The 70,439-nt window shown below is 45.9% G+C and overlaps 3 protein-coding genes and 1 long non-coding RNA gene across 5 annotated transcripts in view; 1 reads left to right on the top strand and 3 right to left on the bottom strand.

Annotated features, from left to right (window-relative positions):
* Nucleotides 1-19,727: 19,727 nt before the first annotated feature.
* On the bottom strand, nucleotides 19,728-34,853 carry ATPSCKMT (ATP synthase c subunit lysine N-methyltransferase). Of its 2 annotated transcripts, none has more exons than XM_039842791.1 (5): nucleotides 34,579-34,853; nucleotides 29,233-29,522; nucleotides 27,577-27,714; nucleotides 26,258-26,308; nucleotides 19,728-19,945 (listed from the first exon to the last, which is right to left on the bottom strand). In XM_039842791.1, the coding sequence occupies exons 1-5, from the start codon at nucleotides 34,598-34,600 to the stop codon at nucleotides 19,775-19,777; spliced, it is 672 nt and encodes a 223-aa protein (XP_039698725.1). In that variant the 5' UTR covers nucleotides 34,601-34,853; the 3' UTR covers nucleotides 19,728-19,774. The 2 variants fall into 2 exon arrangements, with proteins under 2 accessions (XP_039698725.1, XP_039698726.1); XM_039842792.1 differs by lacking the exon at nucleotides 19,728-19,945 and adding an exon at nucleotides 19,959-21,137 and having other exon boundaries at nucleotides 34,579-34,750.
* On the top strand, nucleotides 34,854-50,737 carry CCT5 (chaperonin containing TCP1 subunit 5). Its single transcript, XM_039842787.1, has 11 exons — nucleotides 34,854-35,124; nucleotides 38,016-38,076; nucleotides 41,523-41,687; nucleotides 42,669-42,867; nucleotides 44,557-44,749; nucleotides 44,828-44,977; nucleotides 46,912-47,031; nucleotides 47,679-47,864; nucleotides 48,441-48,578; nucleotides 49,086-49,266; nucleotides 50,384-50,737. The coding sequence occupies exons 1-11, from the start codon at nucleotides 35,020-35,022 to the stop codon at nucleotides 50,509-50,511; spliced, it is 1,626 nt and encodes a 541-aa protein (XP_039698721.1). The 5' UTR covers nucleotides 34,854-35,019; the 3' UTR covers nucleotides 50,512-50,737.
* Nucleotides 50,738-54,647: 3,910 nt separating this feature from the next.
* On the bottom strand, nucleotides 54,648-68,569 carry CMBL (carboxymethylenebutenolidase homolog). Its single transcript, XM_039842789.1, has 6 exons — nucleotides 68,411-68,569; nucleotides 62,084-62,317; nucleotides 59,163-59,270; nucleotides 58,242-58,384; nucleotides 56,061-56,152; nucleotides 54,648-55,368 (listed from the first exon to the last, which is right to left on the bottom strand). The coding sequence occupies exons 2-6, from the start codon at nucleotides 62,296-62,298 to the stop codon at nucleotides 55,189-55,191; spliced, it is 738 nt and encodes a 245-aa protein (XP_039698723.1). The 5' UTR covers nucleotides 62,299-62,317; nucleotides 68,411-68,569; the 3' UTR covers nucleotides 54,648-55,188.
* Nucleotides 68,570-69,447: 878 nt separating this feature from the next.
* LOC120586281 (uncharacterized) overlaps nucleotides 69,448-70,439 on the bottom strand; it is a 3,004-nt gene continuing 2,012 nt past the window's right edge. The window contains exon 3 of the long non-coding RNA XR_005648676.1: nucleotides 69,448-69,553. This is a non-coding gene — a long non-coding RNA (uncharacterized LOC120586281). The remainder of the gene's footprint in view (nucleotides 69,554-70,439) is intronic.

Genomic DNA, 70,439 nt, shown 5'->3' with positions numbered 1-70,439 from the left:
CAAATTCTGCATCAGTCAGAATAAGCTAAATTGCACTACAGTAAGAAACAACTCCACGGTTTCCGTGGCTAGAAAAAAATTAATAATTTCTCTCTTATGTTACATGCCCATGATGCATCGGCTGGTGGGGAGCAAGGAGCGGGCTCTGCTCCATGTCATCTTCACTAAATACAGTCTGACGAGGACTCTACCGTCTAGCTCTGTTACAGCAGGGAGAAGTGAATGGGATAGTTGGTGCACTAACTAGATCGTAGGCTTCTGCCCACGTTTTATTGACCAAATCAAGTCACACGACTATACTCAACTTCAAGAGTCTAGGGAAGCCCAATCCTACCATATGCCTGGAAAGCAGAATACCAAAATAATAGTCCTTATAATTATCACACTCATTTTCTTTAGATTGAGATACCTAATAACAAACTGTCAAAAAGACTACACCCAAAAAGAAGATACCAGTATTTGTTTGTGTTTCTATATGAGTGGGAATACCTTCGGCCATCTCCCAGACTGATCTTCAAAATACAAGTTCCGCTGGCTTTTAAGAGATGCTGGTGAAAAAAGAACTGTGTGTTCCAATAAAGCTGAAAACAAGATGTAAAATTTGCAGAACTTCTCAGAAGCATCTCGTGGTACCCTGAAACACTTTGGGGAAAATGGCTTTCGTTTCTAAAAATTTAATTCAGTAAGTGGATTTATTCTGTGTTGTGTCCAAGTTTTTGTTTCTTGGGTGAATTAACTCTAGGCTTGGTTATTTTAAAGGATATGAGCCATCGAGTCCAAAGAATTACCTGGAACTAGAGAAGGGTATCTCTGTTAGGCAGCCAGGTTTAGCTTGTCAGAGTTTCACATTCTGCACTCCCATGACTTAGGGATGTATCATGTAAAAAGACTTGATGTTTTGTATAGATAATTCTCCTATCGTGGATTCTCTCTGCTCTCAACCTTTGACCGTTGACTGGGCAGAGGTGTGGGGTTGGTCCTCTTCTCTTCCACGCCATGCTCAGGTTGCCCTTTTAGGAGTTCCTGTCCCATAAAGACTATCCTGTCTTTCATATTAACTCAATTTTGCTCATTTCACAATGGAAGAAAGATTCCATATCCTCCATGGACCTGGACCTGAACCCACCCCACTGATCCCAATCTACTCCGCACATCGTACCCAACTATTACTGGAGAGTTCTTCACTTTTGGCCATAGCATAACTCACTTCCATGCCCCTGTTTTCTCTTTGGAGAACGAGGAGGCTACGTACCCATTTATAACTAGTTCCCGTTGTGTTTATGACTTTAGAAATGCAAGACTGATTTATCTCTTGATACGAAACTGCATTATGAACGATTTGAGCTTGGATACACTCTCAAGAATGAGTTTCCACTCTTCCTGTTCTCTTGCCTTATTTACTTGGAAAAGAAATCGGGAGCCTATTCAAGAAAGGTAACGCTCCATGGTTATGTCTTCTCTGGGAGTTGCAAACAAGACTCCATCAGCCTGCCAAGCATATGCACGGGTATTCCAATGTGAAACAGAAGCTTCACTGATCAGTGAACAGAACAAACCACAGCTGCTAGCTCAATTCTGGCTCAAATCAGAAGTTGTGACTTATGCCATCTCCGAGGGCTGGTTAAAGCTCTGATTCATGCATGAACTACCCGGTCCATATGGGGTAGGCAACTCAGCTTGAGCTGCAGCTTTCTATTAGAATTTTACAGAGCCCAGGAAAACCGCTTCTGAAACCAACCCATGGCCATTTTCTGACCATTGCTCGGATAGCATCATTTAAAGCCACACACTTTTAATCTCTGAAGATACACTCTGACTTGCTCATAGGTGACATTTCTGGAGAGTCGCTAAGTTATCCACTCATCTAAACCATCACCTCCATCTGTTTAAACAAAGGCATTAATATGCCCTCGGGAATAACTCATGAAGTCTATGCTTCAAAAACTTCCCCACTAAGGTAACCTTAACAGAAGACAAGGAAGATGTCCAGAAGGAAATACAGGGCGAGTTTCTAAAGAAATGTGACATCTCTTCGAAGAAGTTTTTCAGTTTTATTTTTAAATGTAAATAAATTTTGGTTCTACCCCACAGATTTTTATAATTATTTTAATATAATAGCAAATACTGATTGAAGTACTTGTATCAGTCATGGTCTGGCCCTTTCTTTTTTTTTTTTTTAACAGAGAAGTTAACATAAAAAATTGATAACCAAGCACTGCAACCTAAACAATGCAAATAGTGTAACTGATGTTCACAGAGACTGAAATGCTGAAAGCAGAGAGGAGGTGCCCCACAGAGAAGGGGACAGGGGTGGCCACTGTGGGTGCTTCTAAGAGGCCAGTGAGACTGGTTCTGGGCCCGTGGCGGGGAGAGGTGGACTGGAACTGAAAGCAATCATTGCTACTGGAACACCTGACTCTGTGACCAGGCAGTCTGGGTGGTCAGCAACAGGGAGCATATGGGAAGAAGTAGGTCCCTCCTTCCTCCCTGCCCACCCCTGCCTTGCAGCCACCCTCTAGCGCCCCCTCTTGGCAGAGCCTAAAAAGGAATAGCCGGCAAAGCAGCCCCACCACCACCACACTGAACACGCAAGGGTAAGGGGAGCTGAGAGACGATGGCTTAATCAGCACAGTACTTAATTTTTTCAAAAAATGTTGAATGATGTTCCAAGAAGATGTACCATATTGATTCATCCGATGGCTTTATATACTTCTGCAAAACATATTACAGACTTGACAATGCACCAGCATTGGCTTCTACCAGCCTAGTGTGAATTAGCTTACCAGGCGCATGGCAAGGTCCAAGAACACCTGCGTGCCAGTCAGCCACTTTTTGTACAGCCTAGAGCACATCGCTTCTCGGTTACCTCTCATCTAACATGAAGGAAGGAGGTGATTCCAATTTTATAATTACTGGAGACTATTACAGGAAAGCTCACCATCTATAAGCATGGGTTTTTTGTTTTGTTTTGTTTTGTTTTGTTTTTGGCAGAGAGAAGAATCTAAACCAGTGAGATTTTTAAGACTTTGCTGGACACCCAGAAGCAACTCGAGGTTGCTGGAAGGAGCAGATCCTTGAAGAAAGGACATGAGGGAGAAGGAAACAAGCCAGGGACAGAAGGCTGCTGAGAAATCCGTAAGGGATGCTGAGGTGAGAGCAGACGTGCTGAGCAGGAGAGAGCACCTGGCATTGCTGTGATTCTGGTTACTTTCTTGATGGTTCATCTTATGCTTCCTGCTGGTTGTGAAATGTGTGTGCACTGTGTGCTCTGAAAGGCCGTGTGGAAACAAGGCAGAACGAGCATAAGTCCACTCAGGGGAAAGCCAGCCTTTCTTCCGTAAGAAGGAATTAGAGTCCAAGTTTGAACACTTAATCGCCTTTCTCTTTCAAGACTGTAAAAATGGAGGGTGCATATTGCCATCTGCTACAAAGCATTCCTTGACATCAAACTGCCTTCAATATAGATGGAATACTTTGTGCTTCTTGGAAAGATGGCGGGATTATTTCAGTGCAGCATACGAGTGGTTCGTTGCCTTGCAGAGGAAAGAACGGCTTATAACTACATCACAGAAAAGCTGAGTACCAAAAGATGCACATCTTTGTGGCTAGACTTTGTATGTCTAGTGTTGATGCCAAATGCTCACAGTTCCTCTGTAACTCTCCCATGAATCTGGTTACAAATCACCCGATAATTAAACATCCTCTTTGAGATATCATGGCTGATTTAATGAGAGCCGAGCCCATCACAACAGATTGTTAATCTGAGCTGATCGTTTTTTTTCCCTTTGTTTCATTTTCGAAGATTTTTATTATGGCAAGATATCTGGTAATATTCTTTATTAGGCTGATAAGTTTTGAATTGCTTTTCATTTTATTATCACATTAGTTCCTTCTTAATGGTTTTACTAGAACTCAGAAGTCTCCCAAGTTTTAATAACCTCTCTTTTTTCAGTACTTATAGTCGTGAAATTAATTGTATGAAATCACGATCCTTCACTGACTGTGTCACGAGGCCGAAAGAAGAAAATCCAATAGGAAGAAACAGACCTTGAAGAGTGATTGACGATTCATCTTGCTACAGATTTTTCACTCTGAGACTTTCACTTGCTTCTTGATCAGCACAATTTCCTTTCTTTCCACCTCTAAGAATATCCTTCAGACTGAGCAATACTTTGGGATTCTCTGAACTGGGGTTATTAAACCTTTTAGACATCAGTGACTTTTTTAAAGTATGTAAAAGACATGTTTTTAGTCACCGAAGAATACTCTCTTTATAGCTGGCTCTGTTTAAAAGAGAAGCAACGACAAAGTGAACTATAAGAAATTATCGAATTAGCAATGAGCAAGCTTTCTTAAGGTCTTATTTTCATGTTCATCTTCCTTGATCCATGGTGGTAGCAATTCTATTAAAAATAAATAACTATTAATTAAAGGCCCGAGGTCAAATCACTCTGGTTAAATCATAATTAATTACTTAAAGGACAAAATGTCAGATATCACAGACTCGGAAAGAACAAAACTTTTTACTAGTCTTTTATACTTTGGCCAACAATGAAACTATCAAGTGAAAATCTGTGGCTGGGTTTTCAAAAAGGAATAAATAATTAAATGCCAAATAATGAGATTAAGAGTAGGGCAAATTTAAATTATAGTTTAAAAAAATTCATGATCAAATGAACGATTATTTTGGGCAATCACAAACTCCAACTTTTACCAGGATACAACTGTTTATGTACATTACAGCTAAAGTCTCTCCAGCGGTGGCAAATTAGAACATTATCCTCATGTCAAAATTTCTCTTCTAAATCTAACACATTACTGATGTGCAATAAAGTCTACTAAATGAATGGGTTCGTTCAATTAATGGTTTTAATCAGTTAAAAGACAACTGAGTCTATCAAACATGGCTCTTGGTCTGGCAAAACTATAAATTTTCAACTATTCAATTACCGATGAATCTGATTCTTTCATAAATCATTTGTGAAGATAAGTTATTTCTAAAGGTATTTAAATAAGCAAACTCTTAAGGTGATAACCCAAGTATGACACAAACTATTAATGTATTGGTCTTTGATGTATGTAAAACTAAATACAGATTTTATTTTTTTCAAAAGCATCAGGTAACTAGAAGGCTTCACTGGTGAATTCTACCAAATGTTAAAAGAATTAACATCAATCCTTCACAAACTCTACCAAAAAACAGAAGAGGAGGAAACATTCTCCCAACTCATTCTATGAGTCTAGTATTACCCTGACACCAAAACCACATCACGAGAAAAGAAAACCACACACACTAATATTCCTTATGATTATAGACATAAAAATCCTCAACAAAATACTAGCAAAGCTAATCCAGTAACATAAAAAATATTCGCCATAACTCAATGGGATTCATCCCAGGAATTCAAGGTTGATTCAATGTATAAAAATCAATCAACATAATACACCATAATAACAGAATTAAAACAAAGACCACGTGATCATTCTCAATAGATACAGAGAAAGCATTTGACAAAATCTAACACTCTTTCATCATGACAACACAATAAACTCAGAATAGAAGGAAGCTTTCAATCCTGATGACAGGCACCCACACAGCCCCACGGAGAGTATCACACTCAATGCTGAAAGACTGAAAGCTTTCTCCCCTGAGACCAGGAGCAAAACAAGATGTCCGCCATCGCCACTTCCACTCAACACTGTAAGGGGGTTCTAGCCAAGGCGATTGGGCGAGTAAAAGAAATAAATGTATCCATGTTAGACGACATGATCTTGTGCACAGAAAGTCCTAAGGCAGCCTTCTGGCGCCAGGGACTGATTCTCCTATGAGAGTCTAACGCCTGATGATCCAAGGTGGAGCTGAGACAGTGATGCTCATGCAGGGGAGCGGCCGCAAGTAGGATGAAGCTTCGCTTGCTCACCCGCCACTCACCTCCTGCTGTGCAGCCCAGTTCCTAACAGGCCACAGACTGGTATCGGTCTACGGCCTTGGGGTTGGAGACCCCTGGCCTGAGGGATCCACAAGTACACTATTAGAGCTAATAGACAAGTTCAGAAAGGTTGCAGGGTACAAGATCAATCAATATACAAGAATCAATTGCATTTCTATGTACTAGCAATGAACAATCTGAAAAGAAAATTAATGATTTCATTTATAATAGCATAGAAAAGAATAAAATACTTAGGATATATTTAACAAAAGAAGTGCAAGATTTGGATGTGGAAAACTACAAAATATTATTGAAAAAAATTAAAGATCTAAATAAATGGAACAAGAACCCATTTTCATGGAGCAGAAGACTTCACATCATTAAGGTGGCAATATTCCCCAAACCGGTCATCAGATTCAATGCAGTATCTCCTTTTTTCTTACTTGACATTTTACTATCTTGTGTTTCAGTTTCAAATGGTTTCCTTTGACCCTCACCAATTAACTACGCAGCAATCAATGATCTTACACCATTTCTCCCTTTTCTCTCTCTTCTTTCCTATCTGTTAGTAACATCTTTTGTCAGCTTTGTCAGAAGATAGGACTTTTACATACTGTTTTCTGCCCACATTTCCACTCTTGTTTTTGTCTTAGATCTACAATAAATTCTATCAAACTGCTACCATCCGTCCCTTTGCCAAAATTTCCTGTTTTTTTGTTGGTCTGATCAAGCTCTTCCTCTAGTTGTACACAGGAAAGGGTCCTGAGTAGAATATTCCCTGAGTTCTTGTACTTTCGAAACTATTTTTATAGTTTTGATTCTTAAAGAACAGCTCGACTGGATCTAAAATTCTTGGCTTACACTTTCTTTGCTCAAGTCTTCTTAAAAAAAACAATACTTCGCTGTAAACCCTTTGTTTTACACGCTGCTCTTGAGAAATCTAACGCCAGCCTAATTTTCTTTCCCTTATTAGTATATCGTCTTTTTGCCTGGAGACCATAGGGAATTTTTTTGTCAATAAAGCCTTATAGTTGCACTAGAATATTATTGCTCAGAACTGATTATTCCGGGCCATTGGCCCAGGCCTTCTCTGGACCATTTCAATATTTAGATTTACGTGTACTCTTATTTTCAGAGAGTATTCTCAGAATATAGTTTTAAGTATTCGTTCCGTTCCATTGTTTTGTTTTTCTTCTTCTTGGAATACAGTTTCATTTATTCTTCTTTCTTGCAATATAGTTTTAATACTAGTCCTCGGGCACTAGTGATAATGGGTCTTCTCCTCCTACGCTCCCCCTTCTTCTCCCTCCTCCTCCTTCTCTTCTCTTCCTCATCTTCTTCTTCAATTAAAAATGTTACATCTGTTCAGCTTCTCTTTGAATTCAACCACTTTCTATCTGAATCCTTTAACTCCTGTCTTTATCTCATTTTCAAATTCTTGGCTGTTTTCCTGCCTTTGTTCATTACTCTCGTTAAATTTTCCAGGTACAAATGGCTTTTCTAGTGAATTCTACTAACTATTTAAGGAAGGAATACCACCACCTGTGTGTTTAATTCTACACAAACTCTACCAGAAAAGAGAAGATAAGCAACACTTCTGAACTCACTTTGTAAGGCCGGCATTATCCTAATACCAAAACCAGACAAAGACATTGCAAAACAAGAAGCTAAAGATCGATATCCCTTATAAATAAAGGATAAAAAGAGCATCAAAATATTAGCAAATTGAATAAAGCAATTTATAAAAAGGATAATACATCATGACCAAGTGTTACTTATCCAGGAAATACAAGAGCAGTTCAATATTCAAAAATCAATTAATGTAATTCATCATATCAACAGACTAAAAAAGAAAACAACATACAATCATCTCAACAGAAGCAGAAAAGGCATTTGACAAAATTCGACATCGATTCGTTTAAACATCTCAGCAAACTAAAAATATAAGAAAACTTCCTCAAAGGAACAAAATATACAGTTAAGAAACAGACTCACATATATTTTTCCAATTGATTTTCAACACAGAAGCAATGGCAATTCAATGGAGAAAGGATGGTCTTTTCAAAAAAAATGTCACTAGAACGATTAGCCACATGCAAAAAAATAAAACTTCATCCATACCTTACCCCATAAACAAAACTTAACCTAACATGGATCACAGACCTAAGTGTAAAGCCTAAAACTATAAAACTTTAAAAGTAAACATAGGAGAAAATCTTTGTAACTCCAGCAAAGATTTCTTAGCTATGATATTAAAGTACAACTCATTAATAAAAGATTGATTAAATCGGACTTCATCGAAATTTAAAACTTCTGCTTTGGAAAAGATACTATTAAGTGAATGAAAAAGAAAAGCCACAGACTGGGAGAACTAGCAAAATGCATGTAAGATAAAAGATTTGTGTCCTAAATATATAAAGAGCTATCGAAATTCAATAATACATAATAAATCAATTTTTAAAACAGGCAAAAGATTTTAACAGACACTTCACCAAAGAAGGTACATGTGTATCAAATAAGATTACAAAATGATACCCTAATTTAAAAAAAAGATACCCTAATTTAAAAAAAAAAAAAACGGTACAAACTTATTAGAATAGAGGAGAGAAAACTGATAAAACCAGGTGCTGATGAGGATGCAGACAAACTGGGACTCTTACACACTGCTGGTGAGGATGCCAGGGGCACAGACACAGGCCGGTGTTGCCTATCAAGTTAACATACAAGCCCGCAATCCTACTTGAAGGTATTTATCCAACTTCAACAAAAATTTATGTTCACAAAAGAAAACCTGTATGCAAATGTTTATAGTGCCTTTATTTAGAATCATCAAAAACTGGGAAAAATTCCAAATGGTTTTCATTCTCCAAATGGTTTTCTACTGATGAATGATCAACAGTCAGGTACCGACCGTCCGACTCAGCAATGAACAGTAAACATGCAGCAACATGGATGAATCTCGAATGCGTTACACTCAGTGAGAGAAGCTGACTCATAGGATTACGTTCTGTACAATCCCATCTATATGACACTCTGGGAAAGGCAAAACTGTGGGGACAGAAAGCAGATCAGTGGTTGCCAGGGGGTAGAGTAGGGAGTGGGGCTGACCACAGGGAATTCTGTGAGTAATGGGATTATTCTGTATCTTCATTGCGTGGTGGCGATATGACTGACTGACTGCATTGTCAAAACAGCACTAGAAACTTAAAAGGGTGAATTTTCCTGTTTGTATACCATACCTCAAGTTTCTCAAAGTGTATAACTCTCATACCCTACCACTAATACCTTAAAACATTAGGTTAAAACACTTCTACATAGCACTTACATATGTTATCATTATTAGCCTACATTTGGAAGATATTTCTATTTTCTTAAGCCAGAATGTTGGTTTTTCTGAACAAAGGACTGAAAACCGAAAGAAAAATATATCAAGCCCACTCTGAAACTTTGAAACTTTCTGCTGCTATGGGGGAAAAATCAGTAATAGCAAATCACTGTCCTTCATAATTTCCCTCCTCATACAAATTGAGCAGTAAAATTCTCTTTCTTGTTTTAATTCAGTAATAGTTCATTTGCTTCTGGGAAAGAATTCATCATAATCAGTCTGAATTATTTTCATGTTTGCTAGCAGTCTGCAGGATTTGACCAATAGTCATATGAATAATTTGAAATATTTGTTTGTTCACAGCAGTCTAAACATAATCCGTTGTGTTCTGTAGCAAAGTAATTCTTTATGCCAGAAAAAAAAAAAACAAAAACAGAACTTTCTGTTTTCATGGAAACGCTATATAGGATCAAAATTCATGTCTTAAAAAGGATCGAGTAAAAACCTAAATAATCACCAAACTACAGAAAATACAAAATGCCAATATGTGAACCAAACCATGCAGCAGAATGAAATGTAAATACATCACGTACTTATCTCATCTCAAAGAACTGCTGAGCTCTCAAGCTTTTTTCCTTCCCTCTGCCTAACTACTAAGTGGGTGGAAATGTTCTCCTTTCATTTACTGAAAACAAAAGCGATGCTGAATCAGCAGATAGGTTACAAAATAAAACATTAAAAAAAAAAAAAAAACAGATGACGCCTACTTATATGTGAACAAAACGAGGAGAGGCTTCGCCAGGGCATAAATTTTGCAGTCAAAAATTGTATTCAGAAAAATGAAAATGTAGAAAGAAAGAGCCTAAGACCCACCCCATCAGGGACAGAAAGAGCACATGGCACAAGCCAGGACCCATGGGGCCCTGGAGAGTCAGGACAAAAACAAAACGTGAAGGTGAGTGTCAGCGGGAAGAGGAGAGAAGCCGACTCAGCTCAACTGATGGATGGGAAAAATAAAAACTATTAAATGAAAAATAATTTTAAATTGTAAATAAAAGCAGAAACATGATAAATGTGAAATTCATTGTTCTATATTTGGAATCCTCCATCCCCCAAAAACTTAGATTTTAACTGACATGTTATAACTGCGAAACTGTTGGTAGAGAGAAATGTTCTCTCAGTGAGTGATTATGCTAAGAGAAAATTTTTTTCAGTAAAAATTACAAATTTAGACTCATTTACTCAGGAAGAAACCAGCACTGTAAGAACTTTATAGGCATAAAAAAAAAATCAAAAGAAGTTTAAAAAACAGGACAGCAAAATGTATTCCAACTTGGGTTTTTTTCTCCACAGAGACACAGCCATGTCAGGTAACAGCTCTGAATGAATCCGGTCCCCAAACGTGTTAGGATAAAATATTGTGCAGAAACTGAGAAAATGTGTAAATGAGCAGCCAAACTATCATGGGGGGTGTTGGAGAAATCGTGTAGAACAGGACAGGTGCCAGAGACCTACAGTGGTTGCAAATATTAGTGTAAGTCTGGCAAAGGCGAGGAAGACCAGTTCTGAGAACTCCAGGCTAGAGAGTCTGACATCATCTCGGGAGGGAGCTGGGCCAGAAAGATTCTCTGTGAAAAGGAAACAGAGACTCCAGCAGTATGTGACAACATGGATGACCGGGAGGACACTAGGCCAAGTGAAATGAGCCAGTCACAGAAAGACAAATACTGCATGATCTCACTTACATGAGGAATCTAAAATAATGAACCCCACAGAAAGAGAGGGCAGAATGGTGGCTGCCAGGGGCAGGGGGAGGATGAGTGAGGAGGGTGAGTGGGGAGCTGCTCTTCCAGGGGTTGGAAGCTGCATGCAGTCTTGCTGGACAAGCAAGTTCTGGAGATCTGCTACCCAACATGGCGCCTAAGACTCAGTACTGTGCATTTCAAAATGTTAAGAAGGTGGATTTTCTGTTGTGTTCTTCCCACCAAATCAACTGCCACAAACAGAAGAGAAGGAGGGGACTTTGGGAGGTGATGGATTTGTTCATTACCTTGATTGTGGGGATGGTTATAAAGGCATATGCCTATGTTCGAAGCAATCAAATTGTATGTACATATGATGAATAGCATGGGGATCCCAGAGCTCTGTCTCAATCTGAGTGTGTGGCATAAAATCCACAGTGACAACCAAATGATTGGATGATTGAATTAGGATCCCCAAAACCCTTAAAAGCCCTTAACAGCAGTAGGGCAAATCTAATATGATAAAATTCATAAAGGAATATATTTGAGGTTCTTTGCTTGCTTCAAAGATATAAAACTCGCTTGGGTCAAAAATAAATAAATAACTCTACTGATGTGGTTTATATAAGAATGTGATATGGGACAGATGACCCAGAAGCATAAGTAAAAATTCCATGTGAGTCGAGAATGTCATGTGTCAGTGTTACTTGAAGACAAGTTCAAGAGTAAGGAAGGGGATCATCTGTTCTCCCCTGGGCTGTGGGGCCACACCAGGGGACTGTGTCTGGCTCCAGGACCACACTTCAGAAAGATCATTTAAAGCCTAGCCTAGGTGCCCCCAAGGGTAAAACTAGGGCCGGTGGGTGGGAAATGCTAGGGAGCCAGGTTTCAGCCAGGTATGCAGAAGGTATCTCTAACGGGGGTGCACCAGGGCAAAACAGGCTGTCTTATGGGTTGGGGGGTGAATCGCCAGTCCCTGTAATCAATGGCACAGGACTCCATTGGGGACAGTGAGAGTTGATGGTTATTCAAAGTCACCATCATAAAGGTTCCATTCAGTGCTGTTTGGTATGTCAGTTGCTGTTCTACCCAATATGTCCCTGTTTAGACGATACGAAAAGCAAGAGAAAACATCATGGCTTTGAACTTGCTGCCAAAATTCGGTGTTGGACATAACCAGTTCTAAAACTTAGCAACAACTCTCAGAGAAGGCAGGAAAGGACAATGAGGGAGAAGGCCGCCGGGAGGGGGCTGGTCATGACCTAGAGCGGGTGGGGAGAGGGGCCGGGGAGGAGGATGTAGCCGGGAAGGAGGCGCTGTCCGGGGCTGCTCCTCTCACCCCTCACGTCCATGGCCTTCCACGCCCGCCTCCCCTCGCCCAGTGCCCTTCGAACTTCGGCTCCTGTAAGCCACTGACCTGACCTCACAAATCACGTGTTTCTCTCTTTCCCTCTATGATAAAGGCATATGTTGGGGGGAAAGGAAGAAAGACTTGGAGGTAAAACAAAATCAGGAACTGACAATATTAAACAACACAAATCATGGGAATTCGGTCCTCCATCTTCATCAAGCCCAGCACTCAGTGCTGATGGATCTGCCCAAAACGCCCAGCTCTCTGATCTCCCAGTCTTATTTCCCAGTGGCCGCAGTCACGACAGCTCAGCACATCTCACTGCCACATCATCACTGAGTAGTTCTCTCTCCCACTGGTGCTTCGAACAGTGAATCGAAGCTAATTGTCTATCTGTACATGTGAACTTTAAAAAATTAACGTTTCACTGAAAAGTCATACATAGTAAAAGCAAAATGCAACACAATTTTTAAAAATAAATAATGAAGGAAGTCTTCCTGTCACCTCACATTCCAATCCCCACTCTCCTTCCCCAGAAGCAAAAGCTATTACCAGTCTCTCATATCCTCATAGATTCTTCCTGGCAGGATACACGCACGTGTACCTTGCCGAGTCCAGGGACTGAGGCAGGGCGGAAGGCCTCCACTGCTCACCTGCACTGTCTTTCCCCCAAACCAGCGTCCCCGTGCTATTTTATTTTATGCCTGTCCCCTTGGACAGTCTGCAGCACCTCTGAGCTGCCTTTCCAGACTGTCCGAGTGACCTCCAGGTACCAGCGATTGCTCTCATGATGCACTGGGTTCGCGGCTGCCCCGGTCTGCGTGGCCCCTCATTGACCCTACTTTTCCATAAGGCTGGTTGTGTTTGAGGCGCAGCGTCACAGCAGAGGAGCTTCGATCTGGAAATCACACGTGCACTGGCACAGGTCGCCCTGCAGGCCGTTTCACAGCTGCTCTGTACAGATCCACCCTAATGTGCTTAAATGGTCTCAATCGATGCACATTGAGGCTGGGTCCAGTAACTGAATTCTAAAGATGATGCTCTCAGATGTTCTTGAGGACTGAATCGTGTCCACCCAAAATGCGTGTGTAGAAGCACGGACCCCGAGTAACTCAGAATGTGACTGTATGTGAAGACGGGGGCTTTAAAGAGGTGATGGAGTTAAAATGAGGCTGTGAAGGTGGAGCCCTAATCCAGCAGGACTGGTGTCCTTACGAGAAAAGAAAGAGACACCAGGGATGCAGGTGCCCAGAGGAAAGGCCACGAAACGGCACGGTAGGAAGAGAAGGCAGCCGTCGGCGAGCGGAGGACAGGAGCCCCCAGAAAAACCAGACCTGCGGACCCCCGACCTTGGACTTCTGGCCTCTGGGCTACACGACATACATTTCTGTGGTTTGAGCTTCCCAGCGCACGGCGGCCAGAGCAAAGTGACACAGACGTGTGCTCTCACACGCTGTGCATTTTCCAGCACAGGGGATGTGTTTGCGCCGACCTACCTACCCTTCGGTAGGGCGGACCTAAAAGGCAGGTGGCAAACCCGCTTGACTTTTTAGAGTATACTATTTCGCCTACCTATTTCTGAGTGGGCAAAGTTCTGGAAAATCAGCTGCTTTACCCTTCTCCTAGGCTTACGCCTCTAATTCAAGGGCCACCCTGTGCCTACGAAAAAAAGAGTCATCCTGATTGAAAGAGGCACGGAAGCCAAGCTCCAGGGTTATTCATATGAGCCTAATGTCTACACTAACTGGGTGGGTGGGATCAGTTCCGGCAGCAGAGGCCTCCCCACGCCCTGGCCTGTGAAATAGGGGAAGGCAGATCGGTCTGTGCATCCGGCAGGCCTGGGTTCAAACTGCAGGTCTACTACTTGTTAATTTATGCATGAGCTTTAGCAAACGAACTACTCTCTGAAGGCTTCAGTTTACCCAACTGAGAAAGAGCCTAGCTACACTGTGGAATTAATGGAAGAATTAAAAATAATGTGTGTAAAAGCCCTCGGCCATGATGGTACATGAGAGCTGGCGTGACTATGGTAGTTTCTGGACTATGAATTTCCATTCATGATTAATAGTTTCAGATCAAGGGAAACACCTTTCTGAGCTGAAACAGACATGCCAGCTGGGTAGTTTCGACAGGGGTGGGGGCCAGAGAGAAGCCCACGAGCTGAGCTTTCTCCACTACAGGTCACTCTCCTTCGGTGTCACTAAAATTCGGATTCCTGTGAAAGCACTCCTTAAGAAAATGCAAATGCCCTTGAAAATGGCAATACGTCATGTAACCCTTAAATCAGAAATGAGTGGACGTGTGGGGAAAAGGCCACGTAGTTCAATGGTAAAGGACAAGTGGCCGGCACAGGGAGGTGTAGGGGAAAGCGGAAAGGGAAGATCTCTGAGCTCTAGAAGCTTCCCCTGCCTCACGACCTCGCTGACTGCCCGCTGGGCTCCACCTGCACTTAGCCTAATGTTTTCCGTCGCTTCAAGCTGCCACGTTCCCCGCAAACAACACTGCAAAGCTACCCTTACAGCAAACCCTACACGCTCTCTCTACACGGACGGATCCACCAAGTCTGGGATACACATGGAGTTTTGTTAAATTCTTCTAACATTAAGATTTACTCTTATAAAAAATAACTTCGCTGCTGTCTTTCATCTACGATATTACAGAGAAGGAAACAAATTTGATTCTTCCTTCCGTCCTTGAATTAAACCTAGTGATCAATGAGCTATCATTGTATCAATCCTTCTTGGATAAGGTTCACACCATAATATTAAATTAGAGAAGACATCGAATTTCCATCACCTAGAAAAGTTATGAATTTTTTTTTTTTTTTTTTGGTTCATGTTCAATTTGCATCAGTCCATTAGGTCACAAGTGTGCCAATTCTGATGTAACCATAATGTTTCATTATTCCGGGAACACTTCGCTCTGGAGAAAGGTGTTCCGCCTAAGAGAATCCCAGATGACTAACCGTTACTGTTATGTAGATGGAGATTTCCTTACGTTTATATGAATACCCATTTTTCCATGTGAATATATGGCCTGCGCCAACGTCGGGGATAATAAGTTCCTTGTGTTTAACACCTGTTACGACAAGTAGTATTTTCCTTTGTCATAAAGTAACCTGTTTCCTAAGTAGAGATCTTCAGAGAGCACAGCACTCAACCGAATGTGACGTGGAGGCGAGCGGAGCTGGTCTAGGGACAGTGACGGCTCTGCTCCTGCCACCCCGGTCCTCTGGCCCTGATGGCTGTGGGGGAAGGGGGCGGTCTGGCAGGGTCCCACCCTCAGGACTGGCCTGCTCTCTGGACTGAGTCCCTGACCCAGAGAGAAACCCGGCCGTTCCTCTCTCGCACCCCTCCTACCTCTCCTCTGGCCTCAGCTTCACGAGCTCAGCTCCCGCCTAGACGTCCCCAACCTTCCTGTTCACAATTCAAATTCTCGACATAAACTCTGCATAGCTCATCCCGTCTCCACGGCCTGCCTTTGGCTCAGATGCCCGACCTGGGTCCCGCTAATTGGTGAAGAGTCAAGGAGCTGGGTGCCCATTAGGCTGCTCCCTTGACAAGGTTGTAGGTGGGGCGGTGTCACGTAGAGGGAGATGAGGCACCATTAGTGACGTATTAATCCCCGGGGCTTCGAGAACAGTCCCTGGTTCTAACCAGGACTTGGGGACACAATTGTGTCCTCTGCAGTGAGGCCATCTGGGGTTTCGCGGGCTCCCCCTTCCTTCTCTGGGCATTCGCCCTCTCCTCTGGAGTTCTGACACGGCTTGTCTCCACTCACCAGCTTTCCCGACATTCTGACTCCGGGCAGACCTAGTAGGTACTGCGGGATGGGCTCCAGATCGCGCGATAAAGCGAGTCTCGCAATAAAGTGGGTCGTAATCCTTTTGCTGGTGGAGGGTCTGGCCTTCGATTTGTAAAAACCACAACATCTGTGAAGCGCGGTAAAACGCGGTGCGCCTGTACTTCGCACCATCAGCGGCTGCCGCAGCCTTGCTGTGCTCAGGGGACGCTGCGTGCTGCTGGAGTTGGACGCGTCTCTGATGAAGACGGCTGTGATGCCGCCCAGACCCACGGAGGTCGGCGGAAAGGGTGCAGGAGGCCCTGCCAAGCTGGAAGGCTTGCGGTCACGTCGGGTCACTTCAGGACTCCACACCTGCTTGCAGAGGCATGCCTTCTACAACATCCCCACCAAGTGGCTGCCCGGCCTCTGCTCCACCAGCCTCAGCACGTTGGCCTTCACCTTCATCTTCACTCTCCCTCAGTGGCTGGAAAGTGGCTGCAGCCCGTCCGAAGACAGGAAGGTCACTTACACCTCAAGCATCTCCTGTCAGCAACAAAACCTTTCCCGAAGGCCCAGCAGACGCCCCTCAAACCTCACCGGCGAGAACTCGATCACATGCTCCCCGCCCACCTTGACGCCCAAGAGATGGGATCTCTGTACCAGCACACACTGGTGCCTGACACCTGAAAACCCGGGATCCTGTTACTAAAGAAGAGGGGTGATGAGTGCTGGGTAGGAGCAAGCGGTGTCTGCACACCTCCCCTGGTGGGCCCGCCAGTGTCCCCTGCTCCAGGACAGGTGGCCTGGGTCAGAGGCCTGCAGACTTGGCTGTCCAGGCCAGGTGAAGCACATTCCACCTCACAGAGGCTGGGCACACATGGCCCCGGTGGGCGACGAGACACAGCACACCACCAAGGCATGTCCTGCTTGTCTGTGGGACTTACACAGACGCCTGCAGGGGACTCTGCAAGGGCTGAGTGGCCATTCTCGGGGCCAAGCTAGGGAATGCAGATGCAGACTGTAGCATGAGCCCAGAAGACTCCACACTGAGAACGTTTCTTCCTTCACAGCAGGCCTTTCACACCGTGGCCGTAGGGAAAGCACACTGCCCGAGGGGTAGCATCTGTCTGCGTGGTCCAAATATCAGGAACCTGGCATTGTTTTCTATTCTGTTTTGACCAGGGTACACCACTGCCCAGCAATGGTGAATGAAGGACGTGTGGAAGTCTCATTTCTCAAATCTTCTGAACTTGGTTTCACGTGCACATGGTGAAGCCAAGCACGTCAGGGAGTGCGAATGCCAGGACCGGCCAAGGGTCTGCCGACGCCCACCTGGCACACCTGGGTCGCGATCCTGCGTCCATGCTTTTGGAGAAAGACACATTCAGATGAGAATGACCCCAAGTCCTTACCTGAGTGTGTTCACAATGGCTCCTGTTAGGCTACATCTCCCCCGAGCTATATTTCTATTCCTGTTTGTTTTTAACTCCAAATTTTACCAGGTTAGCAATTAACCCTGATTTCAATCTACACACTTTTGAATCCTCTTCTTGACTTCAAGCACAGCTGCTGTCATTATTCCCTACTTTGTAGCATGTTCAAATTTGATCAATGTCCTTAACCTAATAACTAATAAAATTTCAAACCAGCCAGAGAAGCCACAATAACCTCTACAGGAAAACCCTGACTGTACACTTCTTACCTACAGGTACATTTTTAAAAAGCAATTAAAGATCTTGCAGATCCCATGAATCACAACGGTTCTACGAAACAGTCTGTTCTACTCTGAGGTTGCAGGATCAAGCATCATCTAAATCTTGGGAAGATAAAGAAGAATCCCCAGAATTTTCTCTATGGCTATGCATATAACTGGATGGCTCCACAAACCCACCAGGAATACGTCCGCCTCTGCCCACCACCCTTCCTGCACAGGCGCTGTGAGAGGACCTGTTCCAAGCGTGCTGGCCAGAGTGACAGTGAGAGGCACACACCAAAACTGCACATCAGGACAGAGAGTTCATTCTTCATTAGGTAATCGGGGCCTACTGAGAAAGGGAGAGATGGTGGCCGCCAAAAACCTGACAAACGTCCACAACGTCCCGCCGCCACGGTGCTCTCTCTACTAACACAGTATTCGTTCTCTCAGAGAACGCCACACCTCACTCACACCCACTCGCCCATGTCTTTGTCTCTCCCTTCCAGCACACAAATTCCGTAAGATCACGGGACGTGCATGTCTATTCACCACTGACTTGGGAAAGGTCATTACACAGTAGACACTCAATAAGTATTTTCTGAATGAATGAATGAATCCCTGGTTGCTTCTCATTTAAATAAAAATCATCAAATTGATCACATTTTTATCAGTTTAGTAAAAAACACAAACCATCTCATTTTATCAGATCTCTAAGGCAGTTTGGTATTTAGGTTACAAGGTGTGCGGCTGGGAGTTCAATTCTTTTCTGTGATAAGCAGAGATTATCTGAGCCACTATTCTATATTAATTTCTCAGATATATGAGGCCTGTCTACTCACATTCAAAGATTTTCCTTAACTTGTCTTTATTTAAATTGTTCAAGTCCCTTCTCATAAATGAGAAATATTAAATAAATGGCTGCTTTCATAAAAGAAGCGACTAGCAGAAATAATGTGCAACTTCTGTGAATAAGCTTTTCATTAGCATTTAAAATAACAAATACTATTTACAGACCAAAGACTATATACCATGAGTTTTACGAATTGGTCCCCAGTCCCCACTTCAGTGTATCATTACACAAAAGACACAGCTACTCGGGAAACCAAGGCTCCGAGAGGGCGAGCCACTGTCCGAGGCCACCTGCTGAGGGGCCAGGACGGACCCGAACCCAGGCCGGCTTAGTCTGAAGTCCACGATCGCGGATTAAATCATTGCCAACCACTCCACTGTGCCACGTGTCTCCTCTGAGCGCCCTATTTCATCAAATCTGAGATGCCATCAATGGCAGCCAATGGCGTACAACGCTGCCCATTACGGCTATAAAACACCATCGGCTGGAAGGTACGTCACAATTTCAGAAATATTAAAATGGGGATGTATACATACACAAATATACACACTTACATATCTTAGATTCAATAAAATACGGTATTCACCTAGCCTTGGAACAAATTATTCCTGATAAATGCCTCTCTAAATCCTTTAGAAAATTAATTTTGCCATGACGTTCAGAGGAGAAAGAGATAAATCTTAAGGATGAATAAAGTTATAAGGAACTAGGAACGTTCACTAACACATACCCACTTTAAAATCGTTTCTTCTCATCGGCGACATGAAATCGCATTCTCTGTAACGTGAAGCACTGTCAACATGCTGCCCACCCATCAATGCGACCCAACACTTACTCGTATTTTCATACTTCCAAGTGCATGAAAAACTGTAAGCACGATTTTTTAGACTAAGCCATAAAAGGGGACTTCAAACCTGTTCTTCTCTGTTTCCTCCAAAAGTTAGGGAAAATGACAGTAATTTCTCATCCCATACCAAACAAAAACATATTCATTGCTAAACACATAGCTGTAAGTCTGTAAAACCAAAGACCACTGACACTTCAGAAAAACACTCTCAATAAATTTTATACTTTAATGACTGGAAATGCATCGACCTTCAGGGCCTCTTTTCGCTTCCTCTGAAAGTGCTTACGTCATACACCCACACGGTATCTATCCCCTCTCCGGCGACCTGGTCCGGGGTCCAGTTCGGGAAGGGGAACCGGCAAGCGATGACTCTAGCGTCACCCTCAAGCTCGAGCTCAAATTTCTTCTCCAAGTGCGGCATCTGTGGACATGACAGCCATTATGTCAGGGAACAGTGATTCAGAAGAAGTGATTCCCAAATGTCCTTCTGTATTGACCGCCCGAAAAGATCTGTGCAAAAAATCGCTAATTGTAAAAAAGATCACTTCACGGCATAAATACATTATCAAACAACCCGTTAAAATACAGAATCTATTAACAGTTATAAGAACAACTTCTAGTATCAATTATGAAATATGTCAATTTTAGCACATGTGTATCACAGGTTTCTGGTTTTCTAACTAAAATCATGATGTGGCAATAATTAAAATGAGAAGCAGATTTAAATTATTAACCTACCTAAACATTTCAATCTACTATGTCTCAATCATTTAACACATACTTTTCCACATTTTTAACATTTCTGCAGTCTTACAATTGACGTTGTCTTAGAATAAATGGCAATATTTTTTTCTTACTCAACAGCAAAGGTGCATCTTAAAATCAATACCGTCTAGCATCAATAAAATGGAATTAGACTGTGAAAAATATACACATTCATAATGAAGTATTTCGTATTTTCTAAAAAATACATCTGTATCTACTGATAATTTCTTGCTAGTCGGCCTAACTTATAAAAAGTAAAATCCTCTTATCACTTCAGTATCATTTTATTACCAATCTACCTGTGAAGAAAGCGTTTTATTGGTTGTAAAAGTACTCCCATCGTAATGACATCAGCGAATTAACAATCACTTAAAAGTTTATCTTCAGGTCCTAAAAACATATTACCACTTTCACCTCCAAGAATATTCTTTCCACTTCTTTCTTTTGTTATTTTGAAACAATTTCAAATTTACAGAAAAGTCACAAGAATAGAACAAAGAACTCCCATCCACCTTTACCCAGGTTCGTGAATTTTAGGTTTGTCATATTTGCTTTATCCGGTTTGCCCTCTTCCCTTCTCGAATTTTTTGTAATTTGAGAATGGGCTGCAAACAACATGCCCCTTTATTCCTTGATGCTTCAGTGTCTTCTAAGAAAATATTTTCTAAGAAACAGCCACAGCAGTATGATGTTCAGGAAACATAACATTATAGTCCAATGAAATAAACGTCCCAATCACGTCCTTTATGACGCCCGTCCCCAGTCCAGGACCCCAGACTGCAGTTCGCTGTCTCCTCGCTCTCCTTTAATCTGACAGGTCCTCCAGCTTTGTCTCCGACAATAACATCCTTTAAAAATACGGGAGTTATTTTTCCAAATGGCCCTCACCTGGGTGATCTCTTACGTTTGCTGGTGACGACACGGCATGTGAGTCTTCGGCAGTACCAATAAGTGGAGCTGTGAACAGCTCAGGACCCCACAGTCATGCCCACGGGTCTTCCTGCTTTGAAGGTGACGGTCACTACTGGGTAAGGTGGAATCTGGTGTCTCCACAGTATGGTCAGTATGTTTCCTCTACAATGAGTAATTTGTCAGGAAACACCTTGAGAGGATGTACATATCCTGTTACTCATTGAGCTGTCCCCCCCATTAGATGTGGCATTCACTGATGATCCTGGCCTGAGTCAATTTTTACTATAATGGTTGCAAAGTGTAGATTTGCTAACTCTGTCATTCCTTCTGGATGAAATTCTACATTCTACTGCAAGGAAGGGCTCCCCGTCTCTCTCTCTACATAGCCGGCTATCTCTGTATGAACCCCTAGACTCTCGTTTCATCCAATCGGTGATAATCCACTACTGTCTCGTTTATTCTAATGGTCAAGTTGTCCCAGTTTGGACACTGGGAGGCTCTTCGAGCGGCTTCTCTTTCTTTTGGACAAGCCCCTATCAAATATTTTGAGCACGTCTTACATTCTGCTACAACACAATGTTCAAGGTTTTTGTATCTTCCCTTCCTCAGCCCCGTGTCCGCCATTTCTTACACATTCGTGTATCCTCTGAGTGGGATATGCTATTTAGAAACCAAGATCTGAGCAAAAACTGCTCCCTTGAAAAGTACCACAGTCAACTAAGACAAACAAATCGACGATACTTCTATGGAGATTTTATTCCTTTAAAACGTGGCTTGGAAAAACTCTTCTACATGAACAATGGCCAGAGTAAGCCAAAATTCTGATTCTTCATTAAAATCAATACCAAGATAACAAAGAATAAATTTCATTAAGGATGGAATATTTCTATTCTTTAAACAGCCAAGAAAACATGACTTTAAAACAGAAAAAGTTTTGTTCCTTGAGGGAAAAATTAAGCAAGCAAAGAATGAGGCAATATGTTTCTCCAAAATATCAGGGGTTTCTTATGGTAATTGTGTTCGTAAAAAGGGTAATTGAAAACATATTCATATTACTATTATTCTTTTCTCTTTTAGTTTCTTTTATTTCCAAATGACTGTCACATGCTAAGTCAAGATAAACCTAAAATGAAAAGGAGCTATTTCAATCATAAGAAATTAACTGACTAAATGACACAGAAATATGCAACAAATCTGGGTCTTGATATCACACACACAGAGAAGCGGTGATGTGTCATGTCTGTCTAATGGAATTCAAACTTATTCATACAATTACAGGCTTCAAAGTGAAACGCACTCATCGTATTCTAATTACATCTTCAAAACTTTAAACATAAGCTGCAACCAGCTCAAAGGCATGTAAGACAAATTAGCTATGGTCATCAACAGCTTTGAGCCACCTGGTCACTTCCTCCTCCCTGAAGCACTGGCTTCACTTGGTTTCCAGGTAACTCACCCTCGGCTTTCCTCCTCCGGGACCTCCTCCTCTCAAGAGTGCTTTGCTGGGTGTCCCTCATCTGTCAGAGGCCAGGGCTCAGGCCTTGGATGGCTCCGCCCTCAGCCTGGGTGATCTCAGCCACCCCTGTGCTCCAACTCCTTCCGGGGGCAAAACGTGACCCCCAGTCAGTCCTCCTGAGCCCCGAACTTCCTCTATCCACCACTGCCAACCTGACACCCCCACACACATGGCAAATGGCACAGGCCACCTGGGATTCCTGATCTGTTCCCAAGCCACTCTGCCTGCATCTTCCCCAGCTCACAAATGGTGACCCCAAACTTCCAGTTGCTCAGACGGAAACCTGAGAGTCATCCTTCACACCTTTCCCTCCCCCCACGGTGGCCTGCGATCCTTTTCGGCACCCCTGGTTTCCTCCGCTCCTCTACTCAAACCCACGATGGCTCCCGCCTTACAAGGGCCCAGTGTCCTTCCCGTCTCAACCCCCGTTCCCCCTCCCTCCGCTCACTCACCTCCCTGCTGCTCCTGCAATCCAACAGTCTCACACCCCTCAGCACTTAATTGCCAGGTCCTCTGCTCCCCCTTCAGACCAGCTGTACAGCTCCCTCCCCCACCTCCACATGTCCCTGATCAGGGACAGTCTCTGCTGCACAGCACCTACCCCTTTCTATTGTAGACAGTTTATTAGGCATCTCACCTGGTATCTGCTCGCCCCACTAGCACAGACGCACCCAGTGCAGAGATGATTCTCTCTCATCCCCTGAAGCATCCCAAGTGGGCCATGAATAAATACTGGTCAAATGAATGAATGAAGGATAAATGATTCAATCGCAAATCATTTCTTTATCAGAACATGGTGATATTTTCATCCATTGATTCATAACAGGATTCATAACCAAAATTATATTAGTCATTCTTCGAAATTATGAATTTTAATAGCCCACCGGGAGACATGTACTTAATGGGTATGTTTATGCCATAAGTACTCATCCATTTAACAAATACTTCCGGAGCGTCACTCTGCCGAGGCTGCCATGCTGGAGGTCTGGTGGCGAACACAAACGTGGCCTTTGTTCGAGCAAACACTGCCAAAGCCATCGCGCCCGGAAATGCTCGCTGCCCTGTCTAAGGAGAGGGGAGCAGGCGCTGCACGAATGGAAAAGAGGGGCCCTGGGGCTCGGCTCCCTGTGGGGGTCGGGGCCGGCTTCTCAGAGGAAAAGACATTTGACCACGAGGGTCAATAGGTGTTCGCCAACTAGGCCCAGAGCTGGGGACTGAAGTCAGGGGAAGACAGGGCCCCGCACTCCGTGGAGTCCAGGGGCCCAGGGGAGGCCCCGGGCTGGTGCGCACAGAGCTGGGGGAGCCTCAGGGCCATGCGGAGGGTTTGGGCGTTATCCTCGCTGCTTTTAAGCAGCAAGAAGTCACAGAGGGTTTTCAACAGGGACACAGGTGATCTGTTCTCCATTTTGAAAAGATGCTCATGGTACATAAACTCGTCTTAAGTGTGGGCATTTACAACCCTACTGCTGGGCTGCTAGGTCCAAATGTGACTCTCGTTACTACTCTGTTAGATGCAGACCAGTGAAATTTTTAGGGCACCTCTGATTTCGAACTCTGACTGCAAACGGCTGTCACAAATGATCGGTCCAGCATCAAAAGCAGGGTGAGGGTTTGTGACAAGGTTTCTCCCTCTGAAGTTCCCCACACGTTCTCCTGGCCCTGTCATTACCTACATGTGCTTCGGCTGCCCGAGACACGGCACAGCACCCTGGCTTTGCTGAGCCCGAGACACTGCATGGCACTCTGGCTTTGCTGAGGCACCTAAGCCGGACCAGAACACTGACCCGTGCTCAGGGAAGGGAAACGCGTTTTCACAGGGGACTGAGTGACGGGCCCGGGCAGGTAAAAGGGCTTTGCAGCGCTGACGGAGTGACCGAGGGCTCCCCGGCCAGCGCGCCTGCTCTCGCTCAGGCTTCCACGCAGGCAAAGCCTGATGAGGGTGGAGAGCTGGGCCCTCCACACGGGGCACCGGGCCTCCAGGCCGACAGGAGCTGCCCAGGCCCTCTGCTGCCACGATCCTCATCCACCGGCACGGAAACCCACAAGTGCACTGGACCCGTCACTCCGAGGCATGTGAGTGCGTCCCGTGTGGCAGCTGCCCTTCTCCTTCTTGGGGACAGTGAACTGCTACACATTTCTTATTTAATACTTCTCTGTGTACAGAAGACTGGACAATAACTGCAGGAGTGTTGATCAGAATGATAGGACTCTTATTTCCCCTGAGTGAACGGCTCCAAAAACTGACAATCCTCGAACATGGTCAGAGGCACAAGGAGTTGGAGCCCACAACTTATGTGGTGACAGTGACTACCAAAGGCCACTGCTGCCCCCTGCTGAGAGAGAGCTGCCGTGGCTTCATAAGCTCACATCTCAGGCCATCATCTGGACTCTTAACACTGCATGGAAGTCCCAATAGATACCGCGCCGTTTTTAGAAAGCATGCATTTCAAATTAAAGTTATTTGCCCCCAAATGCTAACTATTCTGAAGGAATGTCCAACCATCATAATAAGTAGTCAATAACCATCAAATTGCATAGCAAGTCTACGATCCCAAAGTATTTTTTTTTAATCGCCAAGGATACTGCCTTCAACCCTTTATTTCTACATCAAAAGTGTAGGCACCCAGGCTTCGCCTTCACTTTAGGCTTATGGAGAATTATGAACATATAGAATCCTGACACTTTCAAGAATATGTAACAAAAACACTTCTAAATTGACTTCAAAAAATAAAATGGCATTGCACTGAAGTTTCTAACGGTATGAATAAATTTCACAAGTACTGAAATATCTTATACAAAAATTAAGGTATGAATAAGAAAACAGAATAAAAAAAGGAAATTTCTCTTTTTAATTGAAAACCATATCAGTTTTATAGTGGCATTTCAGCAAACATCCAATTTCTCCAAGATTATTATGGCTGCAATTACAGACTTTGGAAAGCGAAAAGGGATTTCTTTACATGGTCTGTAAACCAACAATTACAGCAAACGCATCCCTTCCTGGTCATCTCTCCAATGGCTAAATTTAGGACCGTTACGATGCTGTGGTATTTTCACTTCTGAAAGTATATAATCAAAGTTCAGTACAAATCAGTCATCTGAGGTCAATTGAAACTAGTCAGTGCTCATTCGCCCTGAAAATTATCTTATTGCAAAATCGGAGGAATGATCAATTCAGAGAGAACATCCCATTAACTTCCCCAAGTGATTTCAGCTGGATGGAAGTGAGTGACCGTGAAAATCTCCAACTGCGTGAGGCACTGGGAGCTCATGAAGCAGTTTTCAGACTGGAAGTTTTAGGGCTTAGATAGATAATTGAGATTTTTATCTGAAGCAAAAGCTTTAAAATATGACTGAATCTTTTATGATTAAACTTTTAAGGCCCTGAAGTATTTTGTGTAACCAACGAAGTGAAATCCAGTGTTCCCTCAGGATCTATGGGAGGCTGTCATTTTGCACAGGGGGGAGCAGGCCACAGAGAGGTGCTCTGTTAGGGCTGGAAGGGCCTTCACAAACTAAAACCAGGGAGTGCATACTCACCATCTGAGGCACCCCAAAAACAACGACGTTTGAGTACTGCGAAAAGGTAACCTAAAGGAGGGGGGAGAAACAATTCATCGATTAACTTTTTTTTATTAAGTTTATTGGGGTAACATTGGTTAATACAATTATATAATTTTCAGATTAACTTTTTAAAGCCAAACATCCAGCTTAACTTTTGTTTCAAAATGAGTAGCAATTTCCCATTTCACCAAACAGCAGGTTTCACAGGCCCGTTTAGGATTTCACAAGGAAAACATCATGCGCTCATTTTCGTTCCTTAGTTCAATCCACGAGTTTTCCAAATGCTTCCCCGTAAGTCACCTTATCTCATCTCACAGCAACTCCATGCAGGGCCTGCCCCAAAGGTCATCCATCAGAAAGGCCAGTGACTCGTCCAGTGACCAGCTGGTGGCCGAGCCAGTTGGCCCCAAGCCGTCTGTGCCCCTGGTCCACGCTACCCTATTCTACACCAAAGCAGCCTCACAGGCACTCGAGGGAGCTCAGGACCACCTGTTTTTCATGTTGAACCATCCTTAAAACTCTAGTCTCTCTCCTCTTCTCTAAAATAAGTAAAAAATGCAATAAAATGATCTTTAGTTAAAAACCTGGGGGGAAAAGTGCTTTGCCAGTCAAAATTCTTATTGCCTAATAAAAGTCTTATTTTCTCCACAGAGAGATCATTTATGTATACATGGTATAAAAGAATGCAAGCACTGATGACGATATTAAAATGGGCAATTCTTATTTAAGAGAAAGCATCTAAGGAGCATTCCTAAAACAAAATTACAGGGCCTTTTTTTCCACAGCGCAAATAAACTTAGAAGTATCCTGTACTTCTGAGGACGAGGAAGGACCATGACAGCATGGTTGGAGGTGTCTTCTCTCTGCCTCTCTTTAAATACAGACACGTGCATGTGCACACACGCACACACACACACACACACACACACACACACAGAGTCTACTATTTACCAAGAATGACTTTAACAAGTTAATGCCTATATTACAATTTATGAGATTTCCAAATGAAATAAAAAAAAAAAATCTCATCATTCTGTAATCAACAGAAATGAGAACTTGTTTAATTGAGCAAATAAATTCTTGGAATTCACGTGACCTATTATGTCATAAACCTCTTACTTGCTTCTACGCTAAGGCAGAGTCGATCTGCAAATCCATCCATCTGAAAGGCGTTCACATTTCATTGTGCTGAAATATACACTTGTATTTTAATTATTTTTCAGTTTTCAACCATACTAATTATGAATTACAAAGTTTTGGTTGGAGTTTCTAGGCCCGCTCTCCGCCTTACATACCTTCCACAAGTCTGAAATATAAAATGTGGCCAAATCCTGTACCCCTTCTCGCCAAGCACGGTACCTGGAGTACCAAACCAGCCATGGGTTTAATTCATAACCCGCAGCCACGAAGCCTTCCTTTGCAGCTGCTATCACCTGCAGAAAGAGGCCAGTGTTTACTCAGGATAAGAAAAGCATCAACTTACACGGTCAAAGGATATGAATACTTCCCATTTCACATTCTCTATAATCGTAAAACGGCCCATCGAAAGGCTCCTCCTTCACTCAAGACAGCACTTGAAGATAGATCCCTAAAGTCATATAGCTCTATGGGCAAGATTATGCCAGCCAATTTAAACTCGGTTTTCATGTTTTTGTCAAAGATTTCACCCCGAGCATCGGAACAGACTGTCAAGTTTGCTTTGGACAACTACATCATTAAGTCTGGATTGGCCAACCAAAGTTGCTGAAAGCCCACCGTCTCTCTCCAGAGATAGCACAGCAGTAGCAGAAGTAAATGTGCCTGGGACAATGAACTGTGAGCTAGTTGTAATAGGCGATAAAAATAACCTGTCAATAAAGAACTTGCAATTAATTACACGTCTCCTTGGTGTTTACGATTGTTCACTGAAAACTGAATGCAGGTAAAACAGAACAAGTCAGAATAAAGTCAACTGCAGAATGCCACCTGCCTCTGCAAGGTGACAGGGAGAGTGGGCTGGTCTTGGGGTCTCCCTGCTCATTTGGTCTTGCCACCACTCTTCGAGGGAACATCCCTGAAAACGCTGTCCCACCCAAGGTAATCTCCCAAGTAACTGTGGTGTCGCCTCTTTTAAGAAGGAACTGTTTTCTGAGAAACCACAAAGATACCACTTGGATGTATAAAACATCAAATCTGGATTTTAAAACTTCCTCCTGATTAATACACACATCTCCAGATTTCTTAAAGGCACATTTTTTTTTTTTACCTCTCCCTGATTATTCTAGGTTACCATGATGGAAACGCAGGGCCCATGTCTGCAGGAGCTGGCGAAACACGCTGGGGCCTGCTGGTCTCCACGCTGTTTCCAGAACAGCAGGCTTGCATACTGCTAGCCTCGCTTTTCGGCTCATCATTTGATGGAGGCCTACGACGGTGCCACCTTGCCTGTGGATCATGCTCTGGGACACCTGTTTGCCAGTAGTGGCCTTGAGTCTTTTCTTACAGGTTCTCAGCTGGGGTCAAAGTGAGCTGAGGTCATTAAAAGTCTAACCTATGGATAAGTGGAAGTTAACGCACTGGCTCTGCCCTATTTCAACTCTATTACCCCACAGAAATTATACAAGTATAAACAAACATTAATAAAAAAAGATGATTTAACAAGTTTTTCTAGTTATGCCACCTCTATTGGCCCAAGTTTTTTAACAGGCAATATAATAATTACCAATTAACTGGTCCTTTTTAACTGGCATATCTACAGAGCATTTTCTCCTTTAAGAAAAAAATTAAATCTGAAAAATGTAAATTCCAAATTCATGCTGGAGGGTTTGATAGTTCAGCCAAACAAACACAAAATTAAACGACTGCTTTATTGAACTGTCAGACTAAGCGAGTCTTTGCATAAAGCTCACAAGAAACACGAAACAAATTTTAACGATTCTGGCTCCCAACCTGCACGTCTTAGCGTAACTCACAATCCGCCCGTCGCCGCTGCCGACGTCCACGAGCGGCCCCCTCCGGCTTCGCAGCGCTTTCAGGACATTTTCGACCTGCTTTGCGGTCGCAGGTACGAAGGGCACACAGACTGCTCGGAGGGCCGGAGTTATAAATGGTGTGGCCACCGCATACACAGCCACCAGTGCCCCGCCGACGATCCCGGTAAATAAGAGTCCCCAACTGCTTTTCTTCAAACCGTTGGCTTCGAGGCTTGTAGGCAGGACATCTCCTAACTGACTTCCTTCTTTAAGTGTTCCTGGGGGTGTGCCTAGGTTGAGAGCGAGCGGAAAATAGAAAGGTAGCATCAAATCTGAAATCCAAGGCAGCATTTTTATGATTCTTACTGACAAATAAACTCATGCTTTTCAAAGAATGATAAATTATCTGAGTATTTAAATTACAAATGTAGGATTCTACAATGAGTTCTAAATTCCATGAACTAATGTGTTTTAGAGAAAATTATCTGATACTGATGGAAAACTAAAATGTTTTCTTTCCAACATTTTTTTGTCTCTAGGAGTAAAACTTAGAAAACAGTATATTCATACCTACTGGGTATTTTATGAATTCCATATCTATTAATACAAATGTTAACCATGAACTCCATATTTTTATGGTTCGGAACAAAGCCTCATAAACAAATAAGCATGAAAATGTCTATTACTCTATTTCAAATAGGATAAAAGGATTTTGCATCAAAATTGGTCAGGCATCTCTCTAATACAGTCACACAATAGAATTTTGAAGTAACAAAGGAGACAAAAATAGGTTTTACTAAAAATCTTAAATAAGTATGGTAATAGATTTTTAAAGCAGATCCAAAAAGAAAAAGAAAATAATCATTTCAGTGCTATCATGGGCACAAAATAAAGCAAAAAAATTCCAAACACTGATTACAGGGAAATGAATGGTACTTTTTATAGCTACCTCCTGAGTCTTACCCTTTAAAATGCATTCATAAGACCTCAAGTTTTTTAGATTGAAATTGATTAATCACCACAGCCCCACAGGTAAGAGCTGGAGCCTGTTGTGGTCAGGACCCCACACACCTCCCTCTCTGAGCCTCGTCTTCCTCATTTGAAAAAGTGGGGTTTGTGAGGTCATTGTGAGAATCAAAGGTGAAGGACTGTGCCTGGTACTGGAACCCCCCAGGGAACAAGACCTTCCACCCTGAAGCAGCCCACCATCAAGATGAGAAGCAAAGATGAAAATCACAGGACTCCAGAGGGAAGGGGAGGAGGAAGAGGACACAGATTCTTATCATTCAAAAGCATTAACGTTGCAGTTTCAGTAATTAACAAGCCATTCAAAAGGCCCACTGGCTTAGTGTCCACAACCTGCGGTAAATGACCACACACTCAGTGGGTGAAAACAACACACATTTACTATCACACGGTTCTGGAAGTGAACTGAAGTGGGCCGGCAGCTCCGCGTTCCTTCTAGAGGCTCCCGGGTGTGATGAGTCTGCCAGCGTCGCCTTTTCCAGCTCCCAGGGGCTGCCGCTGTGCCCAGTCCTGTATTGGAGCCTTGTGATGGCACTGGGCCCACTCAGACAAGCCAGGATAATCTCCCCATCTCAAAGTCCCTAACTTAATCCCATCTGCGAAATCTCTCATGTAACATACTCATAACCTTTGACTCACAAGTCCTGGAGATTAGGATGTGGACCTACCTGGGGGGCCATTGTGCCACCTACCTCTCCTGAAATGATCTGTTACAACTTTTTGGCATACAAATTTGAACACAGGACACACCAAAAGCTGGCCCACAGCAGTGAGTCCTGCTGCAGGGCAGCTGACCAACCACCAGCATCTCCCGTTCAGTGTGGCTTTTTAATTCTTGATGCCTGAGGTCCCCTAAAGTGAGTTTCAAAACTAGTTCATAGTGGAAACTGACTCAGAAACCGAAACAACAAAAGTCCACGGCTGGTGCGGGTGGTAAAATGGAAGTTTAGGAAGGTGACAGTGTTCGATAGAAAGCAAGAGTTTGCTATACATTTTCATATACTTTCCAGCATCACACAAAAGACCTTATATGCTACAATGGTCGTCATTCATGCATCTGAATATTTTTTAAACAGTCAGAGCACATGTGCCATGCCTCGTATGCCTTGTATAAAGTAATCCTGTGGGCACTGCAACTATGTGGCATAGTGGTTAAGAGGGTTTGAGTGACACAGTTCTGGATTCTGAGAACTTAACTAGTTGTGTGACACTAGGTAAGTTGTTGCTAAGGCTGAGATTCCTCACCTGTAAGACTCAGGAATCCTGCTATCCTCAGAGGGTTACTGGGACAGTTAAACAAATAATGCCTACAAAGCCCTCAGCACAGGCCTGACAGAGTAAGTGATGACTATCAGGCACTATTAATATTCTCAATACTATGGGGGGAAAGGAATCAATGTTTAACGGCTTTCTCAAAATATAATTCATATACCACACAATTTGCCCATTTAATATGTACAATTCAAAGGTTTTTAGCATATTTAGATACTTGTAACAATCACCACACATACAATTTGGAAACATTTTCATTACTTCAAGAAACACAACCTTTTACAACCTTGTCACCCGCCTTATTCTTCCTTTTCACTCCACCCCACCCCCCACCCCATCTCTCAGGAACCAGTCGTCTACCTCCTGTCTGCATAGGCGCTACTCTGGACTTTCAGAGTAGAAACACATGAAAGTGGTCGGTAGGCGGTCTTCTGTGACTGGCCTCTGTCACTTAGCATCATGTTTTTAAGATTCATCCATGTGGTATCATGTATCAGCATTTTATTCCTTTTTATGGCCAAATAATATTCCATTGTATGGACATACCACCTTTTGTTTACCCGTTTGTCCTTTAATGGGCAGTCTCTCTAGTCAACAGAAGCCGGTAGACGGTTAATTAGACAAACGTGATCAGACAACCCAGATTCTATTTCACCTGTGTAGACTTGTACCCTTGTGGACCAGCGAAAGATATAATAAAGAGCTCCTGTCTTCGGGGCCTCCTATCTAACCTGTGTGTGCAGGGTCCAGGTGAAGCAGATACAAGGCAGGTTGTGAGAAATGCTAGAACATGTAGAAAACACTACAGAAATATAGGGGGAGGTGGAGGAATGACTGGTCCCAACAGGGAACCAGGATGGCATTGGCAGAGAATGTGAGTGTGCACGAGGGTGAGGGAGCCATGCGCTAAGGCATAGAAGGTGGCGAACCGGCAGCTGAGCAGAGTCGGGGAGAGAGCAGGAAGGCTGGTGGGGGACCCCGATGCCAGGCTAAATGTGTATTTCACTCTCGTGCACTGGAATGGCACTTTTTGAGCAAAATCACAATATTTGTGTTTTTAAGGACGGCAACACCAGCAGTAGCATCCCTTGATGCAATCACTAAATGTTCTGTCACAAGGGTTTACACCTGCAAGTCTTTCAACTTCACAAAAATTTGTATGAGCTTTTAAAGTTACTCTGTAAATCCAATATATGACTACACTGTTACCTCTAGTCAATAAAAAAAAGTATTGATTTTTATCAGTGAAAACCATTCCCTGAAGATTTGAAACTAAAATCGAGATTGTTTCTACAAATTTCTAATTCTTTTAATGGAACATGTTTAGATTCATAAGACTATTCACTACATGACAAATAAATGATAGAGATTTCTGTCAGATGTGCTCTTTGGATCAAGCCATTCCAGCACATGGGAACTGTGGCGACAAGTGGCTATTTTTGTTGAGCGCTTGGAGGGAGTCAACCTGAAAAAAAGGACCCAAAGAGGGGAACTTCTGTGTCTCCACGCTTGCCTGGTTACTGACTTCTGATAATGGTTGAAAATTTCAATTTTCAGGGACAGATTTGGGTCAGCTAAAGCTAGCGGCAGTGACTGAGATGTACAAAAAGGTACACAGGGTTCTGATCCAAGCTCAAGCCAAAGGAAAAAGACCAGGAAGAACAGGCCTGTTTGAAACTGTGAACTGCCACCTGTGTTTAAAGTGGGGTTTATATTTGCATGTCACAATACTTAACGGCTATTGTATATCTGCATTTGCATACTAGTTGAAAAACTACAGTATATGTTTTATGTCCCTTTAACATATTTTTCTGGTGCCTTAAGAAGCCTTTCCTGTACTGGTCTAAAATCATTTATGTCCTTCGGTATACAGCATCTGCTGATACTAGGAAAAACCTTTTTTTCCGTGTTTAGACAGGAACTAAAAGCAAACTGCATGGAGAACATCATTAGACCTTTCCTATACTCGACAAGTCTAATGAGCCAGAGATGGCAGAAGTCACCACACCATTTTGAATGAGGAAAGACAGAAGGGACCAAGTGAAAGCGAAGTGAGGCCTGACTCCAAAATCTACAAAGTCCTTGGATCATCACTCTGTCCTGAAAGTGGGCCAAGCACTGGGTTAAACGATCACCAACCACCCAGTGACAAGGCCAGTTCCTGACTTTCAGGCCAGGGTTAATTAAATGTTGTAATGTGCGTACATTGCAACATTTGACCATCTAATAAAGGCTAAGAATAATAATACAACAGGGGTAAGTCGTGTTCTATGTCAACTAGGAGCGGGGAAGCTGGAGAGCCATGACAAACAAATCTAAGCCCATAAAACATTAGGTCGTGATCAGGGCGCTGAAGAAAAAGCAGTGTAAGGGGCTTGGAGGACCAGAGACTATTCAGTTAGGGTTGCCAGATTTCCGAGGCACCCCCCAGAGCTTCAGAGCGGGACCCTTGGCACAATTTTGCTTCTTCCTAGCCAGCTGCATAAGGCTGGGCAAGTTACTGGACCATTCGTGCAAAACGGGTTTTACTTAAACAGAGCTTGGTAAGAGCCAGGCACTGTTCTCTGTGAATCCGTACGGCAGCTGTGTAAGGTAGATAAGATACATTACCGCCATTTTTGCAGACAAGGTAACTGAGGCACAAACAGGTCAAGTCACTGGCCCCAAAGACAGCTAGTAAAATGGTAACGCTGTGACTCCCAGCCAGCCAGAGTAACTGCAGCCCCTAAATCACATAAGAGCTTGCCGAGAACTAGTGAGTTAGTCATCTGAAAGCGCTCCGAACAGTTCCGGGCAGCGGGATCCAAGGACCAGCCAACGCGCCCGCGACCTGACCACGGGGCACCCGGGCAGGCACCGAAGGGCGGACAGGCGCGGCGCGCACGAGCACTGTGCGCCCGACGCCGGACTCCGAGCCTGATGGTGAAGGCGCCCCGCCCGCATCCGACCGGCCCGACTGGGCCGCAGAGACCCCGCCGACCGCGAGCCCCACGGCCGGCCCGCGCCCAGGCCAGCGCTCAGGGAGCGCTCCATTCCCGTCCGCCTCACCTCCTCCTCCTCCTCCCGCCATCGCGAGACTTCCGGCAGCGGGGGGCGGATCCGGAAGTGGGTTCTACCATCTTCTCGAAGTCGGCGTAGGAAAGAGGGAGAACATAATGCTCTAAGTAAATCAGTTCCACCATCCAGAAACTCAATTGTATACCTTCGATAAATGACTAAATTCGATCTCCCCTTGACTTGTGAGTTCTAAAGTTCCAGTCCGTGACTTCAAACTTCCCCCCACAGCTTCCTGGGTGGTAGAAGCTTCCGAAGACCGCTGATTCCAGAAAGTACTGTCTGGCGTTAAACTAGTCTCAGGCGCAAAATAAATCTCACGCAGCTTGGACTGCGCACGCGCGGGCCGTTGAGCCCTCCCGCGAGCGGAAGGTGCGCTCTCGGTTCCGGAGTGGTGTTCGCCAGCTGCCGGACAGTAAGCCCTGCTCCTACACCATGGCGTCCGTGGGGACTCTTGCCTTCGATGAGTATGGGCGGCCTTTCCTCATCATCAAGGATCAGGACCGTAAATCCCGTCTTATGGGACTCGAAGCCCTCAAGGTAACGGGACTGGGACGCCCTGGCGGTGGAACGAGGGGAAGGGGCCGAACGCAGCGGCTCTGCGCCTGCGCAAGCCTAGGCGTGGTTCTGCCATGTGCTCCCGGGAAAGGCCGGGGGAGCGCCTCTGGGGTGCAGACCCGCGCCCCGCTCCTGAGCTCGGGGGAGGCTAGCGTACGAGCCCTCAGCCCCAGCGTGGGGGTTAGGGGGAGCCGCGAGCCCTTCAGAGTTGGTGGGGCAGTTTTATCTCACATCTTGGTTCGTTCCTCCAGCCTAGCAGCCTTACCGTCCAGCATGTTTTCGTCAGTAAGAGGCAGAGAAAGCATTCTCAGGTCGCCTGGACGTTAAAGACTGCTGCTTAATCTTCATTAAGTGTACCTGCGACAGCCCTAAAAGACCGTTGGTTCGTTTTCTTTGTCACCCCGGAAAGACTTAATCATATATAAAGTATTGCATTTTTGAGTACCTCTTATGCAGGGCGTTTTCCTGGATGCTGCAGCATCGTAAAAATTTTAAGCGTAGACTCTTAGGGAAGGAAATACCGTAACAGTGAGAAATGGGACAGCAGTAACCCAAATACAAGGCAGTGTGTGACCAGAATCACCAGTCAGTTATTGGAGAGGATGCAGGTAATAGTTGGAGGGTGTCCTTTGACCGGGACTGGCTCTTGATCAGGAATGGAGTCATGTTCTAAAGGGGAGAGAGGTAGCCGGCTCTCTAGGACGAGGGCACAGCGAAAGCAAAGACCTGGGCAGGAAATGGCATGGCACGTTGTAGGGTGAGAACGCAGACCCCTTTTAATGGAGCAGGGTCTTAGATTACACCAGCTTCCAAGGATGGGAGTCCTCGAATGCCCCACACTCAAGACTTATTCTCTGGGAAGGAGCGGAACCATTGAGGGGGTTTTGAGCAGAGTCAAGACTTAAGTGGGACTGTGCCTTACGAAGTAAGGCTTAGGATGAGCTGAAGGGAATGAAGACCAGCAGAGTTAACTCACCACTGCAAGAGTCCAGGTAAGGACAGGACTCGAACACAGACATTAGCTGAAAGTTCAGAGAGAAGGAAGCTGAGAGAGGACACTGACTTCTGTAGAGTTTGTTATAAACTGAAATAGATCCACGACGTCAACATGCAGATCTCGTCACCGGGCTGAGGTGTCCCTGTTCACTAAGTGTCTTGGGGTTTTACTTAAACAGTCTAGTTCTTGCATGGACTGTTTGACTTGGGACAAGTTACACACCTCTCTGAAGCTCCTTTCTCAGCGGGGGTAATACACCTTCGTCAGGCCGAGAAAATGAGAATAGGGTAACGAGGAGTGCCCGCAGTGTTTGATCTGCGGGAGGTACTCAGGCCACTAGTATTATCTATGCAGTTCCATTTCTCACTTAAAGGGACCAGCAGGGAAAGTGACATTTCACACGTACCCAGTATAATAGTAAAATAGATACAGATAATTTTGCATAGACCACTATGTTAACTGTGTGCATTATTTCACGTAGTCATCACACTCTAAGACAGGTATTAATTATACAGAATTGGAAACCTGGCCAAGAGTAATTAATTAAAAGGTCACAGAGCTAGTGAAGAACAAGGCCATGATTGAAGCTCACCTGTCTGACTCCAAAGCCAGTAGTCTGGACCCAGGTTCTCAGCCTTGGCACTGTTAGCATTTGGGAGCAGGGAAACTGTCCAATCTAAGACATGGAGCAGCATCCCTGGCCTCCACCCACTGCCAGTTATAGCCCCCTGCCCAGTTTCGACAACCAAGAATGTCTCCAGGCATTGCCAAGTGATTCCTGGGGAAACAGTCACCCCTGCCTTAGGAACCACTTCTCTGTGACAGTTATCCTTTAAAAATTCCATTGTACAAACATATCGGTCAAAATGTATTTTAAGGATTGTAGCCTTTTCACAGATCTGTTGAACTTTGTGTCTTGTTACCTGCCAGACAGAGTGACCAGGGAAAGCCCTACAGAACATATGCATTTGAACTGCTTTGAGAGTTAAGGTTTTTGATGGGCAAAGAGAGGCCCTTCTTTGCGTCTGCAGTTCAGGGGTCAGCGGACGTGTTCAGGAGCAGGCATGGCCCATCCTCAGTGGGAGGGCGCTGGATCTCAGGTCATAGAGGGCTTCAAAGGGAAGCTAAAGCTGTTAGACTTGCACATTGAGGCCCTGGGGGGTTGTTCAAGGTTTGGGGACTGGTAAGTGACACGTTTGAGAGAAATCAATGGCTTAGTTGGATGCAGGAGGGATCAGAAGGATCGGAGGTGAGATGAGGGACCCTGGATTTCTCCAGGGTGCTGTGGATCTGGGTTAGGTTGTGATGGCAAGCATAGAAAGTAAGGCAGCAAGACACATTTGGAGGAAGATAGGCCTGATTACGTGTGGAAACAAATAGGTGCTTTCAAGCTTCCATTACTTGGAATGTTGGACACCCTTGGCAAATGACAAGCAAAGGTGACTCTTCGTGTATGAGTTATGTATTGGCTGGACCATTGAAATTGAAAAGCAGAGTGTTTCTGCGGTAAACCACTGTGCAGTGGTTCCAGGTATGTTTACAGCGGGACTCTGCATGCGAAGCTAGCATTGCACAGTGGTCTTGCAGGACCTGTCGGGTCAGACTGTCTACAGACGGGCCAGTAGGAGAGTCTGCCTTGTAAATGCATTCAGGATTAAATGAGCAAGCAAAGTATTCGATTCTGTTTCTTTCATAAGAATTGTTTGTATAAGCAAGTGTTGCCACACTTAGATATGGACGTCTCTGTTGCCTCTGAAATGTAGACCCTTCTAGAGGATGGAAACTGTCACAGGTGATTTCTATAATTATCAGCGGTATAGTTTGAACTATTAAAATTATATGTAACTAGAATATTTGCTTTTTCTGTCTCATTTAGTCTCATATAATGGCAGCAAAGGCTGTAGCGAATACGATGAGAACATCGCTTGGACCAAATGGTAAGAGACTAATGTTGTGAGTGTTCGTTCTAACAAGTGTTAATTTGTAAGCTAGTCAATACGACCTCTTTACAGAAAGTTGAGAAATGGAGGAGGCATCCTACCCCACTAATACAGCCAGACTTCTGGTGTGCTCCAGGTTCTAAACACGGTTGTAGTCCTGATAGGTATATAACTTTAGGTCAGATTTTTTTCATTTAACATTAGCATTTTCCAAATCACGTGTATGTTACATGCCATTGAGTTGGCTCAAGCTCCCGGTGAGCCCACTAATGAGTGACGTCCACAGAGTCCTGTCCCCACCAGCCCTGCTCAGCTCCTGCAGACTCAGGCCCGCGGCTTCTCTCACGGAGTCGATCCACCTCATATCTGGTCTTCCTTCATCCTGTCTTGTTTTCCCAGCATTCTTGTCTTTTCCAAAGACCCCTGCCCTCTCACGATGAGCCCGAAGCAGGACAGCTGCAGTTTGGTCATTTTTGCCTCCAGCGATGTCTCAGGCTTAATTTGCTCCATGACCCACTTGCTACCTTATTGGCAGACCGGGGCATCCACACAGCTCTCCCCCAACGCCATATTTCACATGATTCCATTTTTCCCTGTCAGCCTTCTTCCCTGCCCAGCTTTCACATCTGTACACAGTAACTGGGGACCCGAGGGGGTGGGTGATCTTGGCCTCGGTCTCTAGCGACACGTCTTCGCTCTTGATCTTTCCTAATCTTCCATCGCTGCCCCTCTGAGGCTCAGCCCTCTCTTGATTTCTTGGCTGCAGCCTCCATTCGAATTGATGGCTGAATCAAGGTAGGTCAGATCTTCAACAATTTCAGTGCCTCCCTTGTCGATGGTAAAGTTGTGTATTTTTTCTGTAGCCACGATTTTGTCTGTCCGCTTTGGCACGTCCTTTCACTCTCATCAGAAGTCATTTCAAAGCTACTTTCTGCCAGTAGGATGGTGCCATCCTAAGTTATTCACCAGTTTTCACGCCTCCTCCCTGAGTCTGGCCCAGTGTTTCATATGATATGTTCTGCGTACAGATTAAACGGAGAGAGATAAAATGCACTCTGGTCTGACACCTTTTCCCACAGGAAACCATTCTGTCTGTCCACAGTCTGTCCTGACAGCAGCTTCCTGTCCACAACACAGGTCAAGTGTTGGGACAGTCGAGTGCTGAGGCACACCCAGTACTTTTCAGAGCAACCCATGGCTTTTCTTGATCCGTGGAAAGACTTTACTGTAGTCTGTAAAACAGTTGACCGTTCTCAAACTCTGTGGGGCACTCCAGTATCCAGAGGATGCTCGCAGTTAGGTGTGAGTGTGTCCCTTTTCTGAATCCAGCCTGAACATCCGGCATCTCTTGCTCCATATAAGGCAGAAGCCTTGGCTGCATCACTTTGAGCATCACTTTGCTTGCATGGGAAATCCGGGCAGTGGTCCTCCGGTTCCTGCACTCCCGGGCATCTCCCCTCTTGAAGACTGGGGTGTACACCGAACGTTTCCAGGCTGTAAGCTGTTGCTCTGTTTTCCATCTTTGTTGACATGTTCTTGTTAGGATGTTGACAGATTCAGTCTCTGGCTTGAAGTAATTCTGTCGGTATCCCATCTACCCTCGGTGATTGATTTCTTCTCAACACTTTCAGGGCAGCTTTCACTGCATTTTCTAGAATTACAGGCTCTTCCTCATAGGAGTCATCATCAGGGTATCCGTCATCTTTTTCTCTTCTGAATAGAGTTTCAGTATACTGTTTCCACCTTTTCTTTATTTCCTTCTAGTAAGATAACGTGCTTCCTTGTTGGCTGTTCATTCCTTATCTAGGTTTGAATTTCCCGTTTATTTCTTGAATCTTCTGATGGCGATCACTTGCTTTTGTTCTTCGTTCTCTATCGTCTTACGTTGACTATTGTAATAGTTCTCTCTCATGAGATTATCATTGAAACCCATGTTCAGAAATCTAACCCTGCTTCTGTTACCTTTTGCCTGTCTCCCGTCTCTAACAATTTTTAGTGTTTTTTGTGTCACTCATCTCAATTTTTCTTTCCTTTTTTACTTGCGGCATCGTCTTTTCACATTCTTTGCTGATAATATTCTAGTTTCGGTCCACAGTTCTTCTGGCTCTTAGTCAGTTAAATTCAGCAGTGCAGATCTGTTTTCATGTGGACTTTAAATGCATCAGAAATAATTTACATTATTTTGGCACAGTTCTTTTAATGCTATTCTTCAGCTTTAATGTTGCTATCTGCTCCTGATCTTGTTTTGGCAGAGAGAATGCAGCCTTCTCGTCTCTTGCTTCCAAGTACATAGTCTGTGTGATTTCTCTGTTGACCTTCCGGTAATGTCCATGTGGACAGTCGCCTGTTCAGTTGCTTGAAGTACGTACTTGAAATGGACAAGCTGACCTAGCAGAAATCTACTAGCCTGTCTTCTGCTTCATTTTTGACCCCTGGTCCGAATTTTCTGACAGTATTTGCTCCTGCTTTATTTCTACTTTTGGATTCCAATCACCTATAATCATCAGCATGTCTTGTTATAGTATACGATCAGCTTCTTGGATATTTGCATAAAAGCTTTCGATTTCATCTTCTTTAGCCTCTAGTTGGATTATAGATTTGAAGGATGGTCGTGTTCACGGGTTTCCATAGAAATCTGATGGATACTCTTCGGTCAGACCTTGCATTGTAGCTCTCACTGCCTGTGCCACATCTTGCTTCAGTGTTAAAGCCACTCCGTTTCTGCGGAGCTTGTCATTTCCGGAGCAGAGCGCGGCTGGAAGTGCCGCGTTCCAGCCCGTTTTATGTTGCGATGCTCCGTTTCTTGCTTTGCAGTTGCCGGATATACGTTGCCGTGGTTTGTGCTGCTTACGTTCTGTGCTCCAGCAGGTGTCGTGCAGCATCGTTCTGTTCTTTTCGCTTTGGTCTAGTTGTGTCATTGGCAACAGTGCTATTCCTGTTTGTTCTTTGCTTTTCCCCAGTAATTGTTTGAGTACTTTTCAATCTTGGAGTCTCATTTTTCAGCACTATCTCATATTTCAACGTAAAACTAAAGATTTTTTTTTTTTCTAAGGAATGAGAAAAGGCAACAGTGGTTTACCTGGGCCACTGCCACGCGTGCAGTGTGGGGTCCCTGCTGCTGCATCGCCACGTGCCCACTATGTGGAAGCACCCCTGTGGGAGTGCCAGTCGTAGCTGTCATCTTTTGTGATCGGTTACATTAAACGATGCTCCATAATTTTTCTGCCATTTCTCTGATTCTAGCCATTTTAGATTTGTTTCTAGTGTCTCATTTTGTATTAGCCAACCTAAAAACATTTTCATGCAGTTGTTCCTTTGTATATATTGAATATTTATGACATTCTTAGGAACTCGGTCAAGAGTTCTGACTTTATGGATTTTAGTATTGATTGCTAGTGTTCTTGTTCAGAGCCATTCTAAACTAAACATTGCTGTCTTTTTAGGGCTTGATAAAATGATGGTGGATAAGGATGGCGACGTGACTGTAACTAATGATGGTGCCACCATTTTGAGCATGATGGATGTTGATCATCAGATTGCCAAGCTGATGGTCGAACTGTCCAAATCACAGGATGACGAAATTGGAGATGGAACCACAGGAGTGGTTGGTAAGAAAAGGCAGAACACTCTTTCTCACCTAAGATGTGTTCTTTGAAATCACAGAGTTCACACACCTGCTGCGAGTGTTTACCTTGACTCATTCTGAGGAGACAGTTGGACAAATCCATGTTGAAGGACACACTACAAGACAGGTGGCCCAGACCCTTCAAAACTGCGTCGTGAAGGAACAGGAGTGGGGTGGGGGTTAGATGAAAAGTGCTGAAGAAAAATGATGACTTTTTCAATGAGCAAAACTTGATTAAATGCCAGGTTTTTTTAAAGCTGTTAGCGATGTTTGGGACAGTTGAGGGAATTTGTGGATCATGAATCACAGAGTGTAGTCTTCTGTCAGTATTAAGTTTCCTGAGTGACAGGTACATTGCCGACATCGGCGATGCCCTCGTTCTTAGGAGCTGTATGCCCAAGTAGTGGTGACGAGCCGTGGTTTCTGCACGAATTCTCGAGTAGCTGATCAGGAAAGGAGTGTGCCAATAAGTAAATAGTGTTCATTTACTGTTCTTGCATTTCTGCTTAAGTTTTGAAATGTTCAAAATGTTGGGGAAGAATGAAACGACTCTCTTTACTGTTATTTTCTGCATATGAAACTGGAATTCGTGTATTCAGAGAGTCTTTACTGGGTGCCAAGTACTGTTCTGTGTGTGTTAAGGCGAGGCGAGACAGGGGGCTGAGAGAATAAATAACACATTTTTATCACCAGCATGAATTTCACAGAATAGAAATTTCTAGCCCAGGAAATATGATATAAAAATGGTTTTATGTTATATTCTTTACTATATTTTTGCAGTCACTGAGAGTGGTTAGAACCTAAACAAGAGGCTCCTTGTTTAAAAATAGATCACATGGCCTCCACCCCTAAGATGCTTCCCTCTTAACGCCAGAACCTTCACATGTTCGGGGCAGCTTCTGATCCGTGTCGGTAATACCGGGCTTGGCGTTTCCCTGAGCCAGTTGTGCTGTCTCGTCTGCAGTCCTGGCTGGTGCCTTGTTGGAAGAAGCCGAGCAGTTGCTGGACCGCGGCATTCACCCCATCAGGATAGCCGACGGCTACGAGCAGGCCGCCCGCATTGCTGTCGAGCACCTGGACAAGATCAGCGACATTGTCCTTGTTGACACACAAGACACCGAGCCCCTGATTCAGACTGCAAAAACCACACTGGGCTCCAAAGTGTACGTTTTCAATACAGCGTTACAGTTAGCATTTATAGAGGCAGCAAAGTTTGTTTGCTTGTTCTTCGTAAAGGCAACAAACAGGAAATGACCTCAGTGGCTTCATGTTGATTTGATGAGTTTCTTTCTGTTTCTGTTGTTCTGGTTTCACTTTGTTTTTAATGTAGGTGTAGAGACGTGCATCCTGTGTTTCAGTCGAAAGCTGAATGTCAGGCTTTGCTCTTAAATCTCAACGATAACCTGTAAAATACATAGTTCTTTAATTTAGCAAGATAAGCTTTGTTACAGATCAGTTGAAAAGTCTTACTTGGAGAATTTGTTAATTTTCATAACACTTTTTAATCATTTTTTGCTAGGATGCCACTTGAGTGGGAGTTCCAGTTTTCATTCATTCAACATGCAAGTTACTGGTTCAGAAATTTGTTAATTAAGGAGAGGTGGTTTTGAAGTTGGGTGTTTTCAGCATTTACATAACACCTTATTTACCAGGCCTGCTGCCAACTCTTGGGAATGCAGGACAGTTCTTGCCCCTGGCGACTCAGCAGCCTCAGTTTATTTTGAAGATTTAAAGAGTCATAGATTCCTGCTATAACATAGCATAGAATTTTAGTATATAGTGCTTTATTACACTTTTTTAAAAACTAGAAAAAGAAATTTTTAAATTTTTGTGTGTTGGTTTTAACAAAAGGAAGTCTTGTCTCAACTCGAGAGGTCAGGGGAACTGCAACAGAAATGTCTCCCTCTGTTGCCTCTGCCCCCGGGGGAGACGTCCACTGTAGCACAGTGCAAGAGCGGACACTAGTTCCTGGGCAAGGGTGACTGCAAGGCATTACCCTTACTTGAAATGCACACATTTTCAAATTGCCTTATAGGTTGACCCCGCTATATTTCAAGTCTATAAAACCCAAGTTTGGGTAGGTGTTTACTACAGGGAATGCTTAAATTGATGTGCTAATGTTTAAATTGTTCAGCAGAAAGCAAAATATTATAAATCACCTTCTTAGGGCACTAAGAACATTTTTAGTTTCGAGGTTATCTTTTCTAGGTGGTGTAAAATTTCAGACACTTTCAAGTACTGGATTCCCCTCGTCATTTTTCTGGAATCAAAAGTAAATTTATTGAGCAGTCTATACAGATTTTTCAAAGCCTTCAAAAAAGATAACATCCCCCATCTGTAACTGATGTCATAGTCGGAATTCCTGTACAAGTGGGGTGCCACATCAAGTCCTTTCACCTCTCAGTAGGTGCTACAGCTCATTCAGATGAGATCGGCTTTTCCTGGGTGATTTCCTAACTTTACCATTCTGTTTTCAACTTCTGAAATATTAATAATGTTTTTTAAAAGTAGCAGGATCTTGGGAAAAAAAATCTTTGTTTTTGCCATACTTGAGTGGTCTCTTGTATACATACGTTCTTATGGAATGAAATACTAAATTTCAATTAGAATTAGTGAATATGAGATGTGAGGATTTTTTCCATCCAAGTTTCTGGCTGGCTGTCCATGGATCACAGGGTGAAAATCAGTGCCCCGGACTTGAGAGCGCAGGTTTGGTGGCGTTCTTCTCTAGGGACTCCAAATGTCAGTAGTTTTATGAAATGTCTTTGAGTCACCCCCTTACGTATGTGTTCTGTTCTGGTCGCGGTAATCGTTAAAAGAATGTGAACGTTCGGTTGGTGTGTTTTCATCAGGGTTAACAGCTGTCACCGGCAAATGGCCGAGATTGCCGTGGACGCCGTTCTCACCGTGGCCGACATGCAGCGCAGAGACGTCGACTTCGAGCTCATCAAAGTAGAAGGCAAAGTGGGCGGGAGGTTGGAGGACACTAAACTCATCAAGGGCGTGATCGTGGACAAGGATTTCAGTCACCCACAGATGCCAAAAGTAAGTTGTTGCCTTGCACGGCTTCAGATTTTTTGAACTCTCGTGTCGTCCGTTCAAATGTTTCTGTTTTTCCCCCAGGAAGTGAAAGATGCTAAGATCGCAATTCTCACTTGTCCGTTTGAGCCACCGAAACCAAAGACGAAGCATAAGCTGGATGTGACCTCAGTGGAAGACTTTAAAGCCCTTCAGAAATACGAGAAGGAGAAGTTCGAGGAGATGATTCAGCAGGTGGGTCTCCTGCAGCTCTTAGCGACGCTCCCCTCCCAGGGAGGCGGGGGGTGGCCATGATACTTCCCGTGGCTACAAATATCATAGCAACAGTACAGACTGGCTCTCTTCTCTTTCAGGTTATAGAAGTGCTTTATTCACAGTGAGAATAAATCAAATTGCACAGAAACACCTAAAGTGGGGAAAAACTGTGATTTTTATCTTAAAATATGTTTGGGGACCTGAAAGCATGGGCTCAGTTACCTCTAGCTGTGCCTTTGATGTTACAGCACTTACTCCCCTGGCCATATCTAAGCTAGTAAGATGCAGGGTTGGACAGTATTAATGTGGCTTACCCCATACTTGAGCCCTCTAAATGTAACCCTTAGACACAGGAGTTACTGGGCACCATCGTGGTAACCCCACACGGGGGATTCTTCGCTCGTGCGAGGCAGAGTGCTACTTTATCAACGCCTCCCCTCCTGCCCCCGGCTGTCCTTCACGGTGCGTGTGTCTGCTGTAGCAGTTCCCCTCAGGACTCTTCTTGGGAACTTGAAGCACCAGAGCAGTGAAGGGCGCGTGAACGTGGGCGTTAGGTGCATGGCCGGCAGACTGGAGGCCACTTTGCTGTTTCCAGGGGAGTCGCTGAGTCCACTTGCTCCTTCGTGGTCCAGTTCTTCGCCCGCTTTGTCTCAGGCCCAGTTATGGGTCCCGCAGCGCAGCAGTGGGCAAAGCAGAGCTCTTGCTTTCGAGGTGCAGGATGAGGGGAGACGGGGCCGGGCTCTCTGAGGAGGTGACGTGGGCAGAGAGCTAAGCAGAGTGAGAGCAGCACATCTGGCGAGGAGTTTGCCAGGCGGGGTGGGCGGCATGTCCAAAGGCCCTGAGACAGGCCAGGGGCAGGTGCGGGGAACAGTTGGGCTGAGGGATGGAGCACGCTGGGCGGCCCCGGGAGTGCCGGCCCAGGCGCCCTAGAGGAAAAGCGATGGGAACTGAGGCCGAGGCAGCAGGCGGGTTGTGTTGGCAGACGCGGAGGTTGCTGGGAACAGTAAGAGGAGCGGTGGGCTAGTTGCCAGCATTTGAAGGAATGAGAGGGAGGACCCAACGGGGAACATTGGAGGTGGCTGTGAGGAGCAAGAAGGACCTCTCCTGTTTGGAGCACATGGGAGAAAAAGCAGCATTTGAGCAGGCGTACAGCGGACAGCCAGGTGTGGTCACGGCAAGCGTGTCACGGAAGCACTGCAGAGAGGGGGCTCGCCAGTGGACTGAGGTCCGGGGAGCTGGGGAACGGTGGAGAGCTGGAGAGCCACGTGTGGCGGTTGACCTGAGGGGCTCAGGTGAAAACAAGTGGCTGTGGGGCCTGGCACAGGTATCACAGGTGATCACCAAGGGGAAGGGGTGGACATTCGGTTCTGACCACTGCTCCTGCCTTGGGACGAGTCAGCCATTTGTAAGGGGCGACAGGGAGCTCCTGTGAGAAGTGGTACCACCTTCGTTGGTCTGTTGGTCCACAGAGGACAGTCCACTCAAGTGAAAAAAACAAATTGCAGAGAAATATGTATCATGAGACGTTTGTTAAAACACACGTGGATAACACGTGGATGAATGAAACTGTTTTGTTGGTATCTGTGATAAGGCAGAGCTGTCACCCTTGCTTCCTGGGAGGCTGGCAGGGGTACTCAGCTTTGGGGACTCTTGTTTTGCTTTAGTATACCAGTTGGGGGTGAATTACTGGTTTTTAAAACGCAGTTTGAAAACGAGGTGTTCGCATTGATACATGTTCGTTGATGAGAATGTGGTAGGGGGTCTGCAGTTGGATCTTTCCTTTTCCGCTTTATTGCTTTAATTTTCATGAACCCCCCCCCCTGCATCTAGCTACGCATCTCACCTTGTTTCAACATTAGCACAAAGAATACTTACTTTTTATTAACAAGATGATGGCATTTTTTTTCCCCCAGATTAAAGAAACTGGTGCTAACCTGGCTATTTGTCAGTGGGGCTTCGATGATGAAGCAAATCATTTGCTTCTTCAGAACGACTTGCCTGCAGTCCGTTGGGTCGGAGGGCCTGAAATCGAGGTAGGAAGCTCCACGTGAAGAGGCCTCTGAACCTGGGTTGAGCTTACAATGCGTTTGTGTCTCGGGGCTGCTTCGATTGCGCGTGCTAAGTGAGCAGATCGTGCCTGCACTCCGCGGTCAGACTGCAGGGTGAGCTGGGGGAGGGACGTGCTGGAGTCTTTTTCAGTGTTTTAATAACTGATGTATATTTCTGGGGTTCTGTGGCATGCTTTCTGTATGTCATCTCACTTGGCCTCTCCTTGGCTCTGAGGTAGTTTTACTCACTTGTCAGCCAAATACCAAGTGCCATCCCAGAACATGGTCTGTACCCAGACACACGTGACCTTGCGGTGAGCGGCCCGGCGTGCAGAGGGATAGCTGCACAGAGCTCAGGTTCAGAGGCACAGGCGAGAGATGAGGTTGAGAGCTATGGGGACATGCGGAAGGTGACAGCTGGGCAGCACCACAGCCAGACCAAGATACCTGCCTGGCTCTTCAGAGCCTTGTCCATTAAATGATGCATTTGGGGTTGAACTTGAAAATGTTGGGGCCGAGTGAGGCAGCATTTCTAGTACACTCGTAGATTGAGCTTAGCGCACACATGTGGTTCAGTTTTGAGAGTTCGTTGTTCACGTCGTCGTCGTCCTCCGCCCCACCCTCCCCACTAGCTGATAGCCATCGCGACGGGAGGGCGCATCGTCCCGCGGTTCTCCGAGCTCACAGCCGAGAAGCTGGGCTTTGCCGGGCTCGTGAAGGAGATCGCGTTTGGGACAACTAAGGACAAAATGCTGGTCATCGAGCAGTGCAAGAACTCCAGAGCTGTAACCATTTTTATCAGAGGAGGAAATAAGATGGTGAGAATTCTGTTTTTGTCCTACTTTTTTCTAATTTTGGTACGTTTTGGCTTTTCCCGTGTTTCATGTAATTGAGACACATTTGCCGTAAGTAAAACAGGTCTTCGTTGTCAAAGAAGTGACGACGTATCGTGGTACAGAATTACCAAGGACCACGTTCTATTTTCACTTCTACACGTGTCTGCGTTTTCGGTTCTCCACGTAGAGTAGGGAATGCGGACGACCCTCCGTTCCCCGTGCGTCATGGTGACTGCAGGGGAGGGTGTTCTTTGTCAGCTTCGTTTTGTTTGATCCCCTTGCTGGGTTGCGTGTCCTGGAATGAGGCACTGGCTGCCTCTGTCTGTTTTTTTTACCCCAACGACGTTATAGGGCGAATAGGCGGAATAAACGTAGAAGCCGCTGGATAGTGTGTTCTGGCACACTCCATTTGTTTTAACCAAGGTGGTTTTGATTGGGGGGAAGGTGGGAATGTTTTTTAAGAAGCACTCAGGTTAAACCAGACATGTTAGGTATTTATTTGTCTCTAAAATGAGTAAATGGTGATTGCATTAATTTAGTAAAAACTGTTCTCCCTAGATCATCGAGGAGGCAAAGCGATCGCTTCACGACGCTCTGTGCGTCATCCGGAACCTCATCCGTGATAACCGTGTGGTGTATGGCGGAGGCGCCGCTGAAATCTCGTGTGCTTTGGCAGTTAGCGAAGCTGCAGATAAGGTAAAAGGCATGTAGAGACTGGGAGGACTGGGACCTTCCGGACCGTCCAGTGTGGAAGGCCGCGTGCTGCAAACGAGCCCCGTGCTAGACTCAGAGCAGAGGGGACAGTCAGCAGGAGTGTCACGTAGCAGGTGTTCAGTCCAGTCACTTCTCATGCCCGTGTTTTCAAGTGCAGCTTACTATAAACTAGTATCACTCAAGTTTTTTCAGTCATTCCAGCCTCGACAATTATTTTATGTAAATCTTTAAAGTTGATGTCATTTGAAATTCATAGTTAAGCATTATAATACAAACAAGTCAGTAAGAGCCGATCTGTTTTCAGATTTCTTACTTGCATACCTTCTCCAGCCTTATTCTGTGGTGAGGTTTTAATATTCTAGTAGTTTAACAATAATCACTGTGTTTAGAATCCTCCTGAGCTAGCATCCCACCCAGAGTGTGCGATTTAACTCTCCAAGTCGCTGCCGGGTTCCCTTGCCGAGCTTACCGTGGCCCTGTGCCCTCCAGTGCCCGACCCTGGAGCAGTACGCCATGCGCGCGTTTGCCGACGCCCTGGAGGTCATCCCCATGGCCCTTTCTGAGAACAGCGGCATGAACCCCATCCAGACGATGACCGAGGTCCGAGCCAGACAAGTGAAGGAGATGAACCCCGCTCTTGGGATCGACTGCTTGCACAAGGGCACGAACGGTGAGTAGCTGCTGTGACGGTGAGGGCTGCGGTCTGGCTTGGACTGAGTGACTGCATCCTGCGTGCTGTGTGGGCGTGGGGCTCACTGTGAGGTGATCACGTCTTTCTGAACACTCGAGCACACCCAAGGTTCGCGTCCTGAATTTCAGAGTGGTTTGATTGCCTGAGGAGTTGGTTAGACTGCTAGTCCTGGCAACACAAAACTGAATTTAATAACTGAACTACAGTGCGATATTGACACCAAAGGTGGCTTCCATTCTTCAGCCTCAGGGTTTAGAAAATAATTCTCGTCTTGCCGTTTTTACACAGATGTCTGTCAAAGTGGGTTCTGAGTCTCATATAAAACAGCCCTGATGAGACTGATGTTTAGTTCACAGCTTGTTCTGTGCTCACATCCCATGAATTAGGGGTGTTTGATAAATGCGATGTACCGTGACTTCTGTAGCCACGTGACTAGTGCACCTGCTGAAAGGTGGTGTAGCATCAGCTTGTGGAAGCGGAGGTCCCGGTGGCGTCTGGATTGCCCAGGCCATGTCTGGGGCTCCGGAGTCCATCCTGCCACAGAATCAGACAGTTCGTTTTCCTTAGACGTGTAGAAAGTTCTGCTCCTAGTGGTCAAAGCCCAAGGATGTTAGTAACATCAGCAACTCTGTCAGACAGATATTTAAATTTTTTTAACTCATTTGCCTCGTTGTGCTAAAATTTACCATTTTTAGGTATCTCTTGGAATTATCTTAGACTTTAGGTAGTCAGATTACGCTTATGTTGGGTTTTTACTAAATTACACAATATGGAGAGAGGTATCGCTGGAAGGTTTCACCTTTTAGCTAGTCTAGTCAGACAGCCTTTTAGCTTGTAGCTAAAGAGAGATGTGCCTCCCCTATCACTGCCTCCCCGCCCCAATCATTCCCTGCTAATAACCAGGTTCACGTTCTGGAATGTCCTTAAAAATGTCTTTAAAAGTAATGAAATGTTATTTTTCTGAAAATGTAAGTGGGACTCATGGCTTCCAAATTTGTAATTCCTGAGTGTTACTGTGATTCCTTGAATCAGAGCCAGTTGCTGATAGTAAACGTGTGTTCTGTTTTAGGATAATGAGTTTATTTCTATTTTTCAGATATGAAGCAACAGCACGTCATAGAGACCTTGATTGGCAAAAAGCAGCAAATCTCTCTTGCAACACAAATGGTTAGAATGATTCTGAAGATCGATGATATCCGTAAGCCTGGGGAATCCGAAGAATAGAGGAAAAAACTAAATCGTGGTAGTAAGTTTCAGCGCTGTGGTTAAATAAATGGCTGTCTTGTGATGCATCTGCAGTTATTTATTACGTTCTTTTCCAGACACTGTAGATGCTGTACTGAGAATAGTTATCTAGTACCATAGTTTCACTTGTTGAAAGACATGTAATTGCAGGGAAGCTGCTCACAAGCTTTTGTATTTGTTACATTAAAGGGATCTCTTTAAACCATCTTTATCTCCTGTCTTTAAAGAACATTCACTGTAATGAAATGCTGTCTTTGAAAGGGGTACAGTTTTTCATTTTTTTTTAATAAGCTTTAGGAGCTCTTAACAGCTTAAACAATGAGTTTGTTCTTAAAGATTTATAACGTTGAGAGGAATGTGGGCTTGATCCTATTAAATGTGTCTAATCGTTGCACCTACGTGGGCGGGTCCTTTAATTATAGAGACCTGTCGTAGGTCAGTTTTTGTCATAGGATTATGGGCTGTCTCAAGCGGTATTATGTTGTTCCAGCATAGTATATCACAGTGCTAACGAGACCAGCGTTGAAAGGTCAGTTTTCACGTGAGCCCTGTTCCCTCTGGCCCTGGGCCCCCCTGAATGCCGGCCAGCTCGAGTTGGAGAAGGCCGGGTAAGCAGACTCCTTCCTACAGCACCTGCAGAGGTCGAGAAGGGCCGTTCAGAACCCAGTTGAGGTTTTCTTAACAGAATTAACAGGAAGTGGAGGCTGAAGTGAATTGTAGGAAATACGAGAGAAATGGATCGAGTGGGAGGGAAGGCCTTGCGACTGCCCTGTCGGGGTGGCTGGCAGGTGGAAGGGCCAGGTCAGACCCAGGCGTCCAGAGTCCCCAACCCCACCCTGCTGCTGTTTTGCCTGTGTGCTCATATGTGCGTCTCCAGGTTTTCCAAAAGAATGTTTCTTGTAGAGGTTTAGGTAATAAAGTTCACTTAGGTGCCACCAGGAGTAGAGGATTTGCTGTTAACGCTAGTCAGGCTTCCTGGGATTAGGGAGCTGGTTCCTCCTAAGTGATGGTTTCAGGTCACCTGCGAGCCTGGTCACTGGCTGGTCTCTACGTCGATACCTCGGTGCTTCTGCTAAGCAGGCGTACTGTGGATTTAGGAATACGTGCTAAGACCATTCTTCCTCATTTTAGTGTGTTTATGGAACTAGAGTTGAGTGTTGAAAGCTTAAAACCTGAACACACGAGCGAGTGGATGTTTCAGCACAGAATGGTTGGGAAGTGGCACTGCTGTCATTGACGCTCCTGCACTCGACGCAGCATCAGGTCGCGTCTGCTCCGAGATGAGAGGCACGTTCAGGCAGAACCGCGTAGCTAAGTGGCAGGACCGATTCTCGCCTGCGGAGAACCTTCAGCTTGCTTTGGGCCAGCGTCTCCTCAAGGGGTTCACAGTTGTGTGGGAAGAGCCACCACACCACCTTTCCCTTCCAAACAATGTCACAAACGCTCCTGGAGCATTTCATGGCTGTGAGAAAGAAATACATGGCCTGTGGACAGGAAAACCTGTAGAGATGTTTCACAAGGCGTTGATTTTGTTTCGTTAAAAGCACCTCTTCAGAATAATAACCTTTTTAATCTTCAAGCTCCAAATTACCTGTCAAGTTTAACACCCTTGACCTTGAGTTGATCGCCATCTCCCGATGGGTGGCAAGAACAACTGAAGACACTTGACCCTGAGACCAAATTCCCACACAGGACCCAGCGTTTTCTGTTGGTTCCCAGTTCTTAGGCTGGCTGGGTTTATTTGATGTTTGTTAAATGGCCTGGCCCTTCTAAGGAACCACTCACAAGTACAAGTTTCAAGAGGCTAGCCTGTTAGATGCAACTGAATTTCTTTAATCTTTTTACCTTTTTCTGTTGTTGGAGAAACAACCCACTAAAGTGTTGAAAGTTTGGGGTCGGGAGGGTGGAATTATTTGTAAGCACAGAAGTTTTTGTCTGTTTTCGGTGATCTTTGCAGGCAGCCTTGCAACATGGGGTTCGTCTAAACCACCAGAAAAGGGCGCCGAAGACACCTGGCTACATAGGACATGTGTTCCGCGTCAGGAAAGGTGGGGAGCACGTGACAGCGGTAGTAAAGTGCCTTCAGCATTTGCGTGTCCTAAGCGCTGTCATAATGTTTCGTACGAGTATCAACAGCGCTTTTCAAAGTGTGATCCACAGATGCCTCGGACCGCCAGGCCCCTTCAAGGGGCCGTGAGGTCAAAAGTGTTTTCATACTGAGCTTATTTGCCTTTGCACTGTGAGGGGTGAACCGCCTTCATCTTAGCGTGAATCCAGGCAGAGGCACCAAACTGTTCTAGTAGGTTCTTCACCACACACTTTAAAACCACTTTCATAGGAGGATGGCCTTGACCAAGCAGCGCAAATGAGTCATTAGATCGACTACACAGCACTCAGTATTCTGTAACAAAGTGAGCGTGATAACACTCTTCACGTAACCTGTGGTCCCAGCTGAACTGCCCTTTGTGGGACACATCACTTCTTTCAAGAATGACTGGCGAACCAGATACTCAGATGTATGACAGGCGTTTCCTGAAACGTGCACACAGCCTGTCACTTCAGTGGAGCAGCTGCCTTAGTTCCGGCTCCTGTAATGACAATAGCAGACTGAGTGGCTGGGACAACACGTTTACTTCTCATGGTTCTGGGGCCGCAAGATCGAGGTCCCAGCAGACAGTGCTCAGGCTCGGGGAGAGTGAAGGGGAGAGATTTTCCTCCCCTTTCGGAAGCTCCTGTGTCCTCCATGACCAGTCCTCCTGCCCTCAGTAAGGCTGACACTTTCAGAAACAGCCCCGGCTCACTCCCCACCACGACCCCAGCACAAGGCACTTCCTACAGGAGACTGTCCCCCCACCAACCCTGCAAAGTAACGTCTTCCTCGTTTTATAGATTCTACATTGAGGAAAATGGAGAATTTAGACCTTGCCCGAATCACAGCTCTGTGGTGGGACCCGGACACTGCCCGTCGAGCCTCCCATGCTCCATCCTTGTACTACTACGCCCTGTCCCCTGCCCGCGCCCACCCGATGGCTTCCCAGTCTATAGGTCCACGTGGTGGCAGCTTCTGCTGCACCACCCCACCCCACCCCCACACCAGACCTCCATGCGCCTCTTCTCTGCGCCCTGTCCTGGCCATGGTCCATCCCTGACTTCAACTGATGCTCATTCACAGCACATAGCGGGAAGCAGCTGGAGGGTGTCTGGGGAAGGGCTCCCTCCCTAACAAAAATGGGTCCAGGGAAAACCCTGCTGTGGCTGGTGTTCCGTGAGGCCAAGGCCCAGGACCATACCCACCAGGAGGGCCCAGGATGGTGGACACCTGACTGAGCCACCATCAGTTGCCCTGAGCCGCCCGGACACGTGTCGGGGTGTGGTGGGGTAGACATCACTGTTACACTTAGTCACTGCTAGTTCAGGATTCCTGTTACCTGCAGCCCAAGAAAAGCCGATATTCCAGGCGAGACCAAAACCAAACTCCTCCACGGTTCTGCTGCTCCTCCGGTGTTCCGTCCTGCGTCAGCTCTGAGTTCCCTGTCCAGCTGCTGTGGAATCCGTCCTCTCCACTCCCGGGGCTGAGGTCAGGCCACGCCATTGCTCCTTGCTCCCTCTCGGAAGGGACCCATCCATCACTCCTGCTGCGCTCACGGAAAGCATGCCCACCCAGCAGAGGCTGAGAAGCGATGGGCATGGCTTCCTGAGGCCCCGGGCCCCTTCCCGCTCCACTCCCCCCATCTCCCACACGTTTCCCTCCCAGAGCTCCAGGACTGCCGCCTGGCCCCACGTTGGGCATGGCCCCCTGAGGCGAAAGCCCCACCCCCAGCCCAGGACCCAAGCAAAGTCCCGATAGAAGGCACCTCCCCAAGGCCCAGGCTGGGCACCTGGGAAGAAAAGCAGCTCCTCCGGTGTCTGCGGACCCTGGGGAGATCCAGCAGGAGGGACAGAACCAGTCCCAGCCCGGTGTGTTCCCAAGCAAAATTCTCAGAACCCAGGAAGACCAACTACAGGGCTGTCCCGTGGAAGAGCAGGATTAAGGAAAAGTCAACAGGAGACAGCAGGAGAGGCTGATGGGGGACCCAAAAGGCCGGTGTTTAGAAAATGACCGCCTAGGAGACAGCTGGGTGGTAACTATCCATCATTTATTAGCTTTCAGAAAGTCACAAGTTCAAAAACAAAGTAAGTTTACTACGTTGACATAATTAGGTCAGTAGAACCCTATTTTAATCACTCAATGCAACATATGAATGTGAGATTCATCTGTATTATGACAAAGAAATATCTAAGTTGGGCTTTTAATCTACTTGAGTTTACAGTGTATGTTTCCATGGCTTTGCAACGTTAGTCATTTTACAGAGTGTAGTCAAATACAAGGAAGGCCACACCTGAGCTGTCAGCTGGTCCCTGAACAAGCCCCAGGATTCCCTAAGCGTTAGAATATTACTGTCATTCAAATTCAAATTCATCAAGTCATGACTCATTTTTAAAAGTTTTATTTACGTACATGGTAAAATTTAAGTGTTTCATATATTTACATTTCTCACTGAATTTCAGGATTCTCTGGTTTATTTTACAGCAAGTGAAAATGAAATAAAATGATCTAAATATTTCAAAGCAAATTTCTGGATGAAAGCTACTGAGAAAGTTTGCCCGTGGCCTCTGCTAGACGTACTTGTTCAGCCACTCGAGTAAATTCCTTCTCGCCTCTTCAATATAGGGTTTGTCTTCGGGTGAACAGTCTTCTCTCTTTCGATGCACAAATCCATGAGTTTGCCCAGAAAATGTTTTAATTTGATATTCCACTTTGCAGTGTTCTTTCAACTTCTGGGTTAGCAAAGAGACCTGGAATATGCAAAGGTTTTCATGATGACGTGGTTTTGACCCTCTGGCGACATTTCCCATTCTCTCGTAGAAGAGACTCAACATCAATGCTTTAACAAGTCCCACAGCTAATGAAGTTTTTACTTTTAATGTTGTCACTAACACAGTTCTTACCTCTGGCAAAGGAGAGGATTCAGAGCAATGTAAAAATGACACAACATACATTATTTGAATTGCATTAATAGACTATGTTATACAATATATTCTATATAATATTTAATAACTAATGTATTCAATATATTGGATATATTGAATATTGTATACTTGAAATTTATGTTCAAGTATAAGTTATTTGAAACTCGTATTAATAGAATGTATTGGCTATGAATAAAAATGATAATTTCTTCTGCTTTTTCTTCATCTATGTCCTGGATTTAATGCACGGTGTCTGTAAGTACAAAGACCTCGTGATTAACCGGGTCACACGTGGGCGGAGGGGGAAGCGGGGCCCCTTTCCGGTAACCAGGCCCCACCCAGCATTTGTGGCATTTGTGGGAGGTTACCCATCCCACTCTACGTCCCCGATGAAACCCACTTTAAAAACTTAACGTTGAAAAATATTTGGAGCAACAAATGAGCCGTTTAATATGTTTTCCCACAAACGTCAAATCGTGTTATCAAACCTAAATGTGAAGAGGAAGATGCCGACGTACCTGCTCGAGAGGGATCACGGGATCGTTTTCAGCGAAAATGAACAGCGTGGGGTTCTTCAAACAGTGGACGTCTTCGGAATCCCTGATGAGGCCTGCAGAGAGGGGTCGGGGGCTGAGCTGTGATTCCCACACCCGTGCCACGGAAACCTACGTGGGTGCTTTGGGGGTTCCGGCTATTCAGCAAATCCACAGAAGTAGGCTGGCCTATCAAATTAGTCCCCCAGAGACACTGATCTAGCTGGACCTTCCCCATCACTTCATTCGGCAGGAATGAGGCCTTTAAATAATAGGGTTCGACCCGACCAGGTGCTCGTCATGTAAAGACACAGGAGCAACTTTAAAAATGCTTGTGCCGTGCCTGCCTTTACCGAGGGGTGGTGACGGGTGACCACCACCGTTCTAGAAATCTTCCACGGTCTTCACAAGCCCCAGGCTCTGACTCGAGTGCGCCGGGTGGGTTCATTCATTAGGCGGAGCGGCCATTGAACAGGACACTTGTGCTCGGACACGACCACAAGCATGAAGTCCCTGGACGCAGCACCTGGTCCTACAGGCCAAGCATAAACGCTGGCTTCTGTCCTTCGTTTCGGAATTGTAGAGATCATTTAGTCCGAAGCATGCTCTGCCTTGGGGATTCAGACCACCTCAGGTGCGCCCACTCCCATAGGAAACTAAGTAGCAGTCTTGCAATAGAATGCCATTTTAAGATAATAGTGTTAAAGGAAGACTATTCTGAGACTTGGTAGAGACAAAGGAAGATTCTATTCAAGAGGGAGCTCGGCGAAGGGGTTGCATGGTAAGGAGAGCCGGCTCAACCAGAATACAAGGACAGTGGGGATTTATGGCCAGGAAGCAGGACGGAGGTCAGTGGAAACATTGGGGTCCGGGGGATTCTGGCCAGATGATGGGATTCTTGCTAAAGGCAGGCAGGGTGACAAGATGCCGAGGGTCGCCAAGGCATTTGATCAGACGTGAAAGGTGGGGGAGCCTCACTAAACGGACCCAGTGGGCCAAGGGCAGACCCCAAAGTCAGAGCCTACTCAGAAAGTGGACTCAGAGGAGCCCGACTCAAATTTGGCCAAGTCCTAGTAGGAAGGAGAAAACGATGGGTGGCTTCCCCCACCCCCCATTTCCCGTTGGCAGCACGAAAAGCTAAGTAACCAGGAGGATCTCCGCTCTCCTGTAACTCCCCTCTAGGAGGCAGGGAGCCACCGGAGAGGGCTGCGCTCCCTGCCTCACTCTGTTAACGACCCTCTGGACAGCGATTTGGTGGCCCCGGGCCTCGGTCGCGCCACGCTACGCAGCTCATGCACTGCACAACAGCGGCCAGAAGGGGGCGCGGGAGAGCCGTGCGCGCAGGAGCGCCTTTCGCTAATTCACGCAAAGGGACAGCGTGTGCCAGCCACCGTCAGCCTCAGCTGTGCCCAGTGGCACCTGGCAATTTATTCCTTTTGCGTAAGTAAATATTTAGAGTGTTCTTAAAATGCTAAAAGTAGGCAAAAATATCACCGTAACCACTAAGCCAAATAAGAATCATCAGTGTAACTATGATATATACATTATGAAAGAAAGCCAAATTTCCTTGTCTCATTTTGTTTTGTTTACATTTTTATGGTCAGAATGTTCCTACAGCATGAAGTCGGTATGCCATTTCTACACACGGGTATAATAATGTCCTCAGCAGCGCTATGATCCCTTAGGTTTGGTTTGGCTGAAATGTTTATGTTGCTATTTACATTTTACAGTGGGTTTTCCTTTTTTCTTCCCTTGTTTATAGTGCGTGTCTGTGTCTGTCTGCACTTGTGCAGTCCAGAATAACTTGTATCTTGGGGAAAAAAAAATCTTTTCATAGATGTTGTTCATAAAAGTATTTCTGAGAATTAACCATTATCACAGAAAGAAATGTTAATCCCGTCATCCTAAGAGACGAAACTGAGACGTCAGGTCAGGTTAGGTGACTTTCCTAAAGGCACACCGTCGGGACCCAGGTCTCCTCACTCCCAGTGACATCCTCTGGTTACTGCATTCCAAACCTCCGCCTCTACTTCCAGAGTTTTAAAGCCAGTTTCATGACAACTGGGTTTTGTCTTGCATCTGGGACCTTTAGCCGGGAAAGAGGCTCGTGGTTATTGTCACCCACCTCCTGTTTTCACTGCGTAAATTTGTACAAGGCGGATTTACCATAGAGAGCCACCCCTGCCCTGAATTCCGGGTATTGCATCATCAAGTGATGGACAGCCATTCCGCCCCAGCAGAATCCCACGACACCAATGTTCTGGGCATGACACTGTTCTTTCAGATACTTCAAGACTGCATCGACCTCTCTAGAACAGGAAGAAAAGTTACTTAAGAATCAAGAGGTATTTTGCGAGGCCCTGGGAAGGGATGCCGGGCAGAGTGCTGTGCTGATGGTCACACGGCTGTGTCAGCAGCTGTTCCTTGAGGTTCTGAGAGTCTTACTTTCGGAGCTCTGTCTCACCACCTCCAGCCCAAGTGATGAGTGACTCTACTCCTGGCAGGTCTCCCTGCCAAGCCCAGCCTCCTCCAACCACCTGACAGGGCTGCAGCCCGGTTCCCTTCCAACAACCAGCTCATTTCCCAGCTGGAAGCCGAGCGACAGACTTTCACAGCCTCAAGATAAAGGCCAAAGGCCGCAGCACAGCTCTAAGGCCTGACCCCGAGATCTGTGCCCCCCACCCCCGCCCCGAGCTGCCCCTTCGTGTCTCTCTCCTCTCGACAGGCACCAGCTGCAACTGGGCCGCTCCCCAAACTCTGACTTGGCACATGCATTCCCCTGCCTAACACCCCACTCTGCGTCTCTCGTCTCCACCCCTGCCCAAAGAGGGAGCGAGATTTGGAAAGCCACCAGGACTATTTAAGCCAAGAGGGGACAGAGGACTGTGGCCCTTGTTTCCCAAATGGTTCATTTGCAAATTGGTGGTTTGGAACAACTCGGAAGACATTTTCAAGTAGAAGTAATGTGCTTAGTTGGAGGGCCGCGGCCATGCACGTCCTCCACGGAGGGAGGGTGGGCATCTGAACAGGGGAGCCGGGCCCGCCTCTGCCTCCAGACTCTGCTCTCCCCGGGGGCCGATAACTTACTTATCGATCTTTCTGGCATTTCTTGTTTTCAGCCACTCAGGGAAGGTGGAAAAGTCCCCAGAGGGGTGCCATGGCTCTTGCCCTACAAAGAAGTCCGGAACGATGGTTCTGTAAAATAGGGACATTTGGCGATCTTAATTTCATGGCTTTTGGGACTCGGTATTTGCTTACATTCGTTAGTAAACTTGTTACGTTGGCGATTCTCACCACAGGAAAAGAGAAGTCGTGACCATGAGGGCCAACCCGGATCACAGCGGAGGCCAACTGGCACCCAGCCAGGCCATCTCGGATTTCACAATGGAAGGGGCAGGGCCTTCGGCAGCCCGCTTCTAGCCCAGCCCGTCTGGAATGACATGGCATCGGGCAGTGCACAGACCCCAGGAGGTATTATACCCAAGATAAGGGGACCTGGCAGCCAAGGCCTGGAGCAGGGCGGCTACAAGGCCTTTCCAACACCCACCCGCAGGAGTCACACCTCTCAGCCGGCCTTGCACATTAGCCTCAGGTCACATGCACACCTGGTTAGCAAGTCTAGTCACTATGACCAAACAATTTTCCCTAGTCTCCGCTCAGCGTGCCGATGGGGCATGACTTCCTGCCCGGATGGTGTGACCTAACGCAGGCTCTGGAAGGGGCCAGAGAGGGAAACCAGCCGGCGCCCCCCATCCCCGTCCAGCGTATGGGGAGGAAAAAATTTCCCTCCTTCCTTTCTAGGTTCTTCGGCTGGACAAGTAATTAAACTGCCGTAAGACAGACGAACAGGAGAAAAACGAATTTAACTGCGTGCGTGAGAAAAGGGGTTCTGTGGAAAGTAAGCTGGCAGGGTGGTGGGACCGTGACCCCTGCCTGGGCGGGTCGTGTGTTCGGAGGCACCCGGGCCTCTGGCTTCTTTAGTGAGAGGTTTGTCTTCGTCCTAAGCAAGCCCTGCCCACTGGTTTTATGCATCTAGTTTAACACACCTTTCAAACAAACTGCAGCCGTCTTCGTCTTCGAGAGAGCACAGGACCTTCACTAACGACCTGTCATCCAGGCCCCGCCACGCTCTCTCCCACGGCCGTGTCGTCTCCCTTACGTTCCCTCCTTCATTCCAGTCCCATAAAGAGGCTGCGAAACTGTTATTCTCAGGAGCATTTGAGGTCTTGCTCTCTGGCATATGTCGTCAGTTTGGCTCAAATAAATTCATACAAATTCTCTACGGGTTTGGACGTTTCCTACGTCAATAACTTCATACATAGGGGAGTCCTGTAAAAATATGCATTAGACCCAGAGGCAGTCCGGTAATGAAGGCTTATAAGCCATCCCGAGCTAAGGGACAGGCTAGGGATCTGGGGCTTCAAAGGGAAGGAGATTTAAGTCAAAGGGCTGTAAGAGCAGATATCTGGTAATTAGATGTTTGTCCTGCAGCAGAGATAGGCCATTCAGATAAAAATTATCTCTGGTAGTAGCTCTCCTTATCTAAATTCTTTTAGGTAATTAAGGGAGAGGTAAAAGTTTTTCTTGAACCTGCTGGGGTTTGAGTACCTTCAGCTCAAAACAATCCACGTGCCCAAGTGGCACATTTGGGGGTGGCCTGCTCTGCAGCCCTAGGTGGCCTTCTGTGCAGGCATCACCGTGGACGAGGGAACACAGCTCCTCCTGCAGGGGTATAATCTGGGTCAGAAAAATCTAAGTTCAAGTCCCAGGACTAGCCTGTCTGCCCTGTAACCTTGACGAGCCATTTAACCACTTCCAGCTCCTCTTCTGGAGCTGGCAAATAGAGCCTGCGCCCGGCACTGCCCGACCTCCAGGGATTGTCTGAGGGCAAGCGGCTCGGTAAACAGGCCCCTTTACTCATTGTTTATGATCCGCCTCCAGCTACAGAACCCAAAATAAAATAGATGCCACCTGCAGTCCCATTGACTGAGCAGGTCCTGGCAGGATGACCTGGGGCAACTGCACCTCTGTCCTCACCCCTGGCTTCCTAATTGACAAAATGGGAACAATGACAGTTCCCACCCTGGAGGGGTCTTTGGGAGGATGGAGGACAACTGCCCTGTAACGCCCCTAGGCAGGGTCTGGCTGAGCCAGAAGGCAATCAGCGTTGCTGTCATTTTAATTCCTGGCCTTGCCCCCAGGAAATTAAGTTGCCTCCTCTTCGAGAAGAAATTGAGGGGCCTAGAAAAGTGAAAAATCTAGTGAAATTCCTCTTTGGTCAACACTAAATTTGCATCGCAGGGCGGAGGGTCTGCTTCCTTTAAATCGGGTGGGGAAACAAGGTAGGCTACCCTGTGGTTTCTAGCTTCTCTCTAGAAGAAATCCAGGGGAATCGGGGTGCTCCACACTCAGGGCCGGCTGGATTTTACGCTCTCCGAACGGTTCCTCCTCCCCTCCGTGCTTCACTGAAGCTGTTACCAACACCAGGTGACAGCATTCGCCCGCCAGAGGTGGCCATGGCCAGCAGTCTGACAAAGGCATAACCTTTGGGAGATGAGCAAGGTGTCAGGGTGCCAGTTCTGGAATCCAGTGTAACTCGGACAGGGCCAGGGGGTGTTGTGTGGGGCCCAGGACAACTGCGGGCGCCCCGCCTGTGAAATCTGACTCAAGGCCCAGATGCTTCAAGGACCAAATAATGGGTCCCTTTCAGACTGGAGAGGTCTGCCCATGGTGTCCCACAGCGGTGTCTGGGCAGGGCCCCACATTAAGAGTGCGCAGGGATTGGGTTGGAAGCAGGTAGCTTTCATTGGACACCTGCTGGTGGGTGTTTACATTTCATATGACATTTCCCATTTACCCGCCCCCTAGAGAGAGAAGGAAGTAGGTAATGTAAATTAGAATACGGTCAGGGTTTTTTGGGGTTTTGTTTTCGTTTTCCCTGAAGGGATGAAATATAGATCACAGAAATGTACATAAATTTAAATGAAGGAACAGAATGTCATACTTACGTGTAGCCATTTCCTGCAATCATGTCAGCCATATATCTAGTATTGGGCAGTTGCCAGCCGAATATATCTTGAATGACGATCACGGCTTTGCCCGTGTTGACGGGGGATCTGGTGACATAAGCCTTGATGTGCTCCACTTGAACTTCACACCCCATCCCTCCATACTCCATCTTATGGCCAATGTCACACGGACAAGGATTAGCTTCGTTAGCCATGGTAGGGATTTAAGTCAGGCTACAGAGAGAGAAACATGCCTTATGTTCTGAATGGTGCAAATCCAGAAATTATAAACAGTAAGTAACTAAAATCAAGATTACAGGAAAAAAATTCATTTTAACTTTACTCCTAGTGCAAGAAATCAGTGATGACTTCTGGTTTTGGCAACGCCACAGATTGGGGCCAAGACTCCAGTCCCATCGCAAACGCTGGAAACGCCAGCGTGAATGCGGGAGACAAATAAAAACAAAGATGACAGCACAACGCACAGAAAAAAAGGAGCAACGCCTGGGCCAGACCTGGAGCAGAAACTGAAGCCAGGATGGCGCAAGCGGGTGCCGAGTGGGCCCACATAGGACCAAGGCCTGAGCCCTAGCTCAGCCGGCCCTGAGGGTTCTTGGAGGACAGCGAGGCCTTGGGACCCCATGACACGGATTTGTAGCTGAGACCTTCCCACGCGATGTTGGAGCCCTCGCAGGTTCGTATTTCATGGGGGAGATAAACAACAGCAAGAAGGAAGAAGGAAGAAGGAGGAAGAAAGGAAGGAAGGAAGGAAGGAAGGAGGAGGGGAGGGAAGGAAGGAAGGAAGGAAGGAAGGAAGGGAAGGAAGGAAGGAAGGAAGGAAGGAAGGAAGGAAGGAAGGAAGGAAGGAAAAGGTCAACCAGGACTAGGAATATGGTAAGGAAGCCCAGGAAGGGAACCTGGCAGAAACAGATGCAAATCTACTTTATGGCAAGACTTTCACAGTCCAAGCCAAAAAAAAAAACACTACCCACTGATGAGGAGCTCACTGCACGTGTGGAAGCGCTCCAGATAAACACGAACCGCGGTCACAGCAGGGGTGGAAATGAGGCAGGGCCTAACAAGCTTGAGCAAACAAGCAGAAAGCGGGAACGGAGAAGACAAAAATAAATAAAACCGATCAACTACAAAGCAAGAAGTAATGTGGCTGAAATAGATCCAAAGAAAGAGAAACAGATTAAATCCACCACTGGAGACAGATTCTCAGAATGAATTTTTAAAAGTCGAGGTGCCATCGAAAGGGAGAACCTGGGAACGCTGAACCCAAAGAGGAACAGGCAGAAAAAGTGTCCAGATGCCCGGGATTTGCCTCCAAACAGGCTGGCAGCTGGCGGCCATGGGAGGGGAACATGAGCGTTGTGGGCACGGGGTGACCAGCTCCCCAGCATCCTCCATGCTTCTCTCTCTACTTATACATATGCTTGAGATTTTCCGCAACAAAATACTTTTCTATATTTATTAAAAGTTTTAAAACTATAAGGTAAACGGCTCCATAAACAAAGCGAGACAACACAGACGAGAACATGTTATGCTCGAAGCAGAAGATTTCGAAGCTAGATAAAATATATGGGGAGTTCTCATCAATCAAGAAAAAGACGGCCCCAGCAGAAAAATGCACCAAAGACACGAACAGGCGATTTACAAAAGGCGATGGATTTACCATGTGAACGGTCCATAAACACATGAAAAGCTACTCGAGGTCCCTGGTGTCCAAGGAAATCATACAAAGAAAGACAATGAGATACCATTTTACATCTTGCAGGCTGGCAATGTCTGTTAACACTGAGAGACGGTGCCCACGTGGGGTTTAACTGATATGAACTCTGGAAAGGTCTCTGCCAGGGTCCAGCAATGACGATGACACCCTGCAACCGAGAAACTCCGCCACTTGGTACATTCCCTAGAGAAATCACGCTCATGCGTGTGTGTGCATGTGCGTGCGTCTTCGTGCGTGTGCCCGCATGCACATCTGCAGTGGGAATGGAAGTTCCATTCTTGGTAGCAACAATTGGAAGCAATTTCATTGGCAATCAGGAGGAGAGTGGGTTACCCCGATTCGTTCATCCTTGTGGCTTGAATTCTGTCCCCCAAAAAAGATAGTTCAAGTCCTAACACCCAGAACCTGTGACTGTGCCTTTATTCAGAAACAGGGTCTTCCCGGAGCTAATCGTCTTAAGATGAGGCATCCTGGACGAGGGTGGCTGCCAACCTAGTGACTGGCGTCCTTCTAAGAGGGGAATGTGGACACAGAGAGAGGCACACAGGAGAGAAGGCTGTGTGAAGACGGGCAGGGGTTGGAATGAGGCAGTTACACTAAGGCTGCGGGCACCACCAGACGAGCTAGGACAAGGCAAGAGAGGACTCTCCTTCAAAGTCCTCGGGAGGAGGGTGGCCCCGCAGACACCTTCATCAAAGACCTCAGGCCTCCGATACTCTGAGAGGACAAATTTCTCTTGTCTTCAGTCACCCAGTTTGTGGTCATTGGTTTTGGCAGCTCTGGGAAACAAATTCGTAAAAAGAATATCGCATAGCAGTTCAATGAACAAACTATATATATATTTCATAAATCTCAAAAGCAAAGTGCTATCAGATATAGCTTTTCCGATGCTAAGTAAATACAAAAGCCCAAAACTAATACATATTTTCTTAATAAATATAGGGTAGTAGAAGTATAACTCAAAGGGATAAAACACAGAACCATTAGACAGTGGCTTCTGGCCCGGGGAAGGGGTGGAGATTGACTTTAATTGTATTTGTTGCATTCTATTTCCTAAAAGAGTTTTGATTTGAAGTACAGAGGACACAATGTTAATTTCTTTCAAATCTGGATCAAGTGAATATGGGTGGCTGCTATATTTTATCGTGTACTTTCCAGAACATTCTAAATGTTCATAACTAGAAATAAAATAACTAAATTTTAAGGCGAGACAAATTAATTTGGTCAAAGAAAACCTGACTCTTTTTCATGGTTTTGTTTCCATAAGCTACGCTACACAACGGTGATCAGTAAGACTACACCACAATGGGATCAGCGGTGAGGTTTATACCCCCATGCACTGTCGCTGAGAACTGATTCGTGGGGTGGATTTCTTCCCTGCCCCGTCTCATGAGGACGTGGGGACCATGCAAACGTCCAGCTGCTCCAAAACAGCCTTGAATCCGAATCTTTTAACCTTGACTTCAGTTGATATCCACTTTCCAGAAGGAATGTTTACAGCCAGGAGACCGACTCTCCCTACTGGCCCCACAAGGTTACTCTCCTGCAGAAGGAGTGGCAGCCAGGAGAGGCCAGGTGTGCCTGTGGAGGGCTGGGCTCCTGCCAGACCCTTCACGTGGCACAGCAGCCCGTGTGTCCCAGGCCAAGGCCACAGCGAGCAGGGCAGATAACTTCTGTGGACTATACCCCGCTGTGGACGAGACACACCCTGCACACTCCATCGATGTCACTCCACATAGCCTTCTGTGCACATAAACCTTTCAGGACTGGGGCGCCTTTCCCCCAAATGACACATTGGTTAGAAGATAATTTTCAGAAGAAAAGTAAAACCGTGCCCCTCTCACACAGCCATAAAAGTGAACAGGTTGAGGTTTTTTTTTTTTTTTTTACTCGTATGATAAGCATGAGACAAATGTAACTGGTTCGAAGGAAAAAAGAAAAAGCCACAAATGGTTGTGGCGGAAAGGAATATCGAGCTGAATTGCAAGTGGAGACAGACAGATTCTTCCACCGGTGGGAGGAAGCCAATTAATTCTCTACCAGACAGGACAGAACTGACAAATCTGTCAATTGCCCTCGACTTTCAAAAAGCTGCACAATACCTCAGATACAATGAACAGTGCTGGAATCGGACAGCCCGGAAGTGTGGGCTGTGGACGATGGATTTTGCCACTGGGACGGTTTCTTCTATGTGACACTATAGGGCCATCTGCTGTGAGTAGCAAGGTTTCCTCTTAGAAGCAGGCGGGGCCGTGGGCTGATGTGCATGATGGGGTCCTCGTGAAATGTGTCCAGAATGGCCTCTCAGTGCCATGGCAGGAGGGCCTGGACACGTATTCTGGCCACCCTGAGATCAGATCCGTGGTCTCCACTGGCGAAGCCTCTGGAAGTCAGGGTCCTCTTTGTGACACCAGGGACAGTCAAGACATGCTCCTGCAGAGGATGCCGTGATGGGCACGATTTTTGGCAACGTCGTGTTAAATGCGGGACGAACGCACATGACTTCCCCATAACTTTCACGCAAGACGCCACACACGTGCGAATGATCAGGAGGCCCACCCCCTACAGACTGACCTTCATGGTCCCTCAGAGTATCTGTCCTTGACCAAACCCCCGTGACTCTCAGCTAGTATTAGTGAGAATCCCGCTAAGTCGGTTTAGCCGATGCCCCCACTCCCCATCCCTGATCCGGTCTCACGCTCTCTGCCATCCCCCAGGTGAGGTCTGATAGCCCTGGCTTGTCTTCTGCCAAGATCCCGTGAGGTTGGTTTAGCGGGATTCCTGTCCCTGATGCCTCCTCTTAGTAATTTTCCATCCGCTGACCCCTACTCTGTAAGTTCCCGCTTCCTCTTCTCGTCCTTGGAGGTGAGCTCCGTCTCTCTACCGCAGAACCCCAGGGCAGTGGCCCCCTACACCTGTCACGCGGGTCCTAAAAACGGTCTGCCCGCCCGCTCCTTATAACAAGTCGCGAATGAATACTTTTCTTCCTAGAACGTTCTCCAGCCCTGCTTCACACAGCAAGCGCCTCCACGAAATTGCAAGTCAAGACCCATGGGGAAGGCTGCTGTGTGGCTGACCTGCAAATCCCACGAGGCTGCAGGGGCCTCACGCTTCCCCTCAGGAGGTGTCTCTTTGCTCCGTATCAATCTGTGCTTCTTCGCTTCTTTTTTGAACCAGTGGTAACATCTGCCTGGTTCCCTCAGTAATGAATAAAACAGAATCTTCAACACATGCTCATTTTTATATCTGTGTGAGAGTCACGCTTGTACCTTTCGCTGGAAATGGTCTTTTAGCCTAACTGAACAGTGTTCCCTTTTTCTCGCCGGAAATCACAAAGGCGAGGAACAGGTGGCAAGGTGTGGTCCAGCGAGTGTGGTTTTCCTGCTTTCACACCCCAAAGATGTGAATAACTTGGAAGTCAGACTTTCCAACGCAAGAAGGATTTTCGGCAGAAACAGAGAACACGGATTTCGAGGAGCGAAGGGCATCGGCGTAGACAGGGTTGGCGTAACAAGCAAAGAAGCCTGGGAATATATTTCTGGAAGCTTCAGAGATTTAGAAACGGGAACTGTTCGCAATCACAACAAAAGCAGCGCTTAGGGATAAGGGGCGGCTACCAGCAAAGGCTCGGTATTTTCCGTTTACTGGATAAACATTGCAGGAATGTGCCTGGCAATCGATTTCAATCTTGCAGCCGAAGGCAGGGCCCTACTTCTCTCTAGATGATTCTATGATTCAACTCCTCCTATTACTTACTTTTCAGCACCACACTTGTGTTTTCCACAGGGCACGTGGTCCAGACAGCATTAATAAGAAAGCCAGACGTGATGAGCACACACTCGCCCGAACACATGGCTGCCTTTGACCTTTTCTTGGGCTGTTCCAGGCCTAGATAGGGTTTCCCCAGATACACACAGGGCTCACGTCTAACCACCTTATTTTAAATGGGCTTTCAAAACAACAGGTGGCATTTTCCGTCAGCAAGAAACCTAAATGGCAGTGCCCAATGTCAGCAAGGCCGGAGCAAGGCGACACTTCTGCCTGGCTGTGCGTGTGGCCGTGCGTGTGTGCTGTGCAGTCTCCCTTTGCAGTATCTGCCCAGCATCCAGGACGTCACACTCCTGGACCCAGAACCTCCTCTCTTAACAACCATCCTGAGGAAAAAAATACTGCCAAAACTCGATGCAAATATACTCATTTTCCCCCATCATTTTATAGTAGCAGTAAAAACTATACAACCCAAATGTTAACTGCAGGAAACCAGCGACAGAGTATTTAGAGGCAGGAAGGGAAGGCTTCTGACAATGTTAAATGAGAAAAAGGAAAACCAAAAAAATGACAAACAAACAACGAACACAAGTTCATATACACTATGATTTCGACTATGTTTTAAAACATGTACTGCTAAGCAGTCCAGGAAGCTACGCCGCGGTGGCACGGCGCGGGGGTGTCTTTCCCCAGGGACAGTGTCCTGCTTTGGGAAGTCGGGTTTCAAACGTGGACTTCGACAGGTTCGGTCCCTGTGCACATGGCACAGCCCCTGGCCTGGTGCGGACGCCCGCGGGAGTTGTGCACAGGGGAGGCGCACCTACCTGCTCAGCCGCCTGCAGACCGCTGTCCACCCTGCGAGGGAGTGAGGCCGGAGCGTCCCAGGGCGACCGTCACGGGCCAGCCGCGGGCGTGCCTCCCTCCGGGACGGAAGTGGACGCGGTGACGGAGGGCGGTGGATCCCAGCGGGCCAGTGGCAGCGCGGGATTTTCAGCTTTGGGGACGGTGGGGGCCCGTGGGAGGGACGGAGGGAGGGACGGAGGGAGGGACATGGGAGGGGCAGGGGAGGGATGGAGCGGTGAGAAGGAAGGAGGGAAGGAGGCTCGGACAGCCCGCCTGGGACGTGGACAGGCTCGCCTGGCTCCTAAGACCTGCAACTTCCTTGTTGCAAATCGAAGTCAGGCTATGATTCTTAAAAATAAATTATTACGTATTCATACTTGCCTTCTCCCGCTCCATATTTTGCCCAGTCACTTGACAAAGGTTGTGATAACTCTGGAGCTAAGCCACTACCTAAACCTGTAGGGAATTCTTAAGAGGTTTTTGTTTTTGTTTTTGTTTTTGTTTTTGAGCCAAACCGAGGACTACTGTGGGGAAACAAAATCTCAAAGGAGTGAGAAAATGCTCCGGAGAATGGCGATTTTGCAGCTTATTTTATACATTAGAGTGGAAGGAAGAGCCTGAGGAGGGTTACGTGGAATCCGCTGGTGATGGCTTAAGGGGGTGGGATTGGATAAAACCAAAACGGAGACACATACTTTTTTTTACTTTTACAGAAGAGTTAATAATTAACTTTACAGCCCGTAGAGCTGGAATGTGGGGGGCGAGCTCTGTGGTCTCCTGCGCGCTCCATTGCAAATGCGCTCTGCAAACAGCAGTCCCCTGAGGTGTCTGGGGGGGAAAAAATCACACTGACATTTCAAAAGTATGTTATTTTAGGTTCGAAAAGGTAATAGAGAGGCTCTCTTAAGGTAAAGATTGACCTTTGTCGGGAAAGCTACAGACCTAGGATTCGACAACCGCCAGGGCCCCTTTTCAGTTGGGGATTTTAACGTCCAGATCATCCTGTGTGGTTGCTTACCATCTCTGAGTTTGTAAGGTCCTCCCGAGGGGCCTCCCCTCAGCTTGTCGGGTTTAGCATGTGGCTTCTTTTTTGTCCACATAGTCAATTCAATTAGCTACAGAAGCTTAAGAAAGAAAACAAGAAGAAATGTGATTAGGAAAAGCAACAGCAGGAAAAGGAAGAGCAACGTTCTGACGCCGTAAGGATTCGATCAAAAACCTTAGGGCCCCAGTGGGAGAAACTTATGAATTTAGATCCTTCTGTGGACGATAAAAAGGGGTTTTATGGAAAATAACCTCACGGGTGATCTGATCATAAATGCCTACCCAGCAGGTCTTGGTGGGTGGTCGCCAAGGCCTATACCTTCTTCAGTAAACGCTTTGAAGGCAGCCCCTGCGCATTGTTCTTGTGTATCCAGGTTAACACACCTTTGAGGAGCCAGAGTAAGACCCCTTGATTAGGGTATTAACCCTCAAGAGACCACATAATCTCGTAATCCAATCCCGGCCCTGCTTCCTGCTTTCTTCCACCTGCAAGTAATCTTCTTTACATTCCTTTCTGAATTTTAAATGCATAAAAAAAAAAAAGAAAGAAAAAAACCTTGCAAAACTGTTATTCTATGAAACGTTTGAGACCTTGCTCCCCGACATATGTCATCAGTTTGGTTCAAATAAACTCTCCTAAAGATTCTCTACATGCCTGGACATTCTTATGGGGCCGGGATCATGTATCATCATCTCCCAGTTGATGAGCCTTGTTTTCACACGGATAGCAATCACACAGATAGTTTCTCAAGACAGAGGCTGTGAGTATACTCCTCTCAAAACACTGGGGCTCAATGGGGTGTCTGCCTCCTATCCCCATCAATTTTCGTTAACCCCGAGACATGTCCCTTCTTTTCAGATTCAGTTTCCTTAATGATAAAATGAAGGATTAGGTAAGATTTTGTTTCGAACTTTAGTATGCCTCAGAGTCCTCTGGAGGGCTTCTTAAGCCACAGAATTCTGGAC

This window comes from Pteropus medius, unplaced genomic scaffold (genome assembly GCF_902729225.1).
Source record: "Pteropus medius unplaced genomic scaffold, Ma_sr-lr_union100, whole genome shotgun sequence".
NCBI classification, from domain to species: Eukaryota; Metazoa; Chordata; class Mammalia; order Chiroptera; family Pteropodidae; genus Pteropus; species Pteropus medius.
The sequence above is the reverse complement of the archived record's forward strand: the minus strand, read 5'-3'. Positions and strand labels throughout refer to the sequence as shown.

Bases quoted from the DNA above. Each gene is read 5' to 3' on its own strand.
- ATPSCKMT (XM_039842791.1), bottom strand. From the start codon at position 34,600: ATGGCGGGAGGAGGAGGAGGAG. The intron at 26,309-27,576 runs GTATGTAAGGCG...CCCCTCCTTTAG, and splicing joins ATATTTCAGACTTGTGGAAG to GTTACCTTTTCGCAGTACTC. The intron at 19,946-26,257 runs GTGAGTATGCAC...TCATGTCCACAG, and splicing joins TTTTTGGGGTGCCTCAGATG to ATGCCGCACTTGGAGAAGAA.
- CCT5 (XM_039842787.1), top strand. From the start codon at position 35,020: ATGGCGTCCGTGGGGACTCTTGCCTTCGATGAGTATGGGCGGCCTTTC. The intron at 35,125-38,015 runs GTAACGGGACTG...TGTCTCATTTAG, and splicing joins TGGGACTCGAAGCCCTCAAG to TCTCATATAATGGCAGCAAA. The intron at 44,750-44,827 runs GTAAGTTGTTGC...TTTTTCCCCCAG, and splicing joins GTCACCCACAGATGCCAAAA to GAAGTGAAAGATGCTAAGAT.
- CMBL (XM_039842789.1), bottom strand. From the start codon at position 62,298: ATGGCTAACGAAGCTAATCCTTGTCCGTGTGACATTGGCCATAAGATG. The intron at 59,271-62,083 runs GTAAGTATGACA...CCTATTTTACAG, and splicing joins ATTGCAGGAAATGGCTACAC to AACCATCGTTCCGGACTTCT. The intron at 55,369-56,060 runs GTACGTCGGCAT...TGCATATTCCAG, and splicing joins CCGTGATCCCTCTCGAGCAG to GTCTCTTTGCTAACCCAGAA.